The sequence below is a fragment of the Martes martes genome, assembly GCF_963455335.1.
Source record: "Martes martes genome assembly, chromosome: 12".
NCBI classification, from domain to species: Eukaryota; Metazoa; Chordata; class Mammalia; order Carnivora; family Mustelidae; genus Martes; species Martes martes.
In genome coordinates this window covers 31,011,313-31,065,565 of record NC_137900.1, presented here as the reverse complement: position 1 = coordinate 31,065,565, position 54,253 = coordinate 31,011,313, and the positions used below count along the sequence as shown (strand labels likewise).

The following is a 54,253-nucleotide window of genomic DNA, read 5'->3' as shown; positions in this document are numbered from 1 at the left end:
TCACATGCCCTCCTGCTGACCAGTCAGAGTTCCGGTGATAGGCAAAGGTCAAACTGTACAAGTACGGAAGTGCTGTGAAGGGGGCAGGTTTGGCTCTTGTAAGACTCGCGGCAAAACCCCAAGTCCCATCTTCCAGGGCCGTGCAGTGTGGTGATGAGCCCTGGAGACCCTAGTCCTGTAGATTCTTGCTCTCTCTTGTCAGCAACACTGGTGACCTGCTAAACCCTTTCTGTTAAGTAAAATGGGAAGAAAAGCAGTTCCTGTCTTCATCAGGATGAGAGTTAAATGAGATAATCTATGCAAAGCCAAACAGTTTTCATACATTTAAGGTGATTTTTCTATAGATACTTAGGTAACGAAAGATTGATGAATTTTGATCGCTCCATAGCTGGTATTTTTGGTGCCTTATCACAGGTCCTAGTGCCAAGCACCGAGTGTCCCACCTGTTGACTGCTTCTTTTCCCTCCCCCCACATGTCTGAGTGTGGTGCTGGGGCTTGGGAAGGCGGAGGGTGGGGGGTGTTCCCCACGAACATGACGTGGAGCGCCCCACGTCAGCAGTCCGTCTCCCCAGGGCCCCGTACACGTTGTCATCTGTGGGTTCTTCCTGGGTGGTGGTGCTTATTTCCTTAGAATAAAAAGGCATTTCTACTGGGTCGAGAATGTGCAGTGATTTAAAGCTTTCGTTGTACATTCTGTCAGAAAGCAGCTTGGTATAATTGTTCAGAGCGTAAATTCTGGACGCAGGCTGGGTGCAAACCTTTGCTTCAGTTGTATGAGGATTAAATGAGTTGGTATTTGTTAATTAGAACAAGTGCCTGGCACATACCAAGAACCATATATATATATTGTGTTTTATTAAAAAAAAAATGGCTCTCGCAAAGATCTGGGGCAGTGGAGAGTCCCCTCTATTCCCTCCCTTAGCAGCAGCTGGCAGGGCCCTGCTGAGGACGCTAATGAAGAGCAGGACACCGGCCTCAGTGCTGTAGATCACTGGTCACCATTACTCCCTGCTCTTTCGGGTCTGAACTTGTAACTGCCCCTTTACTGGGATTCGGGGCCTTTTGTCTTCCAAGTGGTTGGCACAGTGTGTACGTATCACAGCCTCACTATTTTTCTCACTACTTTTACCAGGGGGAACACATAGACTCCAGGCAAACCCTTCCACGGGCCACCCCAGACACCTCTTGCCTCTTCACCGGGGGTGCTGGCCCAGCCCCTGTAGGAATGCAGAGCCTCCCCCGCAGCCTGGCCTTGTCTAACTGTGTCTCATCTCTTTGCTAGCAAGTCTGCATGGCTTTGACATGCTCATGGATGACAGGTGCTCCATCCACACTGAAATGCCCAGGTAAGGAGGCCTCTCACCTGGCAGGGCCGGACCCCACGTCGGCTGGCCATCACCAGGGACCGGCCCATGCCCCTGGGATTCTGACACTGGCCCTCTGTCCTGTTTTTAAACAGGGAGAGGCTTTCAGTGGGAAAAGAAAGAGTGGAGGAGGTAGTATGGTTTGTGCATTCTTTTAATTGGAGAAAGACAATGGTTTCTTCTCATGGGTGTGTTTCTTTATGTAAAACAAGATGACTTTTCAGGTGGGACAGTTCTTGCGTAGGACTCTCCAGAGAATGCAGCCAGTCTGGCATCCCCACCCACGAAATGCCAGTCACAGTCCCAGCCACTGGGTAAGCCAGACACCCCCACACATTTTCAGCCACCTTCAGGAGGAGGTGCTGTCGCGCCCGCGCCCCCCCCCCCCCCAAGTCAGGAACAGCCTCCCTGGGCAGCGTCATGGAAACAGGAATGGCTGCTCTTAGGACCTTTTAGAAGTGAATGTTGTCGCCCTGTTCTGCTCTGGCCCAAGCCCCAGTGGGCAAAAGAAGGGGTTGGAGGAAAGGTTTCACTTGGTGAGAAAGTGCCAGGGTGCTCAGTCCTCAGGAATGGGGTTCATGAGGGTTTGTGAGACTGGGGGGGCCTTGAGACTGTGAGTGAACTGCCTTCCTGCCTGGCCCTGGCTTATCCCGTCGTGTGGCCGCCACCGAGAGGCCGTCTCCATTCCTGAGAGCGAGGGGTCTGTTGTGACCGAGCTGGGTGCCTCACAGGAGCGGTGCAGGCAGGCCAGTGGCTGGCAGGCTCTTAGGACAGGACAGAGCAGGGCCTCGATCACCACCTGGGACCCCTCTTGATCAGGGTGGTTCTGCTCTGGCCAAGCCCAGTTTGCCTTGCAGTGAACCAAAGAGTTGAGGGCTTGCGCTGGGGAGTCTCTTCTCTAGCTGGCGTATTAAACTAGTCCTTGCCACACCCATTGACCCCCCTAAGACTGGTTCTGGTGTCATAAATACAATTCTGTCCCTCTCCTCCCTTTTCCAGTGATAGTTGGCTGTCTCGAGCTGTAAACTTTCTAGACCGGCTTTTAATCTGGCTTGGGATCCGCGAGGACTAGACCTCCCAAGAGGCTCTCTCCTGGACAGCACAATGCTCACCAGCGGAAATTCTCTCCAGGGGCAGTTTAAGCCTGTTCCTTCAAGTGCATCCCTCAGCCTTGGCAAGAGTGTGTGTCCTCTTCCTCCACAGGGCCTCAAGGTTTCAGGCCGAGGCTAGAGCTGGGCCTACCAGTAGGTAACCTGGAGGGGTGCCTGGAATGGGAAGGGGCCAGGCTGACGCCCCTGTGGGGCCAGGTCAATCCCAAGCCCCCAGTAAATAGTGTTTCTTGGAACTTTCTTACATTAGGGGCCCCAGTGACTTACCTGCTGGAAGCCAGTCTGTCCCTCCCAAGAAGTTACCACAGAATTTTTGAGTTCATAGATAGGCCTCGTATTGCCTCCTTGGCTGGGCACCCTCTGGCTCCAGAAGTGCTTCTTGTACAGGTGCAGCGCGACCCTGGGCACCAGTCCTTCCAAGGTCCCACTCCGGGCATCTACAGATCCTTAATGGAAGTCCCCGAGGGGGCGGCGGGGGTGGGGGTGTCTTTCCACCCTGGTTCACAGGTCCCAGCCGCCACTTCCCTCACTAGGCCGAGTGGCCTCCACGTTTCTCCTCCTTCCCTTCTACCCAGCCTGCTTTCCCTCTTCCTGAAGGCTGCTCCCTCGGCCCCGCTCACTCCCAGCTCACTTTGCCACACCTTGAAGTAGTACATGGGGGCTGACCACTTTGCATTGCTGAGAACATAGGCCTTACCTCAGGTACTTGAGTTTTCCTGCCGGTGGCCCGGATGCTGCCAGCATCTAGACAGGATAAGTGCAGACCAGGGCCACTGACGCAGTTGTGTAGGTGTGTCATCGGTGGGGGCGAGCTCCCCCGGGTTGGGCAGCATACACATGGGGGGTATTCTCAGTGCCCCTCGTGGGATGGCTGTTCTCGAGGAACGTTCTTACCTCACAGAGCGCGTTAGAGAACCGTGGGAGCTCTGGAGAGACTTATGTGCACCTTGACACCACTCCAGTCTCACATGACAGGCATTCCCACTTCCAGATGACTTTGTGCTCCCAAGTCGGCCCTCCGAAATGGGGCCCCGTTTTTGCAAAATCACAAGGTTTAGAAGGCATTGTGGCTTGGCTGGGGAAATTCCAGCATCACCCTGAGTCACAGGAAACCTCGTGGCCGAGGGAAAGGCTTTCTGGAGCACTGGGAGATGGGCAGAAGCAGCCTGGGCCCAGCAGAGGTCTCAGGAGCCGTTGGAAACTTTAGGTTCCATGAGGCCCCCGGGACAGCCAAGATTCTGTTCATTTCCTCCAGTGCCTCACTGGTGACCTTGAACCTAATCTTGTGGCCTCTCAAATCTTGCCATCTTCACCTGTGCAGGAGACCTGATAAAGCGTTCCTGGAACACTTCTAATCCCATCGTGTTTTCAGGAGAATGTCAAGAGGGACTCACTTAGGCCACTGTGCGCAGTCATCGTGTTGCTCGTGTTGGTCGCTCTGGCTCGCGCCTTGCCCTGGGGAGGGGCTGAACAAGGCCTCACACAGCACATGGTGGGGCTGCGTTGGTCTCCTGCCAAGGAACCTGTCCTCTGGCCTGTCCCTGTCCTTCTCCTACCAGCTTTACCCTAGAGACTAGTTATTGAAATGGAAATTTCAGGAGTGTGGAAGGAACACTAGGCTTGAGGAGTGAATCCTGTTTCTGCCTCATCTTCTCATCCCATGCTTGCCCAGGTAGTAGTCAGGAACTGAGAAGACACACGTCCTTCCCCTGTTCTCTGCCGGGAAATATGAGACAACTGCAAGACAGCACACAGCAGCTGCTCAGGCACCCCGTTTCCTTAGTCGGGGGGCTCTGCAACAGGGCGGGAGGGGGATCCTGCAGATGTATAAAACTCCCAAGTACAAAGCCTTAATGTTGGGGTGACCCTTGGGACTAAGAGTAGTGGCTCATTTCTGAGGGAGGGGAGGCCGTAATTGGCAGAGGCACATGGACAGGCTCCTGGGAAAATCCGTTTCTTAGGTGGTGCTTATAGGAAGTTTTGAGCTTTTATCCGTATTATTTTACAATAAAGACTTTTTTCCCTGAGATTTTAGTTTTAAGTAATCTCCACACCCAACATGGGTCTCAAACTCACAACCCCAAGATCAAGTCGCACACTATACTGACTGAGCCAGCCAGGTGCCCCACAATAAACATGTTTTTAAAATACCTGCTTTTTTCCTTCCTCATTCCCTTTACCACATAAATACAGACCCCTCTGGGATGGAGCCAGGTGAAGCCGCACACACGTGGGCCGTATCGCGGGCAGTGGTGCCGGCCGCCCAAGGGCCTGATTCCAGTCCGGTACCGGACGATCCAGAGAGGAGGGCGGATCCCTGGTGGTTGTTTCCACAGACCATACCCTCGTAGAGGCTGAGGGAGAGATGGGGGCAGTGAAAGGAAATGGGCAGATCTTCTCTCACGGTCTTATCCAGCTGGGTGACGCCATGTTGAGGGGGAGGGCAACCCCGCCTGCTGTTGGCAGCGTGGCTCTTTCCTGAACAGCTCGGGAGAGGTCAGTTCCTGTTTTTGAGGGCTGATCTTTCCCTGCTTCTGAGACTCAGGTCCAACAGCTCCATAGGACTTTCCAACACCACAGGGTATGGTTCCGGAAGAAACACAATGGCCTGGAGGAGCTAGTGAAGAGAGAAAAGGCCTGAACCATGACCCCCTTGCAGTCTCCCGGGCTCCGGAGGGGCCTGCGTCACATGGGATGAAAACATCAAATGCTTATCAGCACCAGGCTGAAGACATACTGCTTCTTTATTTAACCATCCAGTGCTTGATTTTAACCGTCCTAAGGCAATTCCCAGCCCAGCAGCCTCTAGTGAGTCTGCCTCTTCCCCCAGACCTTGTCAGAGGAGCACCTCGGGTGTTCACCCCATTGAGGCTGGGTACTGGAGCCCCTCCCTCCAAGGGTCACATCCCTGTGATGCTCTCCCAGCTCCAGGCCCTGGGCCTACTCCCCCAACCCATCTTCAGCTGCTGTCTGGTTGCCTGGGATCCAACTGTGAGCTCCTTCAAGTTGGGCTTGGGACTGGCACACCTGACTCTGGAGTTCAAACATACTTGACCCCTGCCTTCCAAGAGTCTTGGGGCCTAGTCAGTTTTCTTTTGTGGGGTTAACTTGCTGTGTTAAGTTACTAGCTAGAAACATGGCCTGCCTCATGATACGTCTACACCCAAGCACCTTAAAGGAGAGTTGTAGGGGAACTTTGACCAGGAAGACCTTCCCTTGTTTATAGGTATGAACACAGTCCTGCCTACTCTTGATTTTTCCCTGCAGTGTGTCAGGGATTTCCCCTGCTCTTTGCTTCTGCTCGCTCTTCTCTAGGGCACTTTGGACAACCACATGACCAAAACCCGCCATCCACCTGCCCCACTGAGCAGTCTTCTACAGGCTCAGAAACTGTACCCCATCCCCCTGGTAGAGAATGTCAGTATGCCTGGGAAGGATGCGGTGTTTGCAAATACAGTATTAAATCTAGCACTACAGGCTTTTCAGGCATTATTTACAACACGAGAATTTTCTTGAAAGGGATCTCCGTTATGCCAATTTTCAAAGCCAAGGCAGGCAGGATGACTTCATGTGACGGCATTAAGTCTGCCAAGGAATGACACAGCCTCACGCTGTACCAGCTGATCATTGTAGCTAAACCTGACATTCACTCACCTGAGACTTAACTTAGATCAGGGCAGTCCCACTTGTGTCCTTCCCAGGGAGAGGGAATAAAACAGTTAATAGATCTTAGTACTCAGATATTAATTTAATAATGAGTAGTCAGTCACCCAGAGCAAACCAGCCATCATGTAGTTGGGGCAGGCGGTTCAGCCAATTCCTTCTACTGGGTCTTTTTCCACATTCTTTTCTCTTGACCTGGGAGTGACCAAAAGGATTCAGCTTTCTATACACAGTTAGGAGGGAATACCAACCTTTATTTACACTTGGGTTCAAGTTCAGAGCCATCTTAAACAGCATAGCAAAGCGGGGGGAAAGCACAGATCCTGGGACCAGGTTCAGATTCCAACACAAGCATGTTAACGGTGACAACAGGCAAATGTTATCTTGAGTGTCTGCGGTACAAGGGGGAGAGCATCACCCCAGCTGCCCACAGCTGTTAGAGCTGCCTCAGCCCCAGTTCCCGCCCCGGGCGCACGGCCAAGTGTGGCTCCTGCAGGGCTTGCTCTGCTGGGCGGGGCAGGACTCGGGCAGTGGCTGAACCTCAGAGGTGGCCCCTAACCCCAAACATTCACCACAGGCAAGAAATAGGAACTCAAACTGGTGTAAGGGCTGAGTGAGAAAAACTGCACATGGTGTTCAATAAATACTAGTTATTTACAAGTCTTGCTGGGACAAGGACGGAGGGCATCTGTACATGGGCGCTGAATTCAGATACTAGTTTTGATGGAGAAAAGGGTATGGTGTTAAGTTGCAATACTCTTTTGCCTGGACCCCTTTCACTTGATTGATGGGTTAAATAACATGATTTTAAAAATCATATGCTTAATACTCATCCTAAAAACCGCCCGAACCCTAAATATGCACATTTATACTAAACATGTGTGTATGTGTGTGTACATACACACGGAAACCACGAGGTAGTTAAATCACCATTAAAAAAAACAATACTTTTCCTAATTCTCTGTCATAGAGCGGTGGCCAGTGGCTATATATACACTAGCTGCTTAATATTATTAAATGAAAACCAGAACTCAAAAAATTCCAGAAGAGTGTAACATTTACAAGTAAACAGTAAATACAGCTGTATTTTAATTCCTCCATCTCTGAAAAGTAGGCTGTGACTGCTTTAAGTTAATGGTCCAAGTTATGCGTATTTCCTCTAATACTAAAGAACACAGCCTTCCAATTCTGTACAATTTATGAAGTAGTCTCAGTAGATTCTATTTTACATCTTTACTCTCCCTGTTTTTGTGGAGGATTCAATACAATCTCTATATATACATTTTAAACATTGTTTCTGAACTTCATTTGGAATTCCTTAAATAAAAAAATAATTGCCATTCTCCACCTTCTTGGGAAAGTGCCAGACTAACCCCCCAACTGGAACTGCTGCTCTGTGTCTGGAGAAATCCCTATCCCACAGCCCCCAGGCCAAAAAAGCGCAACGAATTCACACTACACGGGAAAAAGCAACATCTATTGTTCTTAGAGTCTGACTCTCTTCCCCACAGCAAGAAAAGTCTCTCATTGGTACGCCAACGCTGTTTTAGGTTGCTAGGGAAATAGGGCTCTCTCAAGCCAGAGCAGGAAAGTCCTCAGGGTCGTCCGGGTTGGGAGCAACGTCTTGTGTCTAAAGAAAAAAAGAAAAGTTTTGAAACCAACAGTCATTTTACCCATTCCCACTTGGGCACAGCCCTCTAGAAATACAGGCCAACTCTCACCCAGGGAAGGCGCTAATGGGGGGTATGGCCCAAACACTGGGGAGAGGCAGGACCCCAGTACAAAGAGGAGACACAGAGGGGGGACACAGAAGGGTGCCTCTCCCTTCTCAGACTCGCTCCTCTCCCCCCTACAAGATGGCCAGCAGTGCCCGCCTCCCTCCCTTTCTCCCACAAACCCTTACTGAGTGACCCTTGTGTATCAGGCACTTCCTTCATTCGATAAACATGATATAGAATGTTTACTACATGGAGATACAAGGTTGATTAAGACAGTTCCTAGCTGCCCTGGGTCCCCCTGAGGTCAGGGGAGAAGCCCTGAGGAAGTTACAGTGTGGTAACTTCAGCCAACAGGTGGCCAGTGAACAGCCCCCAGGAGGGGCTCCCACTGCAGTGTGGTAGCAGAGTGCACGCCATGGTCAGGTAGGGGCTTCTAGAAGAGAACGTTCTTCCAGAGATAAGCCTCAGTGAAGGAGCAAAGAGAATACAGATCTCCAAACAGAGCACCTTGACAGTGAAGGGGCGGGGGCCTGGGAGCAGGTTGAGCTGGAAGAGCACAGGATGTACAGATTTGTTCAGAAGTGTTTATGGGGGTGCCTGGGTGGCTCAGTGGGTTAAAGCCTCTGCCTTTGGCTCAGGTTGTGATCCTGGGGTCCTGGGATCGAGCCCCACATCAGGCTCTCTGCTCGGTGGGGAGCCTGCTTCCCCCTCTCTGCCTGCCTCTCTGCCTACTTGGGATCTCTGTCTGTCAAATAAACAAATAAAAAAATATTTAGAAATGTTTATGAAGCGCCTAATACACACTTAGAGTGTGCGAGGCACAGGGGAAACCAACAGTGAGCAAAAGCACACATGATTTCTGTCATCCACTGTAGAGACAGCAGATACTGATCAATAATCACAACCGTGAGGATAGAGTTAAAAATGGAGATAACGCTTCAGAGAAAAATAAAATTGTTTGCTCAAGGACTCTGACCTGGTCTGGAAGGAATTGTGCCCAGAGAAGACTCCTGTGAGGAGGCAAGGTCAGACGGTCTATGACTCTAGGTGAGCAAGCAAAGGGATAAGAGAAGGACTATCAGGTGCAAAGGCCCTGTGGGGTCAGGAACATGCTTGTCTGAAGAACTAGAGGTAGAGGCGTTGGCTGAGAAGCAGGGAAGAATGGTTTGAGGTGAGATGATGAGCCTGGGGAGGTCACAAGGAGGCCTTGAAGCCTTACAGAAGGTCCTGTCTGCCCTGAAAGCACCATAAGGGCACAGGGCATACAATCAGATCATAGTAAGTAACCATCAGGTGATCTGACTGGATCCCAAGCCTTTGTCTGATGCAGATGAGTGCATTTTCCTCTGTTCATGGCAGTGGTTCTCCCTGGTGACCGTGGAGGCTGGGGCTACTGAATGGTCTGTACCAACAATGTCCGTACTGTTACCATCATTGTTCCAAATGCCTCGATGTCAGACCCACACTAGACAGAGGGATGGACAGCAGACCCTGATGGCCCTCCCAGCTGCACAGCCCAGGGCATCCTCATCCTCTCGCTGCCTGTAGAAAACCGTTCAGGACCTAGAACACAAACACTCACCACCACCTCTGCTCTGGGTCCATAGTTCTCTGCCCTTCTGATCCTTCCCCGGCCTCCCCGTGTGCCACCTCTGGCTCCACGCCCAGGACGAGGGAGGTTACCGAAATTAATCTCCAGCTGGGATGTGATGTCATTGGCTGCTTTCCGGAAAACGTGGGCATCATCTTCATAGTCATCCTTTACCATCTGAAACAGTCACAGCATCTCAGCATCACATGCACACACGTCTCCATGGACACTCACTCAGCTTAGTGTCCCAGAGCCATGCTTCCAGGGAGCCGAAATGGCATCACGGTGGGACAGTGCCTGCTGCCCCCACCGTGTGTTGTCAGCATTGGACTCCGGGGCAAGGCAGAGGTAGGGACTCTGGTGCTCTGGTTCCAGCAAGGGGGGGATCTGCCCATTCCCCAGCCACGTGTTCTCATATGCACAGTCTTCATCCAAACATCTTTGAAGTCACTATTAATTCAAGTGGGACCAAGTTTCTATCAGTTTGGCAGGTTAAGATGTAAGATCTGACGTGCCTAATAGCAATCGATATGAATGGTCTGTACCTAAATGTATTTCGGCTAAGATTTTAAAAGTCTTAGTTTCTGTCTTATTTGTTCACAAATGCTACTTTGATAAATAAGGAAATATCACCTTCCTAGAATAGAACTTGATGGAAAAACTCCTTTCAATGTGGGTGCTGACTGTACAAATACCATATGTTAAGAACTGCATGATTTACAATAAACAATTCTGACTCAAAATATAGGGAACTAGTAAAACAACAGAGTACGGTTATCGGAGGATCGCCACTGATGCGGCAGAAGGAACTCAAGCTGCTTTTTAAGAACGGTATCAGTCAAGATACTTTGAGAAATGACATTTTAAGAGGTCAAATAAATTCTGTGTCTTGTTAAAAGAAAACTCTATTAAATGTATCTTGTTCCAAATTTGATTTGGCTTCGATTCCTAGTAAAAGATAAAACAAACCTCTCCCTTTTGAGTAAAATATAAATCTATAGGAAATATGCCGATAGTCTTAGATGAGAAATATCCAAAGTGCTATAATGCTAAACATGCCTACAACTCATCCAGGAAACGGAATCAAGCTTCCCTGAACTTATCAAGCCCTTCTGGCCACATGTTCATTTCAGATTTCATGTTTAACACTCAGATTGCCTTCAAAGCTGCAACTTAGGTAAATGGACTGTTGAAGCTAAAACGGTGAAAGAAAGAACAATTCAGGAGCACTGGCACTCTGGTATAAAAAAGGCAAACACAAAAAAAACAGCAAGAGGCAAATTAACTGCCCAGCACGTGCTGTAGAAAACTGCAGGCTCTGGGGGAGGCAGTGGTACCTCGTAGGGCTGCTGAGCAAAGGCCCCGCTCAGTTCACAGGCTGCTGTTGGTCTGGACTTGGCAAACAGGAAAGACCACTGCAGTGCTCCATTTCTTAGGGTCCCCAGCACAAAGTAAATGCGTGACCCCACGATTGGGCTTTTATCACTTTCAGAACACTTCCTGGCTAAAACCCTCAGTGCCCTAAGATTACCAAGGACCAAAGACATGCGCTTTCCTGAGGCCAGGCTGCATGAGTCAGCTCACCCAGGTGCTTCAGATGCTCCAGACCTCTCTCTGGAGGCAGAGAGGGTGAATCTGGTGTGGATGCAGGACAAACAGCTTCTGTTTTCGCCTGACCTGTCAACTACACACTTCACATCCTGACAGCACATTTGTTTGAGGCAAAGCTTTATTTACGATGCCACAGAACAAAAAACAAAAGTGAATTGGAAAAGAGCCAACCCAGCTAGCTGATGGACTTGTAGCAATGAATGCTTCAGGGGACCCTTACGTTCAGGAACATAAATGGAATGTGACTAAATGACACGCTGACCATCCAAACAATCTATGCAGAAGATCTTTCCAAAGCTTAGGCTCCAAAAAAGGGCTGAACACAAACTGAGAAATGAGGCCCTCACAAGAGGGAAGAATGCCTTGAGTTGTGAGCGATCCTGACCGCGCCGCTTGGTCTCGGGAGCTCCTCCCCGGAGTCTCAGCAGTCAGGCCCACAGGCGGAGCTGCTGCAATGCACAGAGCACAGAACTGCAGCTCGTTTCAGAGGATCAATCACTCCCAATTAAATGCTCTTATGCAGAGTTTGAGCTGAAACTACTCTATCATGAAATACAGAGCAGTTATCCCTTGAAATGGCATTGTTCATGAAACACCGTATCTCTCTTTTGAGACAAAAATGAAATGCCATTAACACACAGTATTTGCACAAAGCACAGCTCTGGGTTGAGCAGAAAATGCACTGTCACAGCAACTGCTTTGTATGAAGTGTCAATAGGTCAGGTTTCAACTCTTTTTACAAACAATACAGATAAGAGATACAGATAAAATTAGGCACACATCGTATCTGATTACTCCTAGGTAGAAATCAGAATGCCAACTACTGGGACACCTGAGTGGCTCAGTGGGTTGGGCCGCTGCCTTCAGCTCAGATCGTGATCCTAGGGTCCTAGGATCGAGTCCCGCCTAGGGCTCCTTGCTCAGCGGGGAGCCTGCTTCTCTCTCTGCCTCTGCCTGCCACTCTGCCTGCTTGTGCGCGCGCTCTCTCGCTCTCTCTCTCTCTGACAAATAAATAAATAAAATCTTCAAAAAAAAAAAAAAAAAAAGAATGCCAAATACTAATGTCCCATTTTCACCCTAGAAGTGGAAAGGGTCATTTGGTTTCTAGTAAGGTAATCTAGGAGATTACCTCTAGAGGAGAAAATGTCATGCTTACATCATCTCTATACTTGGACTTGTGTATCACCACCGCTTTGGAAGGGACAGTAGACTCAGGTTTCCGGATGTTAAACTCAGGCTTTGGTCTTGTCTGTTCTTGAAGGTTTTTCCACTCATCAAGGGTCATCTCTTGAACTTGAGTTTCCTCTTCTAACTCCAATTCAGGAACTCTATGAAGAAGCAGAAGTTTTTGATGGGTCTAAAACGTCTTTTCTTAAAGACAAAGTTGTTACTATTAGTTTAGCATACCTTCATGATCCCGCATCTCAAAATTACATAAGGTAAGACAATCTCTGAACTTCCTTATTTTAATCATTTTATGCCATCACTGCCAACTGAAGGTAATTCTTGTTTTCTTTCTTTCCTAATAATCTCTATGCCCAATGTGGGGCTCCCACTCACACGTCCGAGATCGGGAGCCACATGTCCCTCCAACTTTGCCAGCCAGGCACCCCACTTCCTGTCTGTTTCAAAGCTGTCTTTGAGAAATGGGAACATCACCATCCCATTAACATTACACTTCACCTCCCTGCAGTCCCTTCACAGATGGCATTACACACAAAATGAGGTAACTGCAAAAGAAAAGGGAGGAGTTGTTATGTTAAAACAAATATGGGTAACCATGAAAAGAGTTTTAAAACAGTGGGTTACAAATACATAATTTTGTAAATACCCTCTTTAAATTCATGAAATTTTAAAAGAAAACAGAAGACAGATCGATAGATTGATGGACTAGAATTCAGAGCCCAGAAATAAATCCTCACATTTACGATAGACTGATTTTTTTCAAGCAGGTGCCAAAGGTAATTCAAAGGAGAAACACTAGTCTTTTCAACAAATGATGCTGAGAAAACAGGATATCCACACGCAAAAGAAGGAAGTCGGACCCCTACCTCACACATTTACATAAGTATAAGAGTTAGACATACAAACCCCTTAGAAGATAACACAGGCATAAATATCCATGGCCTTAGTTAGATTAGGCAGTGGTGACACCAGAAGTGTCCGCAACAAAAGAGAAAGTCGATTAACTGGACATCACCAAAACTTCTGAAAACTTTTGTGCTGCAAAGGACACCATTAAGAGAGTGAAAAGAAAACCCATGGAACAGTAGAAAATATATGCGAATTATATATCTGATAACGGACTTATGTCTGGAATACAAAAAGGACTCTTACAACTCAATGAAGAGAAATAACCCAACTGAAAAATAGGCCAGGCTCTGAATAGACATTTTTCCAAAGAATATTTAAAAATAGCCAATAAGATGCTCAATATCATTAGCCATAAGGGAAATGTAAATCAAAACCACAATGACTTATACCCACTCCACATTCAGTAGGATCATCAGGATAAAAAAAGACATTTAACAAGTGCTGGTGAAGATGGAGAACTTGGAATCTTGGAACTCGGGAATACGAAATGGTGTGGCCACTTTGGAAAACAGTCTGGCAGGGGCACCTGGATGGCTCAGTCGTTAAGTCTGCCTTCAACTCAGGTCATGATCTCAGGGTCCTGGGATCAAGACCCACATGGCACTCTCTCTGCTCAGCGGGGAGCCTGCTTCTCCCTCTCCCACTCCCCCTGCTTGTGTTCCCTCTCTCACTGTGTCTCTCTCTGTCAAATAAATAAATAAAATCTTAAGGAAGGAAGGAAACAGTGTGGAAAATCCTTAATAATGTAATCTAGAGTTACCATCTGACCTAGCAATATCACTGCTAGGTGTATATCCAAGAGAAATGACAACATATGCCCATGTGAAAATACAAATGGTGCCACATATGGCAATTCAATAATGCTGTTTACAGCAGCATTAATTCAATCGCCAAAAAGTGGAAACAGCGTGGATGTCCATCAACTGATGAATAGACAAAATGTAGTATATCTAATACTATGGAAAATTATTTGGCTATAAGAAATGAAGTATTGATACATGTTACAACACAAATAAACCTTGAAGACCTCATGCTAAATAAACCAGGCACAGGAGGTTTATGTACAAGTCCATTTATATGGGATATCCAGAAAAGGCAAATTCATAGAGACAAAAAGCAGATTAGTGGCCCCCGGGGATTGGAGGCAGGGAGGCCAGGGAAGGACTGCTTAATGGGTACAGGGTGATGAAAATGTTCTGGAAATAGATAATGGTAATGGCTGCATAACATTGTGAATGCAGTAATTATCACTTAGTTATATACTTTAAAATGATTAAAATTGTAAACTTTATGTTACGTGCATTTAGCACCAAAAAGAAAACATATGAAAAAGAAAGAAATAAAGCCTTGATACATCCCATAGCATGGATGAACCTGAGAACATACGGCTAAGTGAAATAAGTCAGACCCAAAAAGACAAATACAATATGCCACTTATATGAGGTGCCTAGAATAGGCAAATTCATAGATATATAGAATAGAGGTTACCAGGGGTTAAGGGGAGGAAGGAATGGGGATTTACTATTTCATGGATACAATGTTTATATTTGTGAGGATGAAAGTGTTCTAGAGATGGATGGTGGTAACAGTTGCATATAGTGTGAATGGAATTAATGCCATTAAACTGTACACTTATAAATGGTTAAAATGGTGGTTTTTATGTTATATATGTTTTACCACCATTTAAAAAAATTAACAACATAATATACCCCAAACCATTGACTTGTACAGTTTAAATGGTTGAATTTTATAGTATGGATATCATATCTCAGTAAACTTTAAAAGAAAAAAAATTAGATGATGAGTGGGAAGGCAATCAAATCTATATATAATACCTTCACAGAAGGGCTAATGTAACTTATGGTCCTAGGTTATAGGTTAATGACATGAAAACTATTAGAGAAATCAAGAGAGAAACCTAATCATAGAGCATCCAAAACAGGCATATTTATAAAGTAACTTTAAAATATCAAGCAAATGGTAGAAAAAAGATCAAAGCAGTGGTTGCCTCTGAAGAAGCATGAGGGAACTTTCTGGCACGGTGGTAATATTCTGTATCTTGATGGACGAGCTTGGGTTCTACAAGTATATGCATTTGTTAAAATGATGAATGTACACTTATTTTTATACATACAAATATATATATATACACACATATATACATATATACATATATATGTGTGTGTATATATATATGCCTAAGAATCTATAATATATATGTGTGTGTGTGTGTGTGTGTGTGTATGTATATATATGCCTAAGAATCTATAATAGCAAAACAGTGGAAACAACCCAAACTCATCTAGAGAGAAATTTGGTAGAAAAATTATGGATAGTAAATATGAAGACTCTCTCTCTATCTCTATATATTGCTGGAGAGCATCTCCTGGGTATGTTCATGAAATAGCAAAGTGGAACGTACATTACCATTCACCACTGAAATAGTGAGACGTACAAATGTATCAAGTATCCCCCACTTTCTAGAAGTTCACATTAAGCTTTTACAAAAGCCCACCTCAACACCAGTCTCTGCAAACTGAAAGAAATCCAAAGAGGACTTTTGCTTTTATGAGAAAAGCCAAAAAAGTGAAAAATAGTATTCAGCTTTTATTCCTCTCCTGAGCAGCGAGAGGAGCCTCAGCAAAGTCATTGCCCAGGAACTCCACTCAGTCTATCTCAGCATCAAGTGGACAGCTTTGAACTGTGTCTGGAGCATCTGTGCTTTATCTCAATTTCTACTGTGCATGTTAGCAAGATGTGTCCTAAAGTATTGGAAAAGCCCAAGCAGTTAATTTTGGAGCCTAGGAATGCTCAAAAAACTTTTAATATAAATTAATGGTACTCACTTCTTCGTTTGATGTCATTTTGGCCTACAAAATGTTTCAAAGGAATGCCCTACTTTCAGATAGCAGGGGAAACCTATATACACATAGGTTTTATTTTTAAAAATTATAATACAGGCCAGAGAAAGAACACAGATAGAAGCTAGCTGGAAAGTGTAGTGTTTTATCAGACTGAACTTTGGAAACACCAATGTTTTATATAATTATAAAATAGATTTAAGTTAAAATTCAATCTCTAAAATTTGAAAACAAAATTAATCAAGGTAGCCTAATGTTTATCACGTTGGTGATATAACCATCCAGAGAAACTAAAGTGTCTTTAATATGACTTTGATTACTCATTTCCCTCTATATAACTTTTTAGTAATCATATTATTGGACACAGTGTTGGTAATGTTGTTTGTTACTTATGTGAGTAGCAAGTGAGTGATGTTACTGACAACTGGGATTTTCAGCATGGAAGTAAAAAAGAAACAAATGTAAGAAAACTTCACTAAAAACTTGTAGTCTTAAATTTCAAATGGAAATAATAAACTCATATTTTATCTAAAAAGTGTGTGTATGTGTATTTCTTAGCTCTATATACTTAAATGTCCTAGAAACAATCAAGAACCTAGTAGCTGAGCACCCCTAGTGCTCAGACTGTGTTCTCTAACTCCCATATTCTATTAAGGGGAAATGGATCTCTTTGGAAAAATGACTCTTGTGTGATATTCTGTATTGGGTAGGAAGTATAGATGATGAGATCAGAACACATCTTACCCAAACCAAGAAAGCCATTAAAGATGACTGAATGTGTGTGTAAAGGATTAAGAATCAACTTGAAGAAGTTTCCTCTAGCTAAAAAATGGATTAGTTTAAGAACCCATAAGAATAAAAAAATCAGTGGATTGAAACACAGTAAATTTGTTTAAATCTCTAAGTTCAAAATGATACTTTTTTTTAAAGATTTTATTTATTCATTTGACAGACAGAGATCACAAGCAGGCAGAGAGAGAGGAGGAAGCAGGCTCCCTGCCGAGCAGAGAGCCCGATGCGGGGCTCGATCCCAGGACCCTGGGACCATGACCCAAGCTGAAAGCAGAGGCTTTAACCCATTGAGCCACCCAGGCACCCCTCAAAATGATACTTAAGAAAAAATCACCTGCACCTCAGAAATATGATAGGGAAACAAACCAACTCACTATTCTAAAAATAGATCAATAAAAGGTACTTAATGATATAGTGATAGAGTAAGCTTTGGCATTAGAGAGCTGTGTATTTTACCTTAGCTTGACCGTCTAACAGCTTGTGACATTGGGGAGGTTGCTTATTCTCTCCAAACCACAGTTTGTCTTTCATAAGGAAGTTTGCCAGACTCATGATACATTTCTTAAACAAACTTCTACCTCACTGTAATCAACTAGTTCCAGGTATAATTTTTTCTTTACCATTCATGCCGGCTAGTAAGTGAAGAAAGAATGAGATTATTAGACTATTGCCGATGTGCAGCCTTAATGAAGTAATGCATAAAGGCAATGATGACCAGCAGCCTTCTAAAACCTACGAAACAAGCCTACAAAAAGCTGAACCTGAATTTTATCAAACCTCTGATTTTCACTATTAATTTTTAGGAAATACAGAAAATCCAGGGGACAGAGAATATGTTCAACTACTCTATAAGCAAGCAATGCTGTGTTGCAACTGGCTTGCACTAGTTTGAACTGGCTCACAGCTAATTGTTAAATTTTCACAAATTTTGTGAGCTATTAACCACTATTAAAAATTAAATTATATAAACTTATAATTAACTATATTAAAGTGAAGATAATAAATAATCACAATTCACTATTCCCTAGTAGTGAATTTCACTATATTTTACTTTTATCTATGCTCTTGGGATTAATTATACTAATGTATATGAATTGTGGAAATGTTACATAATAATGTACTATTGCACATCTCTTCCCGACTCTGCATTCAGATGACACACTGGTAGTTTTAAATCAGCCATAATGGGAATATTTATACCACAGAAACCAGCAAGTGCAACAGATCCAGGCTTTTTCATCCTAGAGAGCCAGATGTTGAATATTTACCAGCATACCATTGTCCATAGGGAGGCACTCAGTAAAATTCTGACTCTGGACATATGATCCAATTTCTTATTCTTACAAATAAATTGCAAGGGAAAGAAAAAACATACAGATTAAGACTTGAGAATAATGAAGATATTGTAATATTAGTGTAAAATAAACAGATCAATGAAACAAAACACAGTAGAGAAAGAGGCCTAGACATGAATGGGCAACTGAATTTTTCCCCTAAAGATTTTATTTATTTGGAGAGAGAGAGAAAGAGAGAGAGAGTGAACATGAGTAGGGAGAGGAGGCAGAGGGAAAAGCAGGCTCCCCACTGCGCAGAGAGCCCAATGCAGGACCCGATCCCAGGACCCTGCAATCATGCCCTGAGCAGAAGGCAAAAGCTTAAGTAACTGAGCCACCCAGGCGTCCCATGGGCAACTGATTTTTTTTAAAATGGTGTTTCATGTTCTATAATAACTGGATATACATATGCTTTAAAAAAAAGGAAAAAAAAGGAACGTTGATCTCCACCTCACACTGTATACAAAAATCAACTCAAAATGGATCACAGACCTAAATATAAAAAACCCAAATTATTAAACTTACAGGAGAAAACCTTTGTGATATTAAATTGGGCAAAGATTTCTTAGATTTGAGACCAAAAGCAGGATCAACAAAAGATAAAGATGATAAAAAGTATACTTCATCAAAATTAAAAACTGCTGCTCTTCAAAAGATACTGTCAAGAGAATGAAAAGGCCACAGACTGGAAGAAAATATTTGCAAATCATTTATCCGATAGAGTACCTAAATCCAGAATATATGAAGAATTCTCAAAACACAGTAATAAGAAAACAGTTATAAAATGGGCAATTTCAACACTCTTTATTAAAGAGGATATGCAGATGGCAAGTAACCCATAAAAAGTTGCTTTAACATCATTAGTCAATAGGGAAAAACAAACTAAAACCCCAACGAGATATAAACCTATTATAATGGCTAAAAATCATAAAAACTGGAACAACCACCTTAGAAAGGAGTTTGTCAGTTTCTCGAAAAGTTATATATAATCACCTGCCATGTAGTCCAACCATTCCACTCCTTAGCATTTACACAGGAGAAATGAAAATGTATATCCCAGAAAGACTTATACACAAATGGTTCATTCACAGCAGCTTCACTTGTAGGAGCGAGAACTGGAAACAACCCAACTGACCAGCAGGTAGACAGGTAAAGAAACCACAGTCTGTGCAGGGAATACTGCTGGACACTGTACCTGCAGCAACACGGATGAATCGCGGAAGTGTGCTCAGTGTAAGGACACAGGCAAAAAAGAATACATGGTGGGTGATTCCATTTCCAGGAAACTGTAGCAACTGCAAGCTAATCTTCAGTGACAAAAAGGAGATCACTGGCCGTCTGGGGAAAAGGGGCAGGAGGGAGGGATGACAAAGGGTAAAAGGAACCTTTTGGGGTTAATGGACAGGCTCATCATTTTGGTTGTGGTGATGGCTTTACAAGTACAGATGGATGTCAAGGCTCATGAGACTGTACACATACTAAACACAGGTCACTCACTGGGTGTGAACTGTCTCTCAATAGTACAGTTTTAAACATTTTATTTATTTATTTTGAGAGAGAGACAGTGAGAGAGAGCATGAACGAGGAGAAGGTCAGAGGGAGAAGCAGACTCCCCATGGAGCTGGGAGTCCGATGTGGGACTCGATCCCGGGACTCCAGGATCATGACCTGAGCCGAAGGCAGTCGCCTAACCAACTGAGCCACCCAGGCGCCCAATAGTACGGTTTTAAAAAGAGATAAGAAATAAACCCCTTGAGATGTATATTTCAATATTAATTCAGAAAAATTGTTTTAAAAAGAGATTTTGAGACAATCAGGGAAACTGACAAACTACCCAGGTATTTAAGGAATTGTTAAAAACTTTAGATGGGATATAACACTATTCCAGTTAAAAAGAGTAGACTTTTAGGGGCACCGGGGTGGCACAGTGGGTTAAGTGTTTGACTCTTGGTTTTGGCTCAGGGTTGTGAGAGCCCCATGTTGTCGGGCTCTGTCCTCAGTGGGGAGTCTGCTTAAGACTCTCTCCCTCTCCAGGGACGCCTGGGTGGCTCAGTTGGTTGAGCAACTGCCTTCGGCTCAGGTCATGATCCTGGACATCCAGGATCGAGTCCCACATCGGGCTCCCAGCTCCTTGGGGAGTCTGCTTCTCCCTCTGACCTTCTCCTCTCTCATGCTCTCTCTCACTCATTCTCTCTCAAATAAATAAATAAAATCTTAAAAAAAAAACAAAAACAAAAACAAAACCTCTCTCCCTCTCCCTCTGCCCCTTCCTCCATAATCATTCTCTCTCAAATAAATAAATCTTAAACAAAAAAAACAAAAAAGAGTAGACTTTTAGATATAACACTCTGAAACATCTAAGAATGATATATGATATCCTGGGGGGAAGAGGAAATGGATAGAGATATATATGAAACAAGAATGGCCATGATTTGATAAAAGTCTAAGACAAATAACTTCGTTGGAAGCTCATTGTACTATTTTTTATACACATCTTTCTATAACATAATCTCTAATACAGATCTAAAAATGAAGAAATGTTAAGGATCCGTAAAGATCTTTTATGCTACTTGTGACAGAATTAGGAAATCAATAAAACTCATTTTTAAAAATTTATTTATTTGACAGACAGATCACAAGTAGGCAAAAACGCAGGCAGAGAGAGGGGGGAAAGCAGGCTCCCCGCTGAGCAGAGAGACCGATGCGGGGCTCGATCTCAGGACCCTGGGATCATGACCTGAGCCAAAGGCAGAGGCTTTAACCCACTGAGCCACCCAGGCACCCCAGTAAAACGCATTTCTATAATGCCATTCTGATTATAGACTATAATCTAGTTCTGATTTCTAAAACTGACACACTGAATTTGAGGATTCTATCACAACTCAGATGCCCTAATACAAGTTAATAAATTCCAAAAAGTTCAGTAAGAACAGACCCTGTGTTAAGACCACAAAAGGAATACTTTTCCTGTTTGTCTTAAAGAATATCATATCTAAGCATGAAGGGCTAGGACAGAAAAGGGTAAGGCATATGAGAAATGCAATCTTTAAATGATACACAGACACCCAAAGTGGAGCAAACAGTGGAGCTCAGAAGAGAGCATTTGTGGCAAGTGCTCCCCTCCTTGAAAGTGATCGCCCTGCACACCATTCATGAATGTATGTACAGATGTTCCCAAAGCATCCTCCTTTACCATCTGTCACTGCAACAAGCCATGTTGGGAGATGTAGGAAATCACCAAGGACAGGCTCCTTAACCTTACTCTATTGGCTACAAATTATTACAAAAAACCCATTAGATGAAAGTTCTGTGAGGCAGATCCCATTTGCTCTCTGGATTGGCACCAAATGCAGTTTTTACTGGCAGTTTTAGCAGACTGGATTTTCAACAGGAAGAGATGTATAATTAATCCCTCGGTTCCAGGAGGGACAAAAGTGGTTATATTTCTAACAGTTATAAAAGCATTGTAATTGCTATCACTCTAAATTTAACACCCCTCCCTCCCTGCCACCTTTTGATGAATTCAAAGACCTTCACAGTTCTTGGTACAGTATCAAAACTTTTGGGAGATGATTTTCCATCAAAGCTGCTTACAGATATAAGGTGGTCTAAACTGCAATTTATATGGTGAATAATGCTACGTGAAAATCTGATAAACATTTGTTGCTATATGGGTGAAGTTATAGAATAGAACTGTTTCAACAACTGTTACTTTATTTAAAAATAAATGAGGCGATAATGCTAACATTTACTGTGTGCTTACTAGGTGCCAGATGCTATTCAAAGTACTTCACATTAATTTGGTCATGATAATTAATCCCATGAGTTAGATCCAATTAATAACTCCATTTTACAGGTAAGGAAACTGAGGCAGAGGTCACAGAGTTTCATATCCCTCATTCTGTCTCCAAAGCCCAGACTCAGACTCAGTGCTCTTTAGGGAATAAGAGGGCAGAGAAAACATACGTAACAACAAACATCCAAATAGCCATTCAGGCAATACCTTTTCACCTCAATATATGAAAGAGTGCAGGGAACGGGAAAAAAGTGGGTTCTAGAAATAAAACTTGATTAACTGAGTACTTAACCAGGACAAGTGGATTTAACCTAACATGTAAGCAGTACCTCTTCCTTCCTTCCCAAGCTAGTACTGAAAGGGAAGTGAATTTGATGCTAACTTGTGAGTGCCTCAGAAATTTGCCATAAACATTTTAAAGAGCTGTTTTCTGGCTTTAAGAAAATTCAATACATAACACTCTTCACTGTCTAAGCACAAAATACTTGGAAACAAACTACAATGAAAAATATTCCATTGCAGGTATTTTGTAATGATGCTTCCTCAACATTCTGTTTTCATAAGGGCTTTTTCACTTTTAAGGAAGGGAGCACTGTTCCATATTACTGAAGAGGGAAGTCCTCAGCCACCCTGGCCAGCCCTTCCTCTGCTCACAGAACCAACATCTTCCCCCTTTTCAGTTCTTCAGAGCAAACTGGTGTACACGCACTCTTCAACCATCCCTACCACCCACTACAGGTAAGAGCATGGATGTCTGACAACATCTGGTTTGAATGCTAGCTCTGCGATGCTTAGCAGGTCCTTTCACCTCTATGTCTCTCCACGACGTCAGCAACAGTGTCTTCTCCTTCACTGAGAGGCAGCAAAGGGTTAAGGAGTTCAGACATGGAAGCATTTAAAGCAGCTCCTGGTACACAGCAAATGCTCTATAAATGTGAGATTTATTCTTAGAGTCTTGTAGCAAAATACTCCCAAGACGTCGTCACAAACATCCTCAGACAGAACACCGTGTGATAACGGACAAGTAATACTTCCGTAATGAAAGGAGGAAGGAGGGAAGGAAGAAAAGGAAGGGCACAGCACATCTGTCAACAAAATGTGTCCAATCTGAGGAAAATATATGTTCTTTGGGGTGTATGTTTGAGCATAAGTGAGGGTACTTTAATCTATCAGGAAGTTCTAAACTGACACGTGTGCTGAATATTCGTTTTGGCTGAGTGCTGACAGCCCAAGTGTGAGCTCAGCTTTCAGATACGGTGGCGATCAGACAGCATCATTGCCATCGGATGTACTTCTCAAATACAAACCTCATTTTGAAAGTTATCAAAAAACTGTTATTAATAGGAATCCTAGTGATAATTTTAAAGTTTGACTGGGCAGTGCAGAAACAAGAATTTGATAGCACAGTGGGTCAGCAGACAGCCACGTGGCTTAGCCACAGCCCAGCCCCTGCAGTTCGAACTAGACACTGCCTGTCCGCTGCAGTCAGCAGAGGAGAGAGGGGGGTCTGCTAGCTAGCTCTGCTAGGATCCTGCAGACAGTGAGACTGCCCCCAGATCACTACGTATTATTCTGTCTTTCAGAGTAACCAATTGAGTTATTTTGTCTAATATTATGAAAGCTAGAGTACCTCAACCAATTCCGTAGATTAGAGTTATGCTATCATTGACTATCATTCTGCCTTACATAGCCCGAATTTATATAAGTGGTTTATTGGCTCAAAAAAAGTTATATTTTTCCTGAAGGTATCTAGCTAGCTCACTTGCTCCCTAGTTAACAATAGATTAACTGTTAATCTACTTCCTTAGTTAGCTGTCTAAATATTTGTATTGCTAATTTATTTCTTTACTTCAATACACTTCTTAGTTGTTCCGAATAGTAAGTTAACAGCTTTCATGATCATCACTCATTGAGGCACTTTTCTCTTGCAATAAGGAGAATAATAACAGCAGATATTTGTACAGCATTAACTACATGCCAGGGCCCCTGTGACACAAACACACACCCAACCAGTCCTCGTAACAAAGCTAGGATGTAGGTAGTGTTATTACTCCCATTTTACACATGAAGATGACTGGTACAGAGAGAATACATAACTTGCCCAGACTAGTAAGTGGCAGAGCTGGGATGTGAACCCACACACTGGCCAGGGATCTGTGCTCTTGACCACTGGACACCTTGCCTCTAGGCAGGTAAAGAACAAGTAAGAGTTAAATCAGTGAAGGGGGGGTCTGGAGGTGAGACAGAGGAAAAAACAGACCACAGCACTTGCAGAAGCACTCCAGCCTGTGTGGGGCAGGGGCAGTGGCAGAAGAAAGGTGCTTGAGGACACCACATGGGGCCATGTGCTGAACCCACAGAAGGCGCATGAGCAGCTGCACTTGAGGGCTCTGAGGGGGACAGGCCATGGAGCACTGTAAAGGTCAGATCAAGGGGCAGGAAAGGGACAGTGAGCTACTGGGGTCTTGCCCCAGGGGTGAGGACGTGACAACCAGAATGCTAGGGTGAAACGGCTGGTCGAAGGTGAGAAAGCAGGAAACCCCGTCAGGAGCTGGGGTGACAGGTCGGACAACAGGACGGTGAGGAGTGGAGATGAGAGGAGGTGAGAAGGTACCTATCACCAGGGCAGGGTGACAGTCTGCATTCAGGGGAAGGAAGGGGGTCAAGAAGAAAGAAGTATCAAGGATGACTCCCAGGTTTCTGATTTGTGCAACTGGATGGATGGCGACAGGCTGTTCCCCAAGATGGAAACACCTAATGAGAATTCTCTTGGACACGTGGAACAGGAGGAGCATCTGCAATAGTCACGGGGAGGTGAGGTGTCCAGAGTAGGCAGCTAGACATACACACGAGGAGCCCATGCCGAAGGTGGGAGCCAGAGACAGAGTCTGGAGTCCGCACATAAATGATGACTGAAGCTGCAGGGGTGCGTGGGATCCTATAAAGGACACTAAAGAGAGGGCCTGTGGCAGAGCCCTGAAGAACACGGCATTTTAAAAGACAGAAAGACAAGGATGAGTCTGTAAAGGAGGAGCTAAGAGGCAGAAGGAAAACCAGAAGAGTACAGCGATCACAGAAACCAGGGAACGCAAGCTTAAGAAGAAATCAATAAAGCCAAATGCTCTGACAGGTCAAGAAAGACACTGATGGAAATATCTGTTAGGTGGGGGGACATGTGGTGACCGTTTCCAAAGGGCAATGGGCACAGAGCCAGACCTGGAGTGAAGTGAGGCTTAAATGAGAAGAGAGGAAATGAAGAAAGAGTACATACAACCCTGAGAAAGGTAGCTGAATGAGAAGGTGGGCAAGAGTAGAGATGTAAAATAGGAGATGCTGAGCATGTTTAAACTGCTGATGAAGACCAAAGTGGGAGGAGGGAGCTGATAGGGTGAGGTTTCTCCACAGGAACAGGATCCTGAGCCTGACCAAGTGGCAGGAGAAATGGTGCCTTTATCTTATCGTGAGGGAAGGAGGCTTGGAGGCATGCCGGGGCAGGCTGGTTTGTACCTTTCAGAGTGGAAGGATGATGAAGTTCCCATATGATGGCTCCCAATTTCTGTGTGACACAGGAGGCAAAGCTGTATCCAGAAAATGAAAGAGGAGGAGGTGTGGGTATGGGGAAGAGAGGGGGAGGGGGAAATAGGGGCAATGTCAAGGTTTCCAGGAGACACGAAGGATGGAACTGATCATCGTAGACGGTGGGAGAAAGAGTAAGCCCAAGAAGAGAGGACTGCTGGGCAGTGTTGAGGGCTCATTTCAGAATGCAGGGGATTGAGAATTTACAGGGGTTCCTGCTGGCTCTGCTCTGTAAGCTGCAGCGCTCAGCCTGAAGGTTCAGGGAGAGAGAAGGCAAGACAGCTAGTGGTCACCCAGGAGGCAGGTTTTGCTAGCAAGGCATAACAAAAGATCCAAGGCCAAGAGGGTTTAAGGACTGGGCAAGGATGCTAGAGGTGGTTCAGGGACCTAAGCTCCATGAAGACAAGAGGGAGGATGGACTCAGAGAATAAAGGGACAAAAGATGAGGGTCCTGATAAGAAGAAGACTAATTACAGTACAAGCTGCTGATGAAAAAGTGGTTGTCGGCACTGACTGGAATACCTAAATTTAACTCATTAGTTATCATTAATAATCAGCCATTAGATTATTTGAATTATTAATGAGTTCCATTATTCATTAATATATCAAGGTCAACTTTCTGTAATATAATAAAAGGTGAGCTTCCTGCTCTGTGAAGGACTCTCAGAAATCGAAATCGTTAAGAAAAAGACCAACAACAACCCATGGGGAAAATAAACAAAATACCCACTTGGCTGGAGATTCCTCCTCCAGGGGGCCCAGGGACTCTTCCGCTGCTGTGGTCTCTTCCATCGGTGCAGTCTGCTCCGCGTCACTGAAAAGCAGTGAGAATCACTCTGGTCACACAAATATGTTTACATCAGTGCTCTTACATATTCAAGACAGAAAAAATACATTTCAATATCCCTTTTTCTTAAGTAAATACCATTCAAGGAATTATATACACATAGGTAATCCACATCAAAATCAAGAGAAAACTGCTAATCCATTGAAATTACTTAAAAAGTGTGGGAAGTACTTTTAGAAACAGAAGTTTCTATGAATGGCCTAAAATTAAATACAGATTATAAATGACCACAACAATTATTTAAAAACCCCTAATGTCCTAGGAAATTCCAAGTATTAGCAGAGGCCATAAAATTTCTCAACCTGTGCTTTCAGAATGTGTTCAAATTTAAGCAACCATCCACAATACAGTCTGCCAAATATATATGAACCTCATGGTAACCACAAACCAAAAATCTGTAATAGATACACAAAAAATAAAGAGAAAAGAATCCAAACATAATATAAAGAAAGTCATCAAATCACAAGGGAAGAAAGGAAAAGAGAAGAAATTTAAAAAACAAGCAGGAAATGATTAACAAAATGGCAGTAATGCATATCTATCAATAACTACTTTAAATGTAAATGGACTAAATGCTCCAGTGAAAGATATAAGGAGGTGACTGAATGGATGAAAAAGCAAGACCCATCTATATTCTGCCTATGAGAGACTCACTCTGACCTAAAGACAAACATAGGCTGAAAATGAAGAGATGGAAAAAACATTTACCATGCAAATAGAAGAAAAAAAAAAAAAGCTGGGTTATCAATATTTATATCAGACAAAATTGACTTTAAAACAAAAACTCTAACAAGAGACAAAGAGTATTACATAGTGATAAAGAGATCAATCCAAGACAGTGTAACTACTATGAATGTCTATATGCCCAACACAGGAGCACCTAAACATATAAAGTAAATGTTAACAGACATAAAGGGAGAAACTGACAGTGATACAGTAATAGTACAAGACTTTAACACCCCACTTACATTGATGGATAGATCATCCAGACAGAAAATCAATCAGCTGCTTTGAAAGACATATTAGGTCAGATGGACTTAACAGATACAGAACAAACCATCCCCAAGTAACAGAATATACATTCTTTTCAAGTGCATATGAAACATTCTCCAGGATAAATCACATGTTAGACCACAAAATAGGTCTCAATGAACTTAAAAGACTGAAATCATATCAAGCATCTTTTTCTGGTCACAACAATATAAAACCAGAAATACCTCAACATAATAAAGGCCATATATGAAAAACTCACAGTTAATATCATACTCAATGGTGAAAAACTGGAAACATTTCCTCTAAGATTAGGAACAAAACAAGGATGTCCACTCCTACCACTTTTATTCAACAGAGTTCTTAAAGTCCTAGCCACAACAATCAGACAAGAAAAAAATAAAAGGCATAGAGATAGGTAAGGCATAAAACTGACACTATTTGTAGGTGACATGATATTATATATAGAAAACCCTAAATAACTCACCAAAAACCATTAGAACTAATAAATGATTTCAGTAAAGTTACAGGTATCTGTTGCATTCCTATATACTAATAATGAATCAGCACAGACATTACAAAAATAATCCCATTTACAATTGCATTAAAAAGAATAAAATGCCTATGACTAAACTGAACCAAGGAGATGAAAGACCTGTACTGTGAAAACTATAAGACACTGATAAACGTAACTGAAGACAATACAAATAAATGAAAAGATACTCTTGTTCATGGATTGAAAGAATTAAAATTGTTAAAATGTCCACACTGGGGCACCTGGGTGGCTCAGTGGGTTAAAGCCTCTGCCTTTGGCTCGGGTCATGATCTTGGGGTCCTGGGATCGAGCCCCGCATCGGGCTCTCTGCTCGGCGGGGAGCCTGCTTCCTCCTCTCTCTCTGCCTATTTGTGATCTCTGTCAAATAAATAAATAAAATCTTAAAAAAAAATAAAATGTCCACACTACTCAAAGCAATCTACAGATTCAATGCAATCCCTATCAAAATGCCAATGGTATTTTTCACAGAACTAAAACAAACAATCCTAAACGTGTATAGAACCATAAAAGACCCCAGATAGCCAAAGCACTCCTGAGAAAAGAACAAATCTGAAGATACCACAATCCCAGATTCCAAACTATGCTACAAAGCTGTAATAACAAAACAGTACAGTACTGACACAATAATAAAGATATAGATCAATGCAACAGAAGGGAGCCCAGAACTAAACCTATGCTTACATGGTCAACCAGTCTATGGCAAAGGAGGCAAGAACATAAATGGGGAAAAGACAGCCTCTTCAACAACTAGTGTTGGGAAACTGGACAGCTGCATGCAAAAGGCTGAGATTGGACCACTTCCTTACATCATACACAAAAATAAAATCAAAATGGATTAAAGACCTAAATGTAGAAACGGAAACCATAAAATTCTGAAAGAAAGAAAGAAAGAAACCAACCATAGGCAGTACGCTCCTGAACATCTGTTCAGCAATATTTTTCTGTATCTGTCTCCTCAGCCAAGGGAAACAAAAGCAAAAATAGACTATTGGGACTACATAAAACTTAATAAAAATCTTAGCACAATGAAAGAAACCATCAAGAAAATGAAAAGGCAACCTACTGAATGGGAGAAGATCTTTGAAAAGGGGTCAATATCCAAAATATATAAAGAACTCACACAACTCAACACCAAAAAAAAAAACTAACAGTACAATTTAAAAACGGGCAGAGGAGTTGACTAGACATTTCTCCAAAGACATACAGATGGCCACAGACACATGAAAAGATGCTCAACCCCACCCAACATCAGGGAAATGCAAAAATCAAAGCCAAAATGAGATATTATCTCACACCAGTCAGAACAGCTAGTATTAAAAAGACAAGAAATGACAAGTGTTGCTGATGGTGTGGAGAAAAGGGAATCCTTGTGCATTGCTGGCGGGAATGTGAATTGGTGCAGCCACTATGGCAAACACACAGTGTATGGAGTATGGAGGTTATTCAAACAATTAAAATAGAATTACCATATGATCCAGCAATGCCACTTTGGGTATTTACCACTCCACAAAGAAAAGATAAATTTTATTTATTTATTAAGATCATTTATTTGAGAGAGTGAGTGTACATGCAAGCAGGGAGAGGGGCAGAGAGAGAAAAAGAATCCCAAGCAGGCTCCCCACCAAGTGTGCAGCCTGACACAGGGCTCAATCCCACAACCTGAGTCAAAATCACGAGTTGGACGCTTAACCAACTGAGCCACTCAGGTGCCCCTAAAGATGAATTTTTTTATTTTTAATTTTTTTTCTTAATTTTATTTATTTATTTGAGAGTGTGTGCAAGATCACAGCAGGGTGAGGGGCAAAGGGAGAAGCAGACTGCCTGTCACATGCAGGACTTGATCTGGAACTCTGGGATCATGACCTCAACCAAAGGCAGATGCTTAACCGGATGAGCCACCCAGGTGCCCCAAAAGATAAATTTTAAAAGATACATGCTCCCTTATGTTTACTGCCACATTATTTACAATAGTCAAGACATGGAAGAAATCTAAGTGCCCACTGATAGATGAATGGATAAAGAAGATGTCCTATATATGTACAGTGGGATATTACTTAGACATAAAAAAGAATAAAATCTTGCCATTCATGACACCATGGATAGACCTGAAGGTATTATGCTAAGTGAAGTAAGTTAGACAGAGAAAGACAAATTCCATATGATTTCACTCACGTGTAATCTAAAAAACAAAACAAATGAAGAAAAAAAGACTCATAAATACAGAGAACAAATGGGCCATTGCAGTAGGGGCATGGGGTGGAGAAGGATGGGTGAAATAGGTGAAGGGGATTAAGAGGCATAAACTCCAGCTATAATATAATTAAGTCATGGAGATGAAAAGTATGGCATAGAGAATATAGACAATAATACTGTAATATTTTTATGGTAGTGACAGATGGTAACTACACTTAATATGGTAAGCATTTCATCATAATGTCTTCATCATAACATAATCCCTATGTTATGCACCTCAAACTAACAGAATACTGTATGTCAACTATAATTCAATAAAAAAATTTTTAAAAATTTCTCAACCTACAAGTGTCAAATGACTCACAATACACAAGAATATACTATGTCAAACTTAGAAAATGATGGAAACATTCCATAATAATGAGTGTGCAGAATACAAACAGGCTGGTAGTAACTGTGCCAAAAAAATAAGGCTCTGAAACATAAATTTATATATCATCACATCGAAATACAATCTACAGATTAGAAAGTATAGCACAATGAGATACAACTTGAATTCTAATACACATGATCTTAATTTTTCCTTTTTATGTTAACATTAATCCTGTATGATTATTACTTTAAAAAAAAAAAAACAGTCCCAGCAAAAGAAATTTCATGTTCAGGGAAATGCTAAAAATAGTCAATATAAGTATATCCATTAGAAATATTTCATACTAAAAAAAAAAAAAGAAATATTTCATACTCTATAGATGCCAACACTTTTTCATCTCCCATTAAGGAAAAAGTAACACAACATAAGCTATTTTTTAAAAAGCAAAGACAAATTGAACTGTAATAACAGAACTGACTTTTTACATTTAACTTTTTTTATTCTTCATCCAAAGCTATTATACTAAACTTTAAAAATGAATTTTTAGATACTGAATTTGAATAATTAATTTTTTTGAAGTTTCTTCATTTTTATTTTTATTTTTTTAGTAATCTCCACACCCAGCATGGGGCTCAAACTCACGACCCCAGGATCAGGAGTTGCATGTTCTTCTGACTGAGCCAGGCAGGCACTCCAAATAATTAACTTTTACTTTTAAAAAAGGTCATAAATCAAATGCACTCTGAGTTTGGAAGGACGCAGTTCCTGCTCTGCCTGATGGAGGCCCCTTCACAGAGGCTGCCTCGGCACATCAGTTGGACCTGGGCAGGGTCACAGGAGCTTCTGGCACCCAGAGCCCTAAAGTCTAGCAGTAGCAGCACAAATTACTCCAATTTCTCTTTATGCCCTTGACAACATAATAAGCCAAGGGAATAAAACCATAGGTTTATTGGTAACTCATAGCTTTCAACAATTAAAAATCATAAAAGGGCTATGTAAACACCAGCATTTCCTAAACTTTAGCAGCTGATCTTAAAAAAGGAGAGAAATCACAGATCTTCCTCCTGTGTTGACCTAAATTATTTAAATAAACAAAAAACTAATGTGCTTACACCTCTTAGAGAACCATGTGACCAAAACTGCAGAACCATGGGGTTTCAAAATTAGCAACAATTTATGTTGGTGGATTCTGTTATTGAAAGTAGATAATCAATGTTGGATTTACAGGCCCTCCAGGGTTCATGTGTATATTTTGACTTCAGTTATATGAATGCAGAAAATGCCTGTTTGCGCAAGTACATTCCACAAAGCGATTAGTTAAACACCTCAAGGCTTTGTTATCTAGTGCAAATTCAGACTTCACACTTACCCAAAGCTATGACAGTGAACAGATTTTAATCGAATGTTGATTATTACATAAGACCATCTTGCTCTTTGAAATAAAAGTTGGAAGGCACCATTACAGAAAACCGCTTTTGTGGGTGTGTTTCAATTGGTAACAAGAAAATATCTGATATCTGATGTGATATTTTTAAAATTACCACAAATGGAGAAAATTCTACTTTCAGCACAGGCACCCACTGTCAAACTGTTGAAGAAAACCAGTAACACTGGAAATGGCTCATTGTACCATTTTGAAAACATCTTATCCATAAATTTAGTTAGTATTCCTCCTTGAAGGCATTGGCAGTGCTAACTATAGCAACTTTTTTTATTTTTTTAATATTTATTTATTCATTTTAGAGAGGCAGAAGAGAATCGAAGGGAGAGAACCTCAAGCAGACTGCCCACTGAGCACAGGGCCTGACTCAGGACTCGATCTCAACCTTGAGATCATGACCTGAGCCGAAATCACAAGTCAGACACTCAACCGACTGAGACACCCAAGTGCCCCCAAACCCTCAAAACTTCCAATGCACCACAGTGTTCGGCTTTGCCAGTGTGAACAGCCTTACTATGCTTGGCTCTCCTCTTTTCCTTTCTCATTAATCACAAGTAGCATATAACTCCACTGTACTACACTGTTTTCATGATCAAAATCAATCTCTCCATTTATTAAATGAGAAATTCAAGTCTATTCTCTGAAAATCTTTAAATGACAAGTTATTGCCACCTCAGGGCTTTGGCTGAGTAACTCACAAACCAATCCAAAATGCCCTGTGATGTGTGTCCTTTTAGCACCGGGACCTGCCAGCCCACCACCAGCACACATGGCACCTGGTTACATCTTGTGTTATAAGACCAGTGCTGACTGCCTCCAGAACATGATCACTTGAAGCCAAAATTATTTTAAGTTCCAGTGTTTGCATGGAAACAGAATGGTAGTATTGATTTATTTATTTATTGAGAGGGGAAGAGAATCTGACTGACTGAGAGTATGAGCAGGGGGAGGAACAGAGGGAGAAGGATAGAAGCCACAAGCAGACTCTCTGCTGAGAGGGAGCCCGACATAGGACTTGATCCCAGGACTCTAAGATCGTGACCTGAGCTGAAACCAAGAGCCAGATGCTTAACCAACTGAGCCACCCAGGTGCCGCTGGAGTGATGGTTATTAACTAAGATGGTAAAGCAGATCACTCAGAGGTATTACTTTTTTTTATTTATTTATATTAGAGAGACTGAGAGAGAGCACAAGTAGGCAGAGCAACAGGCAGAGGGAGAGGGAGAAGGCTCTCCGCTGAGCAGGGAGGCCAATGCAGGGCTCGATACCAGGACCCTGGGATCATGACCTGAGCCAAAGGCAGCCGCTTAACCAACTTAGCCATGTAAGCACCCTTCAGAGATATTACTTTTTAAAACAGATATTATCAAAGTAAAATAAACAAAATTAAAAGATTGATAATCAAGATCCTATGAAACCCTATACTGAGAGAAACATTTAACAGGTATCTTTCTCCTCTCAAGGACAACATAGATATGCAACAGCAACACATGTAACATTACATTTAGTAGAGTTTTGTACATTTGTCTTTAAGGACAACAGTTTCAGAAAAATCTGTCTATGAAAAAAGCTTATATTCTTCAGAAGAAGAAAAGTGGAAGTCTGGATTCTCTTAAGCCTTCAAACGTGCGGAAAGCCTGCCCCACAACATGCGCTGGGGGACCCATTCCTTATCTTGCACTGCCCGGCAGTTCTTGCTGCCTAGGCTTTGCAGACACAGGAAGGCATTGTCCCTGCAGCATGAAATGACAGGAGCAGCAGAACCAAGAATCTCTTCTAAGTAGCAAAACCAGCACAGACCTGAGACACTATGAAGCCTCAGAAAAATGTGAGATTTAAACCTTTGGTGAAACTTGTTACTGAGCTTCAAACTGCAAATGATTTCATGAAATCAAGATGCAGTGCATACAAGAACTTGGAGAGGTCACAGAAAAATAAAGTATAGAATATCCAGGAATTCAAAAAGCATTCTGAGATCTATGCAAATGTACAATGCCATGTGTTGGGGTATCAGCAAGTACAAACTTGTCTGGCTAAAATATGGTAAAAGAACTTTAAAACTAGTTTTTAAATCTAACTGCAACAAAGCAAACATGATTTAAAAAGTCATCTCACTAAATAAAAGCCTAAAATGCTTACCTAATGGCACACAAGTATAAAGACACTGAAAGCACAACAGAGATTACTTTTCATGAGGAAAATAAAGATCCAGAGATTTCCACCTAATTGTAGGTTCACAGAAGGTACACATTTGCACCGTACCTGGTATCTTTACCTGATCCCCAGGTTCGAACTCCACATCCACCCATGTTGTCTTCAGTTCTGATTGTTCTAGAGAAAGAAAGAATATTCCGTTAAACTAGAAGGTGGTCTCCAGTCAATCTCCAAATCAGAAAAGCTGTCCCAGGATCAGCTCCCTCAGGAATAAGAGCACACTATATAAAATCAACTAACTATTAACACAAAACAAACAGATTCATGTCATGTATTACCAAGAACATGAAGCGAAAACAGCAGTTACAGAGAAGGGACATTTTCTCATTCCCAGCATACCTCTCAAAATCTCGTTTCCCTCTCTGGTCAAAACCATCGAAAGCTCTGTTCCCGGGGCCACCTCTGCCTCGGCTTCGCATGGCCCCTCTAGGGCCTCCCCGGCCTCTCGGTGGTCTGTCTCGATCAAATCTGTCAAGGGGTCTAGAAAGAGACGGGTAGAATCAAAAGTAGTGAATTGGATGAAAGGGCTAAGAAGACTCTTTTCAGAAAAATAATTCTAGAAGGACATGATGGCTATAATGTACTGGAAAGAACGGTGGCTTGAATAATAAAGCTATAGTTAACTTTTACTGAAAACTACTACCTGAAGCACTGTTCTGAGCCCTTCACGTACAGTCATTAATTCTCAAAAACAGAACAGCAGACAACTATTGTCCACAGATAAGGAAAGAAGAGGCATAAAGGAGGTAGGTAACTTGCCCCATACAGCAGCTAGGTGAGGGAGCCAGACGAGAGAAGCAGGTCCTGGGCAGGTCTCATTGTGGAAGGCCATCCCTTTCTCTGGATCTGGATTCCTCATTTATAAAATAAGGATAAACTCTAAGATTCATTCCAGCTCTAATAATCAATACTTGTGTTAAATTTGGAATGTTCTGTGTACCAGAAATAATTTAACTTCAAATTACGCCCCCCTCCCCAATCTCCATCTCCCAAACAAAACCAGTGAGTAAATGACCCTTGGGGCTAAAAACATTAACCTGCAACAACCTCGGTTCTACCCCCACCGCCCTAAACAAACTTCCAAGGACAGCTGAAGCTCTTTGTTGTTAAAGCGAACAGCAACTTTTGGCTTTATGTCATCTGACCCCTATTCATCATTTGACACCGCTGACTGTTAATTTTCCTCTAACCTCGCTGGCTTCTCTTTCCCTGCCTGTCCTTAAAAAATTATTTTTGTAATAGGTCATACTGAAAGAGGGTACAAAATTCACAAGCTATTCCCCTTGCTCCTCAGCTACCCAATCCCCCTTCTTACAGGCAGGCATGTCCAGAGTCACATAAAGGGACCAGTTCTATTACCTCGCCCCTTTCATTTCACTAGGCTTGGTGCTCCACATGCAGCTGCCTGCCTCGTTCTTCTGGATACCTGATTGTCCTTACATGTACCTGCATTCCTGACTTTCTATTTCTGGCACACACTGTCCTCATCTCCATGCTATTGCTATGTGACATTCACACATGTGACCCTGAGTCTCTCACTGAAGTCTCTGATTTCAGGCCACAAAGCCAGTTACTTCCTGGGCATACCCTCCATCCATGCCCTCCCTGGCCCTGCAGATATGGGACCAACACTGACCCCTTGCTCCTCCTGTGGTCCCTAACTCACAGCACAAAAATACCAAAGCCAAGAACCAGCTGTCTTCTACACTCTCCCCTTCTTCCCCTGCCACATCTGCTGGCACCAAGGCCTGACCGCCCACACACTGCTCCTAACACCCGTTCTCGGCCATGTCTCTAGTCACTGTCATTGTTTATGAGGACCGAAGCTACAGCGGGAAGGACCATATCATTTTCATCATTATAACCTTACTTGAATAAGATAAATTATATATTTTTTAATTTGTAGAGGCTTTAAAAAACATTTAAAATGATGACCAATTACTTACTGAACTCTAGTGGCATCAGTGGCTCAAGCACTGAAACCAGAGGTATATTCCAGTCTACTGCTGTGGCTGAAACGTTACATTAAAAAGCTACTATCTGATAGTGGGCAAAAAGATACAAAAGGATTAAAAAATGCAGAATCACTAATCATTAACTTTATGCAAGTCTCTTACAAGACACATCATCCTAAATAAATTCCCCAGGTTAGCTTTTCTGCCTCCCACCTCCCCCACCCCTGACCAAAACAAAAATTTTATTCCTTTTTTTTTTTTTTAAGATTTATATATTTTAGAGAGAGAAGAAGAAAGAATGCGTGCATGCAGCATGGAAGGGGAGAGGGAGAGACTCTCACGCAGACTCCTTACTGAATGTGGAACCCTCGCAGAGCTTGATCCCACAACCCTGAAATCACGACCTGAGCCAAAATCAAGAGTCAGCTGCTTAACCGACTGAGCCACCCAGGCACCCCAAAACAAATTTTGAAGTAGAGACTATTATAAAATCAGTAACATGTTATGATAAATATGTGGAGCAGAGTTCTAAGACAATGACAAAACCAAAGTACCAATAATAATAATAATAATAATAAGGGAGTTGGACAGGGCCATAAAAGAAAAAAGTTCTACTTAAGTACTGAGAGGAAATGAAACACCAAAACATATATGGAAAATAATGCCAACAGTCAAAATCAGGTCTAAATTTATATGAAATCTAGATCAGAAACCAACAAAATACAAAGTCATTTAAAATATAATAGTGATTGAAACTGACCCTAAAATAGCACTGTGTGTTCTAGTTTATTTTAATCCCTTGAACCATTTTTTTCTTTACTCCACAGATTACCCATACCTCCACCCCCAATTAAATATATTCTCAATTGCTTCTTTATGATCCCTTGATTATAAAATATATCCTCTTTGTACTCGTTGTTGGCAGCACATATACTAAAAGTTGGAACAATAAAACATATCCTTTTTCTTTTTTTTTTTTTACAGGCTAGTGAGCATTGAGAAATCCTGTACACTAGTTAGGAAGCCTTACTTGTGATGTACTCACAAGCCAAAGTAAGGAAAATAACATTTCAGCCAAGTACCCTGCCTTACATCCCTGTCATCCACTCTCGACAACAGTCTTTATAAGACATGAGTACCTGTTTTACAAGTAAAGGGAATGAAGTTCATGGAGGGGCAAGTGGGGGCAGTTAGTGTTTACTGGGAACAGCGTGTCATTCTGGGAAGATAAAAATGTTCTGGAGAAGGACAGTGGTGACAGTTGCACAACAGTGTGAATTGTACTTAATGCCACTGCATGGTCATACATTTATAAGTGGTTAAAATGGTAGATTTTATGCTATGTATATTTTACCCCAATTATTTAAAATGCTTCTTTATGAGGAGAAACAAACAAACAAACAAACATCTGAGTAAGTGATATCTTTCAGAACCTGGACTTTGAATGACCTGCAGTAAACTTCAGGAAGAGCCAAAGAGTCAAAATGTATCCAGACAGAGGTAGACTAATTTCTTAATAGCCTGTGTTCAAGGAGTTCACTTAAGTTCATTATCTGGAACCTAAAGAAAAATTCCTACTGCATTAAAAACAGTGGTGGCCCTCCCAGACCATATGCAAGTGACGTGGCTGATCTCTGCACCTGAGCCACAAGGACAGCTACTGTCAGCACCAATTAGGACACTGCTTCTCTTTGAAAATGTGTGCTCTGCTTAGAGGAACAAAAATCCACTTGAGCCGGCTAGGACAAGAGTACCCATCACTGCCACTCAGGGTCTTTGTTTCCTCATTCATAAACATGGAGAGGACTGAATTAGATAAAGTCTGTTAAGTTTATCAAGATTCTAGGGGTGCCTGGGTAGCTCAGTTGATTAAGCTTCTTGATTTCAGCTCAGGTAATGATCTCAGGGTTGTGAGATCGAGCCCTGCATCTGGCTCTGCAGTGGTGTGGAGCCTGCTTAAGATCCTCTTTCTCGTTCTCCCTCTGCCCCTATCCTCTGTGCATGCATGCTCTCTTAGGAAAAAAAAAAAAATTTTTTTTCAGGATTCTATAATTCTGTCCAATAACCATGTATAGGTATCATAGAAAATGTAAGGTGATAGGATTTTTCACTATCAAACAAGCAAAGATGAAAGTTCAATTTATAATATTCAAGCCTGGAGGAAGAGCTATGAGAAATGCTCTTATAGATCGTTAGTGATAGAGTAAATGGACAGGTTACCAGGATGGGGATTGGTCACTATGCATCAAAAGATCCCCCCCTTTACCCCAATTTGTTTTCACACTACATGTACCCATCCAAACTTGCACTAAAGCACGAACTGGGTTCTAGGATACTCGACACCCAGTTGACCACTGCTTTATGGTTCCCACTTCTAGAACTCCCATCTAGGAAAGGACCAATCCTAAGGGAATGATTACATTACCACATCCAAACAACACATCATAATAGCACCATGAAAAATGTTTACCAAACATTATTAGGGACATGGAAAACACTTCTGCCATGTCAAGTGGAACTGAAAGAATATAAAGGACTCAGTACATATGTATTATCATCTTAATATTTAAGTACACCCATGTATAAGAAAAAAAGGAAAAATTTAGGTCAGTGTTAAGAGTAATCATCTTAGATGGTAAGGTAAGTAGTTTTAATTTCTTTATAATTGCATTCATTTTCTAAATTGTCAAATTCGCTTATGGATCTTTATTGATAGGAGAATACTTTTTAAGAAATTAAGGAAAATATCTTTTCTAATAGTACATAACTTATCAGACATAATTTCAAATTTCCTTGAAGGTAAAAATTACCTACATATACCTAATGTAATACACTGAGGACAGGAGACATCACTTCTGTGGTATTCCTGCCAAAGTACATAATATCATTTCATACAGAAACACCAGACCAATTCAAATTCTGTGCAGTCCTACAAAATAACTGACCCACGCTCTTCCAAAATGTCAAAGTCATAAAAGATAAAGGGAGACTAAGGAGCCGGTCTACATTAAAGACGAGTAAGGGCAACGCACATTCTGGGACTGCATCCTGAACCAGGCATTTTTTTCTCTTTTGCTGAAAGGGCATTATTAGAACAACTGGTGAAATGCGAGTACTCTGTAGATTACATGATTTAAAGGATTAGATAACAGAACTGTAGATGTTAATGAGTTTGATAACTGCACCATGTTTTTAGGAAATACATTTAAAGTATTTAGGCATAAAAAGATAATTTGTACCTCACTCTTTACTGTCAAAGAACAAAGGTTGTGTGTGTGTGTGTGTGTGTGTATGTGTAAAGGAAGGGAAGGAGGGGGGTTATGATAAAGCAAATGTTAACATTTGGGGAATCTGGGTGGGGGTATATAGAAATCCTTTAAGTCTTGCAACTTTCTGTAAATCTGAAATTATTTTTTTTTAAAGATTTTATTTATTTATTTGACAGACAGAGATCACAAGTAGGCAGAGAGGCGAGGGGGTGGGGAAGCAGGCTCCCCGCTGAGCAGAGAGCCCGATGTGGGGCTCGATCCCAGGACCCTGAGATCATGACCTGAGCTGAAGGCAGAGGTTTTAACCCACTGAGCCACCCAGGTGCCCCAATTTAAAATTATTTTTAAAGAAAAAAGAAAAATCCCTCCATGATCCCATATTCCACCCTACCCCTACCCTTACATACATGTATGATTTCACTTAATAGGCACCGTTTTGTGTTAACTTATACTCATCCTTTTTAAAGACTCACAGTTTTGCTACTTAAAAAAGCTGGAAACATGAGTTTGTGCTTCTGAGCTATAATTTCCTATTTCCACGGAATAAATCCCTTAAGTGAGGGAAAAAAAAATACACATATGCTTCCCCAAATAAGTAGTTCTGATCCAGAAGGCTTTTCACAGGCAAGCAGACTATGGCCATTACACAGCAAAATTGAAGTAATCACCAAAAATAGCAGAATTAAGCCTTTCTCTTCCCTCACCCTCCAACATGGTGGCAGATAACCATCTTGAAGTTCTGAATATGTAACTTCTAGGGAACAGATGTGTGGAAGTCACCACCTGCTTCAGCCCTCCCAGACTGAGCTACTCTGCTGGACTTTTTGCAATGGTGCGGGGGGGGGGGGGGTGGCAGTTAATGAACATGGTTTTACAAAGCCATGTCTTTGGTTAAAACTTGTAGCCAGGATCCTAAATGGAATTAGTAGTCAAGAAGTTGAAAGACTTTGGGAATAATGGCTCCCTTGACATTAAACTATTGACAGCTGATAGTGTCAACATACACTGTTCTGGTCTCCCTTAGCCTCCTTTACCTATTTTCCTTTAATTTTGATTCACAAGTTGTTTAATCTAAACTCAGTGTTGTGTGAATTATTAAACAAAAAGTTTAGGCAGCAAGCAGTACCAAGCAGAAGACACCGAGAACGGCTCTCTGTGTACACGAAGGCACAGGTGCAAAGCTGCCCCATCACTCAGGAGTGGTGTCCAGCCGCACCAGCCTGACACCACCTTCAGGTTCAGAGCACTTTCTAGAGGAAGGTATAGGAGCCAGAAACTGGTGTTACACACTGCATCAGTTTTCCTTAAAATGTTACCCCAATAGCCAATTGACCTAACCATGGGGCCAGGAACTTGTTTAAACTTGTTAGTAGTCTAAATTAGTAATGTTAAATCAAAACCATAATTACATCCCTAGCCTAAACTGCAAAAGAAAATTTAACCAGTTTAACAGACTCCTATGTAGTTTTTCACAGGAGTACTTTATGTAGTTACCAATAAATAATTCATTTTTCACCATACAATCATTTCCCTCATGCATCACCTAAAGTAACTGCCAACTTCAGTTGGCAAAATACTCCCAAGACTGGCACCATGAAAAGGCAGCAAAGGCTAGCAGTTCTCCTAAAACCCTCTGGCTCCCCCCATCCTCCTGGCCAAGGTCTGCCATACGTACTTTTCATCTGTGAACTTCTCAGGTGTAAAGTCCGCCTGTCTCTCGGTCTCATAGGGTCGATACTCCCTGTAGGATCTTCGCTCTGCTCGGTCAAGTGTCACCTCTGTCCCCCGGCTGTCATTCCATCCCTGTTGCTCCCCTCTTCTGGGAGCTCGCTTCTGGCCTGCCAGGGACAAATCAGAAGGGAGAGCTGGGACACCAGGTCTGCAACAGCACATTTGCAGGGAGTTTTAAATTCCACTTTTCTGGAAGTCAAAGTCATAGGAAAATCTGGGAAGTTCAGAAACACTCGGAGAAGAAAAAAGTTGTGGATACTGTCATGGCCCAGAGTCAACTACAGCTGACCCTTGAGCAACCCAGATTTGAAGTACGTGGGCCCACACATGCATGGATTCTTTTTTTAGATGCAGTACAGTAGTGTCAATGTATTGTCTTCTCTAGCTTATCTGCTGTAAGAATACAATATGTAACACATATTCAAAATACACGCTAATTGACTATTACTGGTAAGGCTTCCAGTCAACAGTAGGCTATTAGTAGTTAAGCTTTTGGAAAGTCAAAAATTTTATGTGGATTTTCAACTGAACAGCCGGTTGGTGCTCCTAGTCCCCACCCCATTGCTCAAGGGTCAACTGTACTTGTGAATAAAACTTTTAAGACACTTATGTTCTCCTCCTCTTCTGTCCTTAGAAATATAAACTATACCAACTAACCTATAATCATCTGACAGAGTGTGACAGCTCTGGATATACACGTTTGCCAAATTAACTACTTTTGACAAAAGCATTTATTAAAACATGGTAGGTAAGCTCCATAGAGAAAGCGCCATAGGATAAACACTGTATTTCAGATTGTACTTTAGTTAAACTGTGGTTTATCATTGGCTACTAAGGTTTTCGTTTTCAAATAGTCATACTACTATTATCTTTGTTTGAAAACAGATTTTCCTGCTCTCTTGCTTTTTGTTGGGTTTTATACATTTATGATCATACTTGTCAATATAAGACCAAACTGCTATTTGCCAACTCATACTAGGACCAGTTGGCACTCAAAGGGACATCTCTCATTTGCAGAGAAGCCGCACTTAGCCAGGATGACGAAAGGCTTCAGTCTCTCCCTCTCTCTCTCTCACTTTACTTCTCTCTAGTTTTGTTGCTTTAAAAATTCTTAGATTCTATGTCTGAAGGCAGCTAATACTTGGTAAATACACTGTGAAGAACTTCATCACTTCTTAATCCATCTCCCAAAAAATGTATTTATTTTTCTTTATATACATTTAAAAGGTCTCCATCTCAAACAAGATGTACTATTTTTATTATAGTAGCTTCGATTTTCCTTGGTATAACTTGCCCTTCACATTGGTTGTATAGCTATAAAAATATTAAATGTATTTGAATTAATGGGTATTTTTTAAATTCCTAGATTCCTCTTACTTAGATAACACATGACTCTTAAGGAATATACATTTATACATATTGTTGTTTTCCAACTGAATATTTCCTATCTGAACTTTTAATTGGGCACATGTAAATGTTAACATAGTTCCAATACCTTAGTGATCACATTTTAAAGCAAAAATCAAGTCTGTGACACCACTAACATAAAATTGTGCAATTTATTACTTGTTAGTTAGCCTAAACTATTTTTTTCAAATGTGAAAAGTTACATAACAAATCTAAGTTCAATCTTAAGTCAATGTCCCATAATTAGAGATGCTTAAATCCAATTTGCATCCTGTAATTGTGACATCAGTCACAATCTGAGCTTATGACATGTTTGGGATATGGGAAAGATGTTGTCATAAACAGATCATTATGCTTCTCTTGCAGAAACAAAACAGAGACTGATACTTGTCCCAGGAGTATGCAATGCCAAATCTGAGGGCATGCATATTACTAATAGAGATCAAATTTGAAACGTTAGATAGAAAATATTATGAAAGTTAATTATCTAGCAAGTTGAAAACTACAATAGATTCTAACATAACAGCAATCAGCTAATATGTCAACAGCAACAATACTTTTCAATACTTTTCCCTCAATGTAAAAAGCTATTTTAATGCAGCTTCAAATTTCCTATTTATAACCTATTTTTTAAAAATCTTAGTATTTCTACTCAACTACATAATTTTTTTTTTTAAGATTTTATTTATTTACTTGACAGAGAGAGGGATCACAAGTAGTCAGAGAGTCAGGCAGAGAGAGAGGGGGAAGCAGGCTCTCTGCTCAGCAGGGATGCTGAGGCAGATGCGGGGCTCGATCCCAGGACCCTGAGATCACGACCTGAGCCAAAGGCAGTGGCTTAATCCACTGAGCCACCCAGGCGCCCCTCAACTACATAATTATTTAGGAGCTTATACCACCTTTTTGCTTCCTCAAGGTTATTTAAAATTGTATCAATTAAATTTGGAATTCACCATTCAAAATGTAAAATGACATTTACTGCATCCTTTGTATTAAAACTTCTTCCAAAGTTTTGGTGTACAAAATAAAAATCATTAAATATAACTGTATACTTATTAGAATAATTATAAATACACTGCAAACACTTCATTCTCTCTCCAAAACCCAAACAAAGATAAAAGGGGTCCAGTTTTTTCCCCACAATTTAGTGCTAAGAGATCAAGATGGCAACTGAACCTAGTTTGTTTCTGTGCTGGGTCAGCAGCTCCGAGCAGATAATGCAAACACTGAATTTCTCTAGCTCTTTCCAATAAAAGGCTGGCACATGCTGTCTGATCACTGATCTAAAACTAAGCCCATACAAAGATTTCCTACAAAATAAATAAAGTTGAGCTTCAACTCAAAGACAATAGTTCTAAAAGGTTAGGAAAAGCAAAGCTGATATAGCCTCTCTGGATTTCAAGAATGAATTTATCAAACAAGGCTCACCCAAGGGTCAATATATGTTGTTATATAGTGAAGGGCATTAAAAACCTGTTTCTATGGGAAAATCTTACGGTTTCCATATCCACATCCAAAAATGTTTCCAATATATGCCAAACATGTTTTGACTTTGATTCCTGTCCACAATGAGCATTCACTTATAATATTCTAACTAAATTAAAAAGTTTGAATGTTAGAAATGAGGGCTACAAAATCTTGAGAGTAGCCCTGCATAAATTCAGTATAGTAACTACATGAATGGAAATTAATGAGCTGTTTACTCCTGAAATAACATGTCTGAGAAAGAACTGACAAATGACAAAATTTCCATTCTAGCTACAAAATTAACTAAAGATCTTTAATATAGGTCTCAAACGCCAGATCATCTGGATCATAAACAATTGTCAGAAAAAAGTTATAAACCCATTAGATCATAATGCAAAGTGAAAGCAGGTTGCAACTCAGTTTATATGTCATTTAAATTTAGGGGAAAAAAAAAGAAATAGTTCTGTATAAATACAAGGTGTTAACAGGTAAGAAAAATAGATTTTTACTTCATACATTTCAGAATTGTCTAAAATTCTTATACTAAAAAAGTCATGATTTTTAATATTAAAAAGGTTAAAAAGCAATATAGTAAGAGCACTGAATGCAGTTTCATACCAAAGGATAAAATACATTATTTTCATTTGTTAAAAAGTAAAGGGAGAAGAAAAGCTTAGCCTTTGGGGCACCTGGGTGGCTAAGTGGGTTAAGCCTCTGTCTTCGGCTCAAGTCATGATCTCAGGGTCCTGGGCTCGAGTCCCGCATGGCTCTCTGCTCGGCAGGGAGCCTGCTTCCTCCTCTCTCTCCTGCCTGCCTCTCTGCCTACTTGTGATCTCTCTGTCAAATAAATAAATAAAATCTTTAAAAGAAAAAAAAAAAGCTTAGTCTTCTTTCATTACTATATTTATCCAAATAGATTTATGAGAAAAAGGAAAACATAACACAAAATGTACAAAATATCTCACCTCATTCACCGTTTAAACAGGCTCATAAACCTACTGGCCTACCAGCATGGGGTTTTCAGAAATCCAGTAGCATTTAAAATAATTTTCAACATCTTTATTATAGTGACTTTTCTCATTCTCCAGTGATATGTCAGACTGAAGTTTTCACAGATAAAGGTAAACATTACCTAGCTGCAGGAGTCAAAGACCCAACACTTAAGCCAGGAGTTGTAATCTCAGGGATGGGAAGTACAGTTGTAACCAAGCAAGGAACAGGCCAGTAAAGTCCACTTAAATACATTGCCAAACACTGGCTGGAGTGATGGAACGACACATCTTAATTTTTTTAACACTCCTTTTAAGCAAACCTTAGTACCATGGCCTTATTTTAGGAAAACAGAAAACACAGATGGAGTCTTACAGACGATGAACTGATGCAGTTCAGGTGATAAGAGACTCTTAAGTTCCCTCCCTGACTAGATGATGACAGTGGTATCTGGCTAAACAGGGTGTGGGGAACTTTGAATATTCTTGTTGAAAAGGTTGAAGGTTAAAAACGCTTTTCTTAAAGCAGCCCGAGTTAATGACAAGTTACACATCCCAGCGACACTACGTGCTGTATTGAGAAATGATGCGGGCTGGCTGCAGGAAGCCACCGTAAGGGGATGGGGTGAAGGTACGGAGCCTGCAAAGAGCCAGGGACCCCGCGTCCGCCCCCGCCGCATTCTGCTCGCGGCCCTGACGTCACAGCCCGCCCCCGCGGTCACCCAAGCAGGCCTTCGCTTCATCACAGAAGCCCGAGCCCCGAGCTCCCGCGATTCTTCACACACCCTGGGCTCTAGCCACCACCCCCAGCGGCCGGGCGCGCCCTCCTTCCTCACCCTCTTTAAGAGGGGTTCTTTTTACTTCTCCCCAGCGCGCTTCTCTTTTTGCCTCCGGACCCGAATCTTGCTGTGGTTGGGCTGGAGGATGGAGCCGGTCCCTGCTAGCTCTAGATTTGAGCTCCGCGCGGTAGCGACCCCGTTATCCACGCCACACACACCACCCCAGCAGGATCCCTCAACTTTGCCCAACTTGTAAAGGCTCAGTTCCAGGATTCTGAGACCCTTACTCCACGACCGCACTCTCCCCCCAGCCCCCACGAGGGGCTGGGAAAGGCCAAAGGGACGTGACACCCCCCTCCCGTCCTCTTTTCCTACCTTCCTCTGCCACAAGGACCCTCAACTTAACCCAAGTCTTCCCAGAGGCCCCTTCCGTTTCTGGATCAGGACCCCTGACCCCAGTCTCGCAGTGGGGGGTCGAGAGGTGGCCGAGGAAGGGTGACCTCCGTGACCCCACTCTCCTTCCCCTCCTGCCCACCTTGCCTACCCGGGGATGCCCAGGTGCCTGGCGAGGCGCGCGTACCGGGTGGCAGCGGGCCGCTCCCGGGGCTGTCCGGCTGCTGCGCGCCAGGGGCTGGGAGGCTCTTGCGCTCCTTCTGGGACTCCCTTCGGCCGCCTCCCGCGCCAGGTCTGTGGCCCGAGGCCCCGGCCGGACTCCTGCCGCCGCGGTTGCCGGCCCCGGCTGCCGCCGCCTCATCGCGCCTCTTGCGCTGCAGCTGCTGCTGGCGCCGGTGCTCGGCCTCGCGCAGGATGTCGAACGGGTCCGACTCGTCGTCCAGCAGCTGGTGGAAGCGGTTGGCCACGACGCAGCCGAAACTCTCCTGCATCGCGGCGCTTGCGGCGGCCGCGGCCACGGGGCTCCCCAGAGCGCCCTTCATGCCCCGCGGCCACTGCGGGCCCGCCGCTGGCAGCTCACGCGAGTGAGTCTCAGCAAAGCCGGCGGCGAGGACCCATCCTGCCCACCGCTGCCGCCCTCCCTGCCCTGCCCGGTCTCGTCCCTCCCGGCGCCCGCCCCCGCGCCGCCGCCGCCGCCGCTGCCCGCCCAGGCGCCACCTGACAGCCAATCAGCGCACGCAGACACGCCCCCTTCCCTAGCCGGCGTCCCTGGAAGGCCAATCAACGGCGGGCTGCTGTCACGTCACGCGACCTCTACGCCCCTCCCCCCGACTCAGCAGAGAGGGGCGGGGCACAAGGGGCGGAGCTACTAGGAGGAGCAAAGAGGCTCGTAGTCCCCGCAGCTCGGCTGGGCGGGTGGGTCACGGCCATTATTTGTTATTTTTCTGGGAGTGGGTCTGTATTAATTATGGGCCACTCTTCTTTGAAGTTTATATATTCATCTAGCCATTCAACCATGTATTGAATACTTATGTGCCAGACACTATGTCGTAAGAGATATTAGCTCCGTGTTTTCGTGGATCTTTGTCTGTAGACAGAAAAGTGCCCTAAAGGAAAGGCACAGACTTTTCTACGCGCCCGAGAGGCAAAGGGACCTGACCTAATTAGGAGTCCTGGAAAGACTTCCTCGGAAGTGAAGGTTTAACGGAGATAGGAAGGATGAAGTGTAACGGGCAGGAGCAACCGCAAGTACGGATGTAATGAGGTGGGGTGGAGCACAACCCGTTGAGACTCAAAGGAAACCATCGTAATTGAATTGCAAAGAAGGGGGGAGACCATTACTTTGGTCTTTATTCTGGGAGCAGTGAGAAGCAAATTTTAAGCCTAAACATGTATTCTAAAAGGCCAAAGGCCCCCCAGGTGCAACGTGAAGGACTAGGCTGGAAGCGGGTCAGAATGGATGCAACGAGACCAAGCAAAAGATTGTTGCAGAACTCCAGGGAAGAGTTGATGCGTGTGACTTGAATGAGAATGGTGGCAGTGGAGGTGGAGAGACCAGTAGATTCAAGAGCTATTTTAGATACGGGTGTTGAGGAAAAAGAAGAGGGTAGGATGACTCCTATATTTCTGCCTTCTACAGCTGGAATGGTGGTGCATTCCAAACAAATAGAGCACAGGAAGAGACCATTTTGATGAGAGTCATGAATTCGATTTTGAACATGTTGAGGTATTGTTTCATTTGTTTGTTTTGTTTTCAGACTCTGCGAGAAGACTCTGAACTGCAGTCTTCCTCCAGGAAGTTCTTCTTGGCACCTGGCTGCCCATCCCTCAGCCCTTCCTTTTCCTCTATTTTCCCAGAACCTGTATTTTGTTAGTGCATCAGGTGGCCATGTGGCCCAGGGGAAGCTGGGCGCCCTTCCAGCCTCCAACTTGATTAATCTTAAATCATCCACTGTAATTCCATTCTCCTGCCAGTGATTAGTGTGGGAAAAAGCTCTTGGTGCAAATCTTCTCTGAGGGGAAGTATTCTGGAGGATTCCTGGGAACATTTTTCTTATATCTAAAAACAGATTGAGAAGGGATCTGCCATTTCCCACCTCTGTCCTTTGCTCCTTGTTATGTGAAGAGGACATAACACCTAGAGTTGCTGTCCCTTGTGACTATGAGAATGGCAGAGCAAAAGGATGGAGAAAACCTAATTCCTTGGTTATCCCACTGGAATAACTGGGAAACTCCCTACCTCAGACTTTTTATGTAAGATGATAAACAACATTATTGTTTAATCTACTTGTGGTTGTATTTGTCTGTTGATTTAAAAGCATCTCAAATTTTCTATGTCAGTTGAGTGTGATCACCAGCTTTTGTTTTCCTTTAATAGCAAGTGGAAAAGGAACTTTTAACCCTGACTGCTGTGAGATTGTATTTTACTCAGTTCAATTTTTGTCATTCCCAAGGAGGACAGGGATGATGCCTGTCATTCACTGCATTCTTAGTCATTGCAATTTATATTCCCAGTGCTTAGCATTCTAGGTAGTTGTACGGTAGGTCCTCAGTAAGTATTTGTTGGATGACTGAAGATTTTAAGGTATTTGGTCATCTTTTTGGAGTCAGCAGAGGTTTATGATCAAAAGTTTATTCTTTTTACCCAAAAGAATTGAGAGCAGGTGTTCAAACAAAAACTTGTATGTGAATGTTCATAGCAGTACTACTCACAATAGCCAAAAGGTGCGGACAACCCAAATGCACTGTGGTGCACTGGGTAAACTTTTGGAGTCATTGGCCCTGTGGGTTGGGGCGGCCTGAGCCAGGGATCCTGTGCCAAAGTGCTTCGAAACCTTGTTAAAGATGTTTGAGTTCCCATGAAGCCCTACTATACCCATGTTTACCAGGAGATTTGGGTAGGAATGGGGTTGATGGGTTTCACTGTTTATGAAATTAGGAGTGCTGATAAAAGAAGTAAAGCTTTGAAAGCTTCAGTCCCGCACCTGCTCATGGTCATCATAAACCAGTTTTACTTGAGAATACACATCAGATGGAATGCCAGTTTAACTGTAAATTTCAGCACACTCTATTAAATGAGAACATGGAGCATTGTTGTATGCTTATAGACATGTTGTTTCCTTTGTGGCATGAATAAATGTAACTGCAATGTGAAAAAAAAAAAGGCTACAATAGTAAATTTTATGTGTATCTTGCCACAATTTTTAAAGCATATATTTTGTTAGACCATAATTTGAATCCTGGCTCTAGCACTAATTCATTTGTGACCTTGGAAATGTTCCTTATTTCTGTGCCTCAGTTTTCTCATCTGTAAGATGGCAAAAATAATGATGCCTACTTCAGGGGATTATTGTGAAAACTGGGACCGATAATGCCTAGGAGGTGTTCAGCACCATGCTTGGTGCAAAGTCAATCCTCAATAGAAGTCATTATCAACATTATTAGTATCATCACCATGATTTCAAATCAGACTTAAGACTAGGTAGAGTCATAATGAGACCTCATTATTATGAGGTGGGTGAAATTTCCAAGGATTCTTCATGCAACATCACCACACGCGCCAGAGACCATACTTTGAGAAGCACTGCTTCAAGCTGGAGCTGTGCCTGGCATCTTTAAGCTGCCCAGCACCAAGCAACAACACCAAAAAACCATTACCACTTGAGAGCGGGCCTGGCATCTTCCTACTGGACATCTGGAGAGAGCCCACTACCCCATTTCCTTTCCAACATAGCCAATCACAGCAAGTTCTTAGGGCATGCCCTGTGAGCACTGCATCCTCATTTCCAAATCATAACTGCCCAGAACAGTTTTAAGTCAACCAATCCCAGGTGCTTCAGGTTTAAGAACACATTTAGAAGCCCTGAAATAGAGATGAGTATCCTCTAGCTGGTCTTAGCTGGCCATGCGTTTCCTCTGGGGCTCTTGATGACCATAGAATTTACTGAGGGTAACGGATTGAGCAACATCACATTTTTTTCCCCGACTATTGTTCTGCTGGGAGATCGCGTCCTTAAATGCATTCCTGAAATACAACCCTACCACATTAGCATGAGTTATTTTAACGTTGTGTTTAATGTGGTCAGTTTAATAGACTAATGTTTTTAATAAGCCAAGATATAAAAACCATCTTTAGTAATTATACTACCAAACAGAAACACAACACACACACACACACACACCCATAACTTAGAAAATAAAGCATACTGTGCTTGTTTTGGCAGCACATATACTAGAAAATAAAGCATACCAAAAAAGCAGTGGGGAGTGGATGCTGAATAATCCCACCACCCTTTCCTTAGCAGTGATTTGTCGGCATCAGTGGAAATGCAGTAAAATTGAACTATTTACAAAACGTTAATTACCTTGGGTTACTTAACATACAAATTCCATTAGGAATAGTAGAATAAAATACACTACAATTCCAGATTGAATTGAATTTCACAGAAAAGTCAGGGTTTAAAAACATGTTATTGTTTAAAAACATATTACTGTTAGTTATATGCAGGGAGAAATGTTTAGATGAGGACCAAGGCACAGGACCCAGTCAAGCTCTAAGGGATTTGAGTTTTTGTGAACCACCAACGAGTTGTATTCTATATACTCTGTTTTGCCAGTGGATTATTGATACCCCTTTGCCTACCTTTTCTCCTCTATAAAACTAGGATGATTATAATCAGTCCTATGTTCCTCATATGGTTGATGGGAAATAAAACCAAAGAAGTAAATTTGAAAAGGTAAAAAAAATTATATTATTTTACAATTGTTTCTACTTGCTTATGTAATATATGGAACAACAAAAATGTTTTTCTTAGCTCTAAGAGGATCTCATATTTCTCGTGTCAGTTGAGTCCATTGCGATAAGATCAATAAAGTTATAGTTCCTGATCTAGTTGTTACAAGATTGGTAAGTGAATTTAAATTCGGTTTCCCACAGGAAATGAATAAAGCAAGTATGTAGTCTTGAAGTTAGGGGTTGTAGAACCATAAACCAATCATAATCAGGATGTGGCAAGAGAACGTTTTGCAAGTCAAAGTCCATTCATGGTGACCAGATACCGAATATTTAAATCCAAAAAGGAGCTGTATCCAACCTACTAATATTTGTAGTCTTGGTATCATTGAGATTCTCCCCCGCTTTTTTTCTTATGGCGAAATGTTACTGGCTAGCACAGTTGTTTGTATCCTCAGACCACTGTGCTAATAGAACAGAATTTAATTCTATGTTCCTACTATTAAAATCTTGATCTTGGTTGAAACTTTAATCAAACCTAAATAAAATAATTTGGAATTCAGACCTTTTTAGTTCCACATTTATTTAGGAATTCCAGAATTGAAAATCTGGCCTGTCTTTGGTCATGTGTAACACCTTTGAGCCAGTGGCTATAGTAAAGGGTATTGAATTCTCTGATCAGCCAGGCTTGGGTCACCAGGCCAAGCTGGAGTCTGATTGTAGTCAGTTCCCAAATGCTGGGACAGAGTGAGTGGGGGTGGTTCCCAAGTAAAATACGATTTCCAGTATTTGCATATGAGAATAGATGCTGGCAGGAAATACACAGAATCCCCCACCAGTGATGACTGGCATGAGCATGTTATTGTCATGCATCTTGGAGCATTGGACTCCTGTGCCCTGCATTATAATTATTTCTTCTTATTTCTCCTCCATAAGGCCAGAAACTATTTCTATCTCATTTCCATATCGCTTCTTTCCCTTCTTTCTGGCCTCACTTCAGTGCCTGGAGAGGTGCCCTTCATTCAGGAAATATTTGTCGTGTGAATGAATGAGTTTCTGGTTTGTATGCCCATGCTCCTGCCAAATAATTTTGCACGTGTTTAAAATAAAAATGGAACAAATCAACTAATGTGTGAAAATGAATTAACACGTGCTACATGATCAAATGGATGTGATACTGCTTCTGAAAGATTCGTTATTCTACACATTCACTAATAATCATAGCAGAATTTTATATAATGCTTGCTAGGTGCTAGCTTTCATTCTAGTTCTGTTCGTTTAACTCTTACAACAACCTGAAGAGGTAGATGCTTCTACTGTCCCCATCTTATAGTAAGAGAAGTGCCTCAGTAAGTGGGACATGATTTGGGACATGAACGCAGGCTGTCTGGCACTTCTAATCATTACGCTTTCCCACTGAGTAGTGAGCTAAATGCTGAGGTATGAGCAGGACATGGTTTCTTTTCTTAAGAAGCTATATGAGCAGAGGGCAGACATTATGTGCACATAATCCCTAAAGAGGAGCTGAGCGGAGGTCTGTAATTATATCACCAATAGAAATTATGTGGCAGAGTATCCGGAGAGGCGCTAGTGGGAGAAATGGTTTAGTTAGGGAACCCTCCCACTATCATTTTGTGGGGTGAAAGCTGTATTGTGTCCATGCTAAGGTTGAGTTGACTAAGATGTTGAAAAAGGGCTGCTTTTCTGCTTAGATTGTATTTCAAAAATGTATTTAAAAATAAGCTAAGGCTTCCCTCTCTAAGGATGGTCTAGGGACCCGCACCAGCACATCTTGTTAGAAACTCAGGAACTTGTTAGAAACACACAATCTCAAGCCTACCTCAGAGCTACTGAATCAGAATCTGCACTTTACAACAACGCTAAAAGATGTCTGTGCACAGTAGAATTTGAGAAGCACCAAGCTAAAGCAAAAATACAAAACCAGCAGATGGATCCGTCAGGATCATCTCATGGGAACATGGTTGTCCTTTGTTGCTGACATAATTAGCCTTATCTAGCCGCTGGTATGTTTGAGGTGCTCAGCCTGGTAAAGCAGCTTACAATGAAGAAGAGCCTATCCCCCAAGGAAGGACAGAAATCCTGCACCAGCATGGGCTCAGACCATCTCCTCCAATGAAAAGTCCCTGGTCACATAGCCTTCAATGAATTTAACACCGTAACACAAAGTTAAGGGGAACGAATTGGGAAAGGTTCCAAAAAGGAAAGAATTTTAGACCAGGTCTGATGAATGATTGACCTTCCAGTTAATTAGAATTTCTGTGTAGAATGACAGAATATGAGACTATGCAAATAGGGAGGGGCTAGGCCTTAAATTACTTCATAAACTGTGGTAAAGAGTTTGGACTTTACCTTTTATTTTTTTTTAAAGATTTTATTTATTTATTTGAGAGAGATTGAGAGAGAGCATGAGAGGGGAGAAGGTCAGAAGGAGAAGCAGACTCCCCATGGAGCTGGGAACCCGATGCGGAACTTGATCCTGGGATTCCGGGATCATGACCTGAGCAAAAGGCAGTTGCTTAACCAAGTGGCCAGGCGCCCTGGCCTTTACCTTTTTTTTTTTTTTTTTTTTTTTTTTTGGCCTTTACCTTTTAAAACCAAGGGTGTCACCTTGCAATATTGTGATTTATAAGAAATATCTATTTGGTCATTCAGATGACCAAACACATTTCTCACATATATTGGGTCTTTGTTCACAATTCCCGGCTCATGGATCCCCAAACCTTCAGAATTCGGTAGCAAGATTGGTTGCCAATGGAGGCAATGAGGTGATTAGAGGGTTGGAAGTTGCAGTCCCCATCCCCTGACGTCTGGGAGACCAGGGGAGCTGGAAGTTGAATCAATTACCAATGGCCATGATTTAATCAATCATGCCTATGTCATGGAGCCTCCACAAAAACTCGAAAGGATGGAATTCAGAGAGCCTCCAAGTTGAGGAACAATGGAGATTTGGGGAGATTGGTGTGCCTAAAGAGGGCATGGAAGCTCTGTGTCCTTTGCATGCCTTGCCCTGTACATCTCTAATACCTGCTGATCCTGAGTTATATCCTTTTGTAATAAACCAAAAAATCTAGTAACACGTTTCTGTGAGCTGTTCTAGCAAATTAATTGAACCTGACAAGGGGGATCATAGGACAACTCTGATTTCTAGTCAGTTAGTCAGAAGCATAGGTGACAACCAGAACTTGTGACTGGCATCTAGAGTAGAAAGCAGTCTTGGAGGACCAAACCCTTAACCTGTGTAATCTGTTGCTATCTCTGGGTAGATAGTGTCAGATCTGAGTTGAATTCTTACTCTGTTGGTGTCTGGAGAATGACTAGTTGCTGTGTAGGATTCCCCCTGCCCACAACACACACGATGGAATTGATGCCAGAACGAAAAGACCCAG

At 42.4% G+C, this 54,253-nt stretch overlaps 1 protein-coding gene across 8 annotated transcripts; it reads right to left on the bottom strand.

Moving 5' to 3' along the window:
* Positions 1 to 6,205: 6,205 nt before the first annotated feature.
* Positions 6,206 to 46,782, bottom strand: HABP4 (hyaluronan binding protein 4). 8 transcript variants are annotated; one of them, XM_080819412.1, is made up of 8 exons: positions 46,257 to 46,782; positions 41,024 to 41,186; positions 34,464 to 34,604; positions 34,173 to 34,241; positions 26,241 to 26,324; positions 12,214 to 12,385; positions 9,438 to 9,623; positions 6,206 to 7,767 (listed from the first exon to the last, which is right to left on the bottom strand). In XM_080819412.1, exons 1-8 carry the CDS (start codon positions 46,654 to 46,656, stop codon positions 7,711 to 7,713), a joined length of 1,272 nt encoding a protein of 423 aa, XP_080675538.1. In that variant the 5' UTR covers positions 46,657 to 46,782; the 3' UTR covers positions 6,206 to 7,710. The 8 variants fall into 8 exon arrangements, with proteins under 8 accessions (XP_080675538.1, XP_080675539.1, XP_080675541.1 ...); XM_080819413.1 differs by having other exon boundaries at positions 46,266 to 46,782; XM_080819415.1 differs by having other exon boundaries at positions 46,302 to 46,778.
* Between the last annotated feature and the right edge of the window lie 7,471 nt (positions 46,783 to 54,253).

Bases quoted from the DNA above. Each gene is read 5' to 3' on its own strand.
- HABP4 (XM_080819411.1), bottom strand. From the start codon at position 46,656: ATGAAGGGCGCTCTGGGGAGCCCCGTGGCCGCGGCCGCCGCAAGCGCC. The intron at 26,325-34,172 runs GTACGGTGCAAA...ACTGCTTTTCAG, and splicing joins GGATCAGGTAAAGATACCAG to TGACGCGGAGCAGACTGCAC. The intron at 12,386-26,240 runs GTGGGTATTTTG...GCTTCTTCATAG, and splicing joins GAGGAGGAATCTCCAGCCAA to AGTTCCTGAATTGGAGTTAG.